We start from the raw sequence: 60,948 nt of genomic DNA, 5'->3' as shown, positions 1-60,948 counted from the left end.
ATAAATAACTGATATATAATTTATAAGGAATGATGTCCGAACCAAAAATTTATATATAATGATATGATTCATTGTGAACTTTTTACTTCAAAATAAAATCTTATTAAAGATAAATTTATTTATAATAATGACAATGTCACATCATTCTTGTCAATTTTTTTATATAAATTTTATGTATGAATATAATTTTGGACAAATTATACTAACAGTCCCTATAGTTTGGGACTCGTGTCACTTTGGTCCCTGACTTTTTAATTGTGACACATTTGACTCTGAATTTTGAATCTTGTTCCAAATAAGGACAATTGAAGATACCATTGTTAATTTGAAGGGCAAAATAGTCAATTTAATAAAATATAAACTAATTTGACAAAAATAAATATCAAAAAAATATTTTTAATTTTTCAAAAATTATTTTTTATCCACCAATGATAAAATTATGTAAAATTGATAAAAATTAATAAAAATTATATGATTAATTTTTAAAAATTAATTTTACATGATCATCATCCAAACACATAATAAAAATTAATTTGGTAAAAAAAAATATCTAAAAGATTTATCAATTTTATATAATTTTATTTTTAGTGGGTAGAAATAATTTTTGAAAATTCAAAAATATTTATTTGACATTTATTTTTGTCAAATTAGTTTATATTTTACAAATTGACAATTTTACCCTTGAAAAATCTAATAATATCTTCAATTGTCCTTATTTGAAACAAAATTTAAAATTTAGGGTCAAATGTGTCACAATTGAAAAGTCAAGGACCAAAATGACACTAGCCTCAAACTATAGGGACTATTAGTGTAATTCACCCTATAATTTTTCATAATTTACATAGTAACTCAACAATTTTATGATAAATATTCATGAGCATTTCTATTCTATTCTGATCCTGAGCACGGTGGCGAAACTCTTCCCCTACTTGCTAATTTGACATTATCACACGAAGCTGTCGCGTTTTGGTCGGTTTGGGCAGCGACAAAATAATGTCTTGCAAAACAATCCCCTTAGATGGGAGGCTTTTGCTGCAGTTAAGTTGTGTGGCCACTTTTGAAGCACTTGTTCCTATGATGTTCTTGTACCACATATTCTCTACCTGCACTGCTGAGGGCTGTGTACTCATTACAACAAAATAAGATGATTAGTCTATCACTATTACATGCCATCACCCTGTTTGGTACAACTCATTAGAGAGGCTTATATTTTTATTTAATATTTTTGAAATTTCTGTCACGTTTGGTGCTACTAGATTATTGTTGAAAAAGCAGTCTTTTAATTTTTTACTTTTTTATTAGTACAACTTAAGAAAAGAGGACACATGTAATTTAAGGATTCTAATGATGTTGAAGGTTATCAGGGTTGGGTCTTTTAAATTACCTATTCAAAGTATGGTTTGATTTGATCGCAATAATTTTGATCTATGATTATGGGGTTGCTCACATTATGTATTAAAGCATCTTGAAATTTGATATTTTTTACATATTTAGATCCGCCCTGCATATTAAAATCAAATTTTAAAAAACAAAACAAATATGAAAATCTCTATTCATTACTATTTTTGAATTAAAACTTCTTTTTTTCTTTTTGTCTTGTTCTATTTTCTTTTTTTAAAAAAAAATTAGAAAGCATAATTATTATATGCATATGAATGAATATAGATTGTCTTGTTTTTGCTTATGTACATGTGGGGTGTACAAGTTAGGGGTGTAAGTCAGCAAGTTCAGTCGAGTTGGGTGGTTGTCCAAACCCAGCCAAAGTTGTACTGAGATCTGTCCAAGCCTTAATTGTAATCCAAGGTTGCCTACCCAAGCCCGACCCAAGTTAAACCCGAGTTGTCCGAATTATCCGAATTGTAATTTTTTTTTTTTTTTTTTTTTTGCAGCTACATTATTAAATTATTAAAATTTGACTCTATTTACATTTTTTTATATATATAGAAAATCATTAATACTATCAAAACAAATAATTTATATCATGTAAGAAAAATGCCACTATAGTAGTCTTTACAATTTATGAGTGAAAATAAAAAAAAGTAAAATTTCATGTTATTTGTATATATAATAAATATTCAATATGATTTCATAATCTAAATTACTTTTTAATATCATGTAATGACTAATAATTTATATATATATATATATATTTAATATTTTTATATATCTATTTATGTATAATTCGGGTTTCGGATTGCTCGGATTGTTTGATATTTTTGCTCAAGTCCACACAAATTTAATTCGGACTTCTGAATTTTTTGTTCAAACCTATACTGAATTTGAAAATATCTTATCCAAGCCTTAAAAAAATTTGAGCTGGGTTTGGATTGCTCGAGTTGAACCCGCTCAAGTTGCACTCCAAGTACAAGTATGAAACATCCTTATCATCACAATTAGAACAGAGAAAATTAATCTTGTTTAGTGCTTGTAGAAGAATTGACTAGCTTCTCTCCCTCGTGACATTGAAAAACAAGTGGAGTATTGATTCCTATAATGATTCTCCACATTAAAGTCAAAAGCTAGCATGCTTATATATGTATCCAAATGCTAGCATTCTAATCATGCTTAAATAATATATATGTTGTAATTTGAGGTATAGGATCTTATGTTTCTAAATTTATTTGTTACAAAACGCACTCTTAGTTATAGGATTATATTTCAAGATTCTTGTGTCTCAAGAATTCCAAATTTTCCAAGGGTTCATAATTTATTAAGACAAACGGATGAAAAAAAATTAGGGATTAGAAAATCTCTGGCCACAATTTATTATCATGCATGATAGATGATTAAGGGAAGCCCATTATAAATACAATTCATTTTTGTCATTAGTATCAAATATTATAATAATACAATTTTTAATGCATGATAGATGACAAGATTTGAAATTTAACTCTAAGAAAATGGAATGGAAGCAATAATCCTCATAATTAATTGTGTATACAAAACTGCTTTTGTACATGAACAGATAGATGAATAAGAATAACTGCAAACATTGATATAATGATACACGAATTAAGCTGGAAGAATGCCCAAATATGGAAGTGTTAATTCTAATGTGTAAAGAGAGAAATACAGAGAATAATGTATCTATATTATTATTGATTGATTTTGTATATTACAAGATTGATGTGTATTGATTTGTATGTTACAAGCTATTATATAGGAGAGGTGTGAGGTAAGTGAGTGGTGGTAGTGGATGGTAGTGGAGGTGGTGGGTGGTAGTGGAGATGGTAAGTGTGTTAGGTTTAGTGGGGTGGATGTAGTGGGTTAGGTTAGTGGGTTAGGTTTAGTGTACATTAACAGCCCCCCTCAAACTCAAGGAGGATAGGAACTAACCAACTTGAGTTTGAAGAGAGTAACAAAGCAGAAAAGTAAACTGATAAATAAAAAACAAAACAGGATAGGAGACACGGTATGGTCGTGTCGGACCGTTGTAGCAGACAGTTTACAGGGTCATGTCGGACCGTTGTAGCAGACAGTTTACGGGGTCATGTCGGACCGTTGTAGAAGACACTGTGTGGTCGTGTCAGACCGATGTAGAAGACGGTTTATGGGGTCATGTCGGACCGTTGGAGCAGACAGTTTACGGGGTCATGTCGGACCGTTGTAAAAGACAGTTTACGGGGTCATGTCGGACCGTTGTAGAAGACAGTTTACGGGGTCATGTCGGACCGATGTAGTAGGACAGTTTACGGGGTCATGTCGGACCGTTGTAGAAGACAGTTTACGGGGTCATGTCGGACCGATGTAGCAGACACTGTGTGGTCGTGTCAGACCGTTGTAGAAGACAGTTTATGGGGTCATGTCGGACCGTTGTAGAAGACAATTTACGGGGTCATGTCGGACCGATGTAGTATGAGTTATGGTGGTGCACCAAGGGGGCGACTTAGAGAGTGCGCCATGAGCGACTTATACATGATACTGTATATAACCCCCCCTCAAACTCAAATAGGTGTGAAGATAGAAACCTATTTGAGGTTGAAACAAAGGGATTGATAAAGCTGACCGGGGTAGAAGACACTGTATGAGTGGGTAGATAGGCGGCCCAAAAAAAAATATACATGTAGATATATATCGAGCCCTCAAAAGTCGTGCCCTCAAAAGGTGTGCCCGCACCCTCAAAAGGCGTGCCATCAAAAGGCGTGCCCGATTCATCAAAAGACGTGCCGGACATGATGGCGAGGCACGTGGGCGCCTTGGCTTGCGCGCCCGTGTTGTCGGCTGGTGGGAAGAGGCGCGCGATGCGCGTGGCTGCCTCGGCTATAAGACAGAGGCTGAGGCTGAGGCAAAAAACCTGCGAGAGAAATTCTCTGAAGAATTCTGCGTTGTGCTGAGAGAGAGAGGCTGTAACACTGTTGTGCTGAGAGAGAGAGTCTGTAACACTCGGTTGCGAGAGAAAATGGCTTCGTCGTCCCGTGGGCTGCTCACTCTCTTTCCCGATCTCAACGAGTCCACAGGAGAGAGAACTGGTGCGGTGTCCCGTGAACCTCAACCAAACACCACTGGGTTTGCTCCGTTGAACTTTCCGATGCAGTCGGTGGAGCAAAAAATGGCAGTGCAAACGGATGTGGAGGCTAATCAGTATACGTTGAAGGCATGTGTGGAGTCCATGACGGCGGTCACAAACTTGTCGCACCGGCTGCAGAGTAGGACAAATGAGGTGCAGCAATTAAACTCCCAGCTGGCTCTGCTCCAACGCATGTATAAGGATGCGCGAGCAGAGATAAGCGTGCTAAGGGCAGAAAACAAGGAGCTGAAGCGGAAGGCCACCGTGATGTTCCGTTTTGGAGGTCCGCCAGATGCTGCAGTGGAGGAGTATGGGGGAGTGAACGTGTTCGGTGGACGAGGAAGCACTGAAGCAACACCGTCAAGGGCCGGCCAGGACGGAGGCAAAAAGAAGAGACCTGCAGCAGAGTAGAGAAGAAAAATCCCACTGTGGGTGTGGTTGGTTTGTTTGTGTTTGTTTGTTTGGGTTTGATTTTGTTTTTTTTTTTTTTTTTTTTTTTTTTGATGGAGAATGGTGAGTGGGGTGAATCCTTGATATGAATAAAGCAAGTGTGTGGTGCAAACTCGAATGGTAGGTGTGGTAATGCAGAAAAATCAACTGGAATGAATGTAGTTTTTTTTTTTTTTTTTTTTTTTTTTTTTGTTTTTTTTTGTTTTTGTTTTTGTTTTGTTTTTTGTTTTTTTTTTTTTTTTTTTGAACTGGAAAATGGAGTGATGCCGGTACTTGATTATGCAAAGCTAATGTGCTGGTGCAGGTGTGTAATGCTCAAAAAAGCACCCCTAAGAGACAGGCCTAGGTGGGTGATGAATAAAAAAAAAAAAAAAAAAATATAAAAAATAAATAAAAATAAAAACAAGAGGAAAAGGTGGAAATATTAAAAAAAGTGTGGTGGGTATGTGGGTAGTGGAAACATGGGTGGGAAAGGGGTCACCAACTGAACTTTATAATAATGAAATCTTGAATGAGCACAACACCCAAAACAAACCCATCTCAAAAGAGCTCTGTGTGCGGGGGTAGTAGCAAATTGAATCAGATCCCACGGCGCGAGAGAGACGTAGGGTCGGATCCCACAGCGGTGACCTCGGGAAGAGAGAGATCTGAGATCTGACGCCGGCATCATTCGGCGACGGTTTGACTACGATGAGGGGATGGCGCGGTGAGATGGCGACGGTGAGCTCGCAGAGGTGAAAAAAATAGAGGAGAGAGAAGAGAGGAGAGGAGAGAAAGAGAAGCGAAGAGTTTGTTTGCATGAAAGAGTCAGAGAGAACATGGGTTCTGTTTCTGTTTTTGTCGAGCGGGTAGCGCTGCGGCTGTTGCGCGGCCCCGAGCTCCGGCGGCGGTACGGAGGCACATTACAAGGCGGCGTCGGGGCCGAGGTCGACTGTGGTGGCTGCCGCGAGTGGCGGCGTGGTGGTTGTCCTGTTGCTTGCAACGAGGGTGCGTGAGACGATGGCGAAGAGGGTGGCACCTGCGATGGAATTTGTGGCAGCGGAGTGAAGGTATGTGGAGAGGTCCGGTGGGCGGCCAAGGCGAGACTGCCGCCCGCCGGTGAAGCAGAATGACTAGGTTGTTAACCTAGCTCTGATACCATGTTAATTCTAATGTGTAAAGAGAGAAATACAGAGAATAATGTATCTATATTATTATTGATTGATTTTGTATATTACAAGATTGATGTGTATTGATTTGTATGTTACAAGCTATTATATAGGAGAGGTGTGAGGTAAGTGAGTGGTGGTAGTGGATGGTAGTGGAGGTGGTGGGTGGTAGTGGAGATGGTAAGTGTGTTAGGTTTAGTGGGGTGGATGTAGTGGGTTAGGTTAGTGGGTTAGGTTTAGTGTACATTAACAGGAAGTTTGAAAAACAACCCTCCCTTACTACCTGCCATGTCTTTATTCTAACTCCATTTGTGCTTCCAGAAAATTTTACTCTGTTGACACTCACATCTAAGACCCTGGCTTCTGAGTTACCTTGTCTTAGGCTTCCAATGCTGGAAATGACTTAAAAAATATGTCAATGAGATCAATAACAAAGGCAAAAAAAGAAAAAAAGTCAAGCTATGGAAGTAGAATTGTTTTGTTGAAAATGGGTAAGTAGTAGTTGGTTGGTGTTACAATATGAGACCTGATTCCATGACGTGGTCCGCAGGTTATGTCTGTGACTTTGATATTTTTTGACCCACTTACTATTGAAATACAATCATCACCTTCAGTAAAAGAAAAAAAGAAGGAAAAAAATAAAAAGAAAAAGAAGAGAACCCAAAAATTAGAAAAAGCAAATTTTCAATCATTTTGGTCATTTCATTTGGAAAAATATCATAGAAATGCTGTATATTGATTTTTTTTTTCTTTTTTTTATTTTACCAAAAATTGTTATCGTCGTTTTGGCAATTTTGAGCCATTTGAGCCATAAAATTGTGGCCCTCAAACATTTTCCTATTAATAAATACATGGAAGATCCAATGTATTTGTGTCTAATTAAAGAAAATATGAATAAAAAATTTCTTTTTCTATTCTTTTACTCACCCGTTTTAATGACAGAGTTCATGATCTGAATATTTTGGGTATTAGTGACATGAATTCCATCAGTGTTAGGACTATTTCCCGGTGTAACTATTATGAGGTTCCGTACTTTAACATTAACACATTTCTGAAATAAAATGTGTATTTGTTACGAATTTCGAACCTGCAAGCCAGACACTTTCAAGTTCTTGCATCCAAGAAACGTTGCAACCTGTAATACATTTACAAAGATTTTGACAAATTGATTTTCAAATTTTTGGTTAAGTAATTTGTAGGATCAAAATGTTGAGAGTCAAGCCAAGCCATAAAATTACGACATTCTATTGACAAAGAAAAAAAAATCAGAGAAAAGTCTCTCCTTGGTCTATTCTGTGACTTTTCCATAATTTTTTTCTTCTTTTTTTAAATATATAGTAAAGCTATAAAAAGATAAAAATAAATAACAAGTACCGTTGGTGCATCCGTGCAACGCTGAAAAAATAGAAAGGAAAATAAAAAATAAAAAAATTGCTTGTTAGTAGAAACTCAAAGGAAAGAAAGCAAACAAAATTGATTCAAAGAAAATATTTGAATGATATATATATATATATATATATATATATATTTATGTGACAAGAAAGTTAATGAAATTGATTAATGCTATATTTGATTGGAGGATTTGGGGAGAGATTTGGAAAGGTAAAGGAAAAAGGCATGTAAAATTAGGCGAAATGTAGGTATATTTTATTCATATTTCACCTATCTTTTCTCTTTTCCTTTCCGAATCTCTTCTCAAATTTTCCAATCAAACACAGGATAAAAGAATTTAATGGAATGACATACTCGGCTTTTGTCAATTTTGCAAGATTTTTTCCGCCATATCTTCCCATTTCCGTTGATGGTTCCACCACCTTCTACCTCAAAGTTTCGAAGATTTTGAAATAGAAGCAAGTGTTTTGGACTATGTTTATAGTCCCATGGATTGACGGAAGCTTTGATGGTTCCATCGATCTGAGTAGCATGAACGCATTTCCACAATATGCATTATTATTAATTTATTATTATTATTTTTCACGAAATTGAAAATCAAAAGGTTAAAGAACAATTAGAGTATGGTAATCCTCCTATCCGTGATTATTTTTATTTTATTATTTTTGATAACCAATGTTCGGGCTAATTTACGATTATCTCGACTAATCTTGGAGAATCAATCCCACCACCCACTTGTGGAAGCCCCAAAGTCAGAGCAAATGTCATATATGAATTGACTCCAAGAAACTTATTGCAGTTACTGAATATTCAAAACAGAAGAATAAATAAATTAGGATTCACAAACTCTTTGAACCTAACCCTAAAAATAAAAAGAAAAAAACTAGTGACCAAAAATTAATGACCATAAGTCTCATGCCCTCAACAACTGTTGATAAGACTCGAATCATATATAACCTCTTATTACCTACCAAATCATTTGGGTGTAAACCTCTTTGCCACCCACCCATTGCCCTTGGGTGTGTGTGTAGTTTCACTAATAAGTCATATTTGACTAGTAATAATACAAAAATGTTATCAACCACCTTAATCAATTCATAATTTATGTTGAATTGGAAATTAAATTGATAAAGTGTGAGATCCATGAATAAAATGAATTTGAACTATTAAAGTTTTTTTTTCTAGATAAATTCTGAATTCATTTGGATTTGTAGTGTTGTTGATAATAATAAACTCACTTTCATTGAAATACGAGAGTTTCAAGGATCTGAAAAATTGATTGGCTTAAGGTGATATAGAGCAAGGATCCCCTCCTTTCTTTCTCTACTTCACTCCCTCCTTACAATGGTCAAGATTCATTTTAAGAAAATTCAATGGTTCAAATCTTTTCAAAAAAATTACTTTTTAATTTTTAATTTTTTTTAATAAAGTGATTTGAGCCGTTAGATTATTTTTAGATGAATCTTAATCGTTGTAAGGAGGGAGTTAAGTAGAGAACACAAAGAGAGAATCCTTGCTCATATATCCTATCCTCAGGGACCACAAGAACGCTATCTTTGTAAGAACAAACCTCCTCCCAAGCTTTCCTAAATGCCTTTAATTAAAATAAATTAAATAACATTTATCTTTGAAATTAAAAGGATTTAAAAAGAAAAAAAAAATGCTTGAGGACACATCAAATCAAAAAATATTTGACTCAAAAAAATTAATTAAGAAAGGATTTGGATCCTCTATAGTAAAATTGAAAAATGAAAATTCCACAACATAATTAACAATTATAAAAGAATCAATAAATTGATAAAAGGATTTTTTTTTTTTTTTTTTAAAAAAAAAAAAACTAAACAGCTAAGAAAGATGCGTATTAAAACTCGTAATGACGTGATAATTTATAAACGGTGAAAATTTAATTTTTGTCATATTTGTAAGGGAAAGAATGTTAATCCATAAAAAAAGGTCAAAATCAATGATTTTTTACACCACATTTTACAAATTCAATTGTACTGTGATAATCTTATAAAATTCATATATAATTTCCTCTTCTCAAAATTTAGAACTATACCTCTGAATCTTCTGTTCCATGACCTTTAGCTCCAAAGTCATCCACATTCACCATAAATGGACATCCTGTAGGCGGGGCGGAGTCACCTAAGGCTTAAAGGGGTTACGTGGCCCCCTTAAACTTTCAATATTTATATTGTTACCCATATAAATAAAGATTATGTATTATTTATCCTTTATAAAATTTAATAGTGACCCTTGTTAAATTATGTAAAATTTCTTGTATTTTTAAAATTTTAAAATTTTTCTATTTTATTATTTTGATTATTCTTGTATAGTTGATAGGTCAAGACAAGAATTAAATCAATTGATAATTCATTTCTTCTAATAGGATTTGTTTAGTTGCTTATTTCTCCTCATTGTGGGGCACTTTTTTCAAGTTGAGGATTGAACTTATTGATTATTTAGTTAATAGAATTTAGTTATTGATTATGGATTTATAATTCACGTTAATGTAAATCTTAGAATAATTGTAATAAAAATAAAAATAAAATGAATAAATTTAATAATACCTCGTTGTTAATTGTTATGGGGAAAAAAAAATCAATGTTGTGATTAATATGTGCCCTTTTTACATTAAATTTCTGGTTTCGTCACTGCCCGTAGGGACACCAACTTGATCATAATGCCTTGCAAGATCAAAAGTCTCAGTTTCATACTTCAAACTGTGAGGTTGATCATCATTTATAAGAAGTTGGTCCCCTAAAGTACTGCTAATGCAAGAAGAACAAGACACCAAAACAATGAATACTTGAAATAGATGTCTATATTGACACCAAAACAGTGAAGCTGCATGAGCTTAAAAAAAATAGAGAAAATCAAGATATATATATATATATATATATTTATATATATTTTAAAATACAAAGTTATTTGCAGGTTCTAAAAATGAATCCACCCTTGGACATTTTCTATGTTAATCTTTTATCTGCTACATTTTTATATTTTAAATTCTTTCTTTCTCTTCTCCTTTTTTTTTTTTTTTTTTACACAAGAAATTCATATATATGTTCATGTTCTAGAATATCTATTTTAATTTGTTATAAAATGATTTTTTATTTTAAATGGTGCTAATTCTTATATTCACACAACAAATGAATCCACTGCATTTACAAATTAGTTTGTACATGTTTTAGTCAATTTTTTTTTTTTTTTTTGTTGGGATCAGATGTTTTAGCAAACTTGACCCTACTATTACAACAATGAACCACTGCATTTGCAAACTAGTCTAGAGTCAAAATGAAATATTAATAAAAACTTTAATAAGGGTCAAATTTTATATTTTTTCTATAGAGAATTCTTAAATGTAAGTAGATAGCAAGTTGATATGTCATGTCGGATACTAACACGCACTACAACATACAAGAGTTTTAGAAATCAAAATTTTTGGCCTTTAAAAGTGAAAATTTTATTGCAAAAGACATTTAGGGACTACTTTCTATCGTCGTGAGGATAGTTGTTAAAAGGTTGTCATGAAAAGTAAAAGATAAGGCTTTTAGCGACAATTTTAAAAATGTCACTAATAAATACATTTTTAGGGACAAAATTATTTGGTCTCAAAATGGTTTTTTTTTTTTAGACAAAAAATTTGATTTCAAAAAGATAATAATTCATCACTAATATCTAATTTTCATTGCTAAAAATATAATAACACTTTTCGCAAAAAAAAAATCTTTAGTCCCTAAAAAATAATTGTCTCTAAATTTTGGTTTTTAAAACCTTAATTTTTTTTAAAGTGACAACACTTGTCAGACACTTTCTAATACTTCTTGTTGGTGAAAACATAAAAAATTAATAATAAAAATTACAATAATTGAATTAGAGAACTAACCGTTAGGTTAACTAACACCATTTGCTAACATCATCAATTAATTTATTTGATGGGTCACGATTCGCGACGATGGACCAACAACATGGGACCCTTTTTCAAAATCAACAATCTTTGCACTACATCTCTTTTTCTCACATTTGTTTGTCATGGCTACTTACTATGTTTATTTTATATTGCTTACTATTTTAATAAAAGTAAAGGTGGAGTTGGGATTTTTTTTTTTTTGTCCTTCGCATGTTTGATGAAATGTTTTAGAGTGTCAAAGTTGTCCGCAATGAAAGGGCTGTGAAAGGAGAGTGGGGTGGAGAAGAAACTCTATGCCTAGGGCATTAAAGTTAATTTAATTTTTTTATTTTATTTATTTATTATTTATTTTTATTTTTTTTGTGATTGAAACCAACAAACTCTGATAGGGAATTATTGTAATTTTTGTAATGTCAAGAAAATATTTGTAATAATTTACCTTTATACCATGGCACCAGCGGTGGAAATTTTGAATTTAAAATAAAAAAAAGTTAGAAAGTGTACAAAAAGAATAAAGTTTTGGGCGGTTTATGGAACTCCATGAGTTTCCAACACTAGGTCCCTCCCTCCCATTAGGGGAACTAGCTGGCAATAGGTGATGAAATTTCAAACATTTAAATTAAAATGAATGAGAAACCCTACCATGTCATTACAATTACAGCTAACCATTTGATGATTCATTCAAACAAAAGAATTTCATGATATTAAAAGTTTGCCTAGTTATTAATTTCAAAGCCTATAGAGATTAGTTTTCAGTTGTGTAAATATGAGGTTACTCAGTTTCAATTAGACTGTGTTGGATTGGAGATATAGATTATCCACACACACAAAAAGAGAAAGAGACAGAGAGAGAGGAAATAAATCGAATGTTGACTGACATACACTAACTCAATTTTTGTAATTCAATTCTAATGCACGTTTGAACGGATCTTGGGTTGCCTTCAGATTTTCTCCAGTACATTTCATTACATTTAGGTCATGTTTGTTTGGGTGGACATGAGCTTGGGATTGGACTAATAGTTCAATAAAATTATTAATCCGATGTTTGGTTAAACAATTGAAGTACGGACTAACAATCCATCTAGATATAGTATCCCACATATGATGAACTATTTAATCCCACAGAGGGGGGTGAGATATAAATTGAAAGACTAAGCCAAAGTCTGGACTATTAGTCCTCCTTATAAACCTAACTCAATCCAAACATAAGATAGGATACATAATCCAAAGGATTCGCAGTCCTAGGACTATTAGTCATGGGAATGCTAATCCAACCTGATCCAATCTGCCCAAACAAACATGGCCTTAAAGAATTGAATCATTTAGAAAAGTGGAGACGAAGGACATGGGTTTAAGTCTCGCTAATGTTTGGGACAATACTCTTATCTATTAAGCAATTTTAGGTTATTGACTCCTTATCATTATGTTTTTTTGTAGCGCTGGGGTCAAATTATGATTTAAGCCCATCTTGAAGGACAATGACTGAGCTACCTTATGCCCAAGAGAGGCAAGTGGCCGTCTAATCTTTTTTCAAAATTACTTTTTAACATATAGTTATGAAATCTTATTTCAATTTGCATCTCTGATTTATTTATTTATGTAAATGCTCCTTTTAAAAAAATTAATCCCTTTAAAATGTTTATTTTCCATAAAGTTTCTAATACTTGTCATATTTTTCTCTCATTTCCTTCCCACCCTTGGTCATTTTCTATATTAATCTTTTATTTGCAACATTTTTGTGTAGATGTAGGCATATGATTTTATATTCTTCTTACAACTAAGAGTTTTAAATTTTAAATTCTTTCTTCATCTTCCTCTCCTTCTCCATTTTTTTTTTTTACATAAGAAATTCGTATACATATATTCAATATGTTCATGTTCCGGAATATTTATTTTAATTTATTATGAAATAATTTTTTATTTTAAATTATGATGATTATCATATTTAGAAATTAAAACAACAAAAAATCAAATAAACAATTGGAAAACAACAAAAAGCAACATAAAAAATAGAAAAAAATATTGTCGACCAAGCCAAACATAAAAGTTTGACATTAATATCATGATTTGGTCGAGCTTAGACAAATTACTTTGGCTTAATATTGTCCCTTTTCCACTATTATAAGGGGGAATTTGGGGATTTTTGTGTGTGCGGTACCCTGTGTTGTTGGACCCGTCTAGACCTCTCTTGTCCATCTCCCTAATGAGTAAAGACTTGTTTGATCACGTTCAAAATTGTACCCTTATATCCTTTTTGCCTAAAAATAAAAAGTTGAGACAGATTCCTTGAATAAATATAGATTCTTTAACTTGAGCATCCTGCAACACTATCTTGAGATCATAAGGATGCAACTCACTTTTTTGGTTACATAACCCCATGTTCCTTCACAAAAGAATTAATGTGTGTATCTATTAGGACCTCCATGGATCACATGTTAATTTAAGATTGAATAATACTATACAAATAAAAAATTCATATATAATGATGTGACTCATTCATTGTGAACCTTTCACTTTAAAACAAAATATTATTAAAGTTGAGTTTATTTACAATAATGACATTGCTACACCATTCTTGTAAAGCTTTTTGTATAAATTTTATGTATGTGTAGCATTTTCCTTTAAAGTTTAACTTGCAGATCTTATGTTGCATACTTAATTTCATAAATATTTATTTATTTAATATTTGGAATTAGTTAGTAGTAGAGTCATGAATAGGGTTGTCTGTTACAACTCTCTGTATATTAATCAGATTTGTTATTAAATAAAATATGCTCAATATATTTATATGTTTTAACTTCTGTGAAGTTATAAAGGGCTTGTTCTCCTCAATGCCAACTAATTGGAGGCCTTCCCCCCTCAGAGTGGATCTTTCTCACATATTTCTTTTGTTTTTATTTTTGTTAATTTTATAAACCAATTGGAGGTCTCTCTCTCCCCCTCCCCCCCCCCCCAAAAGTGGGTCTTTTTTTTTTTTGTTTGTTAATTTTGTTAAGAAGAAGGTACGTAACAAGCGATATCAGAGCCAATCGATCTTGGAAATAGCTACACCATCAAAGATGTCAGAGTTTATGCGTACAAATATAGTAAAAATCAAGTCACTTGTTTTGGATATGATCAAGATAAGAAACCAATTCAACGAATTTCAATATGAGATCACCATGTCGGTCAAAGGAATAAATAAGAAATTAATCAAGTATATCATAAAATCAAATCTTGAAAAAGTTGATTTTGTGATAGATGGAGATGAGCCAATCAACATTGTTAAGAGTTTAATCAATCAACAACATTTTGGAGGTTACTTTGTTCCAAAATGTGAAAAGTGAATAAAATATAACTACATTTGACATGCCTTTTTCCTTTTTATTTCTAAATCTATTTCTAAATTCCTAAACTAAACACAACCTTGCTTCATTGTACCTTGGAAATAGTGCATTGGAAAGCTTTTGCATACTAATTTTTTTTCTTCAAATTGGTGGAGGCAAATTGGCATTGAATATCTCCCCTTGCATCACAACCTAAAAATGTCTTCTTAGTTTTTTAGGTGTCTTTATCTCTTTTTGTATCAATCCGGGAACCTTTTTAGTATTTAGGTTTTTCTATCTGTTGTACTTGGGTAAATTATATTTTGCCCCTTTTATATTTGGTCATTTTTTTATTTTGGTACTTGAAGTTTATTTTTTCTCACTTTGACCTTTTATATTTTAAGTTTTTTCTAATTTACTCCTAAAATTAATTTATGTTCAAAATTAAACCGAAAATACTACACTAACTACCACATAGCATTAAAATATTTTATTATATATAACCCACACTTATAATACAAATTCAAACTCTAATATAATAATATATCTTTTATGTTATGTGGCAGTTAACGTGGTATTTTTTTGTATAATTTTGAACATAAATTAGTTTTAGGAGTAAATTGGAACATGAAGGGCCAAAGTGAAAAAATGAATAAACATAAACGAGGCAAAAGTGTAATTTATCCTTTGTACTTTGATGCTCTCTATTAGATTAAATGGCTCTATATTGGCCCCGTTTGGTGTAGCTGTTAAAACAGCTTATAGATTATAACTTAACAGATTATAGATTATGACTTTAATCAGAAGTTGTTAATCTGTTTGGTGCAACTATTAGATTATAGATTTAAGTTGCTGAGTAGTATTTGTTAAATAAGCTGTGAAATAGTTTTTTCAATTAATTTTTATTTTTTATTTGTCTACATTTCTCATAAAAAATAATAATAATAATAATCTATAGTCTATTTGAGTCTTTTTCTATTTTTAAAAAAAAAAAAAAAAATTTAAGAGTATAACCATAAATTAACATGTTCACAGCAGAAGCTGATAATCAGAAGCAAAGGGTGAGCAGCTTCTCAGAATCAATTTTTTGAGTTAAAATAAGCTGTTAGAATCAGAAGCTATTTGAAATAAGTTTAACCAAACAGTCCAAAATAACTATTTCAAAGCTAAAAGCCATAAGTTGGCTCTGAAAAGCTGAAACAAACACCCCCATTATGACTCTAAACTATGGTTTTGTATCTCGTTATTTAGTAAAAAGAAAATAATAATAAAGTCCTGGAGGAAGAATATCGTCGATGCTAGTAATCCATATAAGGAAAGAAAGTGTCTCCAGGCGTATAGTCACTGTCCTAAAGTCATTATTTCTCGCCACGTCTCGTACAACCGGAGTGTAAAGACTCCAAGATACAACCCAAATGCTCACAATTTTCCTTGTTTGTTGTTCACCCTATCAGGAGAATATAAACTACGAACGAAATACGCCCAAAATTATAAAAAATAGATAAAAGAAAACTCTCAAGTAAAGTCTCAATATATCCCATATGCATGTATTTTCTTGCATGCGTTGTATGTCTCACACCTTTAGAAGACACAGGTTTATATAGGATTCTTAGTAGGCATGCTAAAAGGTACCCCATGCATTGTTTAACGTTGGAATTAGTGTAAAAAGTGTTTTAAAAATAATGAAAAAGTCAAAAAGTGTTTTAAATTGAGTGAAATTGTTACAAAACTAATAAAAAGTGTATTGTATTTTACACTTATTTTGTCTTTTTTGTGTGCTCTTAAAACACTTGTTAGCAAGACTCTTCTCTGTAATCTATGAATTCAAATATAATAAATATAAATATAAATATAAATAATGATAATATAATAAGAATAATAAAATTCTTATTAAAGAATAGAATAACGAGACAAAGTATTTATCATTGGAAAATGCTATAGACCCCAAACAAATTACCAAACAGAATATCAAACCTTTCACATTGGTGTGGAACCCACACCTATGTGAAAGGTTTAGTAATTTATTTAGGGTTCCTAGCATAACTCATTATCATTCATCTAATTTATTTAATAGCCAAATTAATGAAATAATGAAATAAGAATTTTATTTTTATTAAAATTTCAACACAAACTCAAGTCATTGGTTGCTGCTCACTAGGTTTCTTTACTAGTTGCTATGCTAATAAGCATACAATATTTCAGTGGATCTTGATACTTGGACATAACATTTCTGTGAGGCTTTTCTCAATATAAGCCTTTTTTACATTGTATTTCTAAAACTAGGCCAACTTCTGACAGAATTTCAAAACTAAGCTAAAGCGCCATTACTATTCGCGCTTTTACTGTTAGGAGGCCAAAAGTTGATGAATAGTGAAATCGCTATTTTAAATCGCGATTTTAATTAAGAAAACGCTGTTCCAAATCGCGCTTTTAACATAAAAAAAATTTCTGAAGAAAACGCTATTTAAAATAGCGCTTTTACTGTGCATATAATAATTTTTTTTTTTTTTTTTTTAAAACGCCATTTGAAATGGCGTTTCTACTGTTCATTCACCAACCAAAGCCAACACACACACACCAATGAAATAATATAATTTTTATATATAATAATAATTTATAATAATTAATTATATAATTTTTATAATTTTTGTAAATATAAATCATTTTTAGGTTATGAATGGTTTGATTTATAATACGTATGTAAGGATAAAAAATTTTATAATCAAAAATAATTTTTATAATTTTTATAATCAAAAACAATTTATAATACGTATGTATTATAAAAAAATTTATAATAATTTATAATACGTATGTATTATTTGAATCTTTACATTTTTTATTTAAAATTTTTCACAGTAAACTCATCTTCACATTTTATAATACTTATGTATTATTCAAAAATAATTTATAAAAATTTATAATTAATACGTATGTAAATAATTTAATACGTATCTTCACATTTATATTTACAGTAAACCTATCTTCACATTTACATATGTATGGTTTAAGGGTAATTTTTTTGATAAATGACTTAAATGATAAATCAAACCATCCATAACCTAAATTTTTTTACCCTTACATACGTATGGTTTAAATAATTTATAAAAATTATTGTCATACGTATGTAAAAATCGATTATAAAAATTGCAAAAATTATTCAAAAATTATTACAGTAAATCCATCTTCACATTTAGATTATTTGTAATTTTTAAAATTGCAAAATATAATTTTCGTAAATATAAATCATTTTTTTACCCTTTATTTATAAAATAAAGGGTAAAAAAATTGTAAAAATTGTAAAAATTAAAAAAATTTTAAAAATTATAAAAATTATATAATTGATTATTATAAATTATTATTATATATAAAAAAAATTATAATCAATTTTTACAATTTTTATAATCGATTTTTACATACGTATGGCAATAATTTTTATAAATTATTTAAACCATACGCATGTAAGGGTAAAAAATTTTAGGTTATGAATGGTTTGATTTATCATTTAAGTCATTTATAAAAAAATTTACCCTTAAACCATACGTATGTAAATGTGAAGATGGGTTTACTGTAAATGTAAATGTGAAGATACGTATTAAATTATTTACATACGTATTAATTATAAATTTTTATAAATTATTTTTGAATAATAATACATACGTATTATAAAATGTGAAGATCGGTTTACTGTAAAAAATTTTAAATAAAAAATGTAAAGATTTAAATAATACATACGTATTATAAATTATTTTTGATAATTTATAAATTATTTTTGATTATAAAAATTAAAAAAAATATTTTTGATTATAAAAATTTTTATCCTTACATACGTATTATAAATCAAACCATTCATAACCTAAAAATGATTTATATTTACGAAAATTATAAAAATTATATTATTTCATTGGTGTGTGTGTGTCAGTGTGTTGGCTTTGGTTGGTGAATCAATAGTAGAAACGCCATTTCAAATGGCGTTTTTAAAAAAAAAAAAAAAAAAAAATTATTATATGCACAGTAAAAGCACTATTTTAAATAGCGTTTTCTTTAGAAATTTTTTTTATGTTAAAAGCGCGATTTGGAACAGCGTTTTCTTAATTAAAATCGCGATTTCACTATTCATCAACTTTTGGCCTCCTAACAGTAAAAGCGCGAATAGTAATAGCGCTTTAACTTAGTTTTGAAATTCCGTCAGAAGTTAGCTTAGTTTTGGAAATATAATGTAAAAAAGGCTTATATTGGGAAAAGCCTCCATTTCTGTTTATATCATTTATTCTTTTGTTGTTTATTGTCGCTAAAGGCAGCATCTTCTCTGTAACCTATCTTTTGAGTTTCAGATTGTTTGCAGTATTTTTTCTATCCATGATTGATTGACAAGCTTCTTAATATATTAATACCTAGATTCAGCCAAAAATTTGAGAATGCGCAACATGACTCATTGAGGTTGCTGAACGATGGACGATGAGTAAAAACATATATCAAGATTGATATTGATCTATCAAAGTAAAAACTTTGATTTCAAATTGTTAAGAAACCGTCATAGCATTCAAATATTATGTTAAAATGAATTACAAAGGAAATTGAGTTCCTTTTTCCCGTTTCAATTTCTCATTTCAACAATCAGATTTCAACCATCAGACTAGGTTGACAGGTCGTCTTCGTTGAAGTCAGAATCCTCACTAACCTCATCATCCTCAGATTCACTCAAAACGTATACTGCCTTCCCACGATTCATCCTCCGTGGTCTAGCCTTTGGAGCCATGACTTCTTCACTCAAATCCTCAGTATTCACTGCATTCGAAGCAGATCCCAAGTTTTCTTCACTTCCAGTCGAACTGTTCTCATCTTCCTTCCCAATATTTCCCAAAACAGACCCACTTTTCTTGTTAAATGGAGATGCCCTCATCTTCCTCACTTTCTTCTCAGGTGAAATCCCCATATTTTCTGCAGTCTTAAAAACTTCAGTTATAAGTTTCTGGCCTGTTGTCTTAGCCGGCACTCTTTTCTTTGTTGGTGCTGGGGGTTTAGCTGCCTGCTTTGCATTTGCTGCTGGCTTTCTCCCTCCTTTCTTCTTTCCCACTTCTGGTGCAACTTCCTCTGCAAGTTCAAAATCCTCATCGCTGATATCTTCCTCATCTTCATCATCAGAAATCTCTGTCAGAGTTGACGACAAAGGCTTCTTTGCAGCAGCCCTTCTAGTAGGTTCTTTTTTCCTGGTTGGTACCTGGGGCATCTCAGTTTCCAAGGCTGCAACAACTTCAAGGGTAAGCACACGGAAGGTCGTATGTAGGCTATGAAATTTACAATCAAGACAATTGAGAGATTCTCTAATGTGTGCAATTGAAAAGATTGTGTGCGCTATGAAATTTACAATCAAGGCAATTGAGCGATTCTTTAATGTGTGCAATTGAAAAGATTGTGTGTGCTATGAAATTTACAATCAAGGTGTGCACACTAACTGCTTTTGTGGGTATTTTCGGAAATAAAAAATGTTACATGTCAACACAGCATTATATAATAGTATAGATATAACAAAAATAATAATATACAATAAAAAGTAAAAAAGAAACAAGCAAACACGTCTTCCGTTTTATCATTCAACACAATTGCCCAAATTTTTAAATCTTCTTTTTCCTTTTTCTTTTTTTTTTCCCTCAAGAATTACATAATTCTTCCGGCAAACTGATACTTCAGTCTTCCAAAACTATTTATCAAATATAACCTATTAATTCATAAACTTTGAATTGCTAACACATAAGCACAATTCCAAAACCTGTAATGGACATTTCTGCTAAAAAAGTAAAAATGAAAGGCCATAAATACGAAAACAGTAAGATAAAATTTACCTTCTGAGTGGTCAGGAGAAGATTCAAGGTTGTAAGCAGCAAGTCGTTCTTTTAGCTCAAGTACTTCATCATCTTCATCTTCGTCTTCATCTTTAAGGCTCACAGATGCCTTTTCCTGCCGAGTAAATAGTAACACTTCAGAGAATTTACTCAAAAACATAATGGGGTCTGATTGTAATATAATCGAAAGATGCAGACCTTTCTGGCTGGTGCTTTCTTTGGACCTGCTCTGCCTTTCGGTTTCACAACCTCAGGAACATTACCTGACGAAGGAGAGGAAAGACTATCCAAGTTAAGATACTGATGTTTATCGAGATATAGAGTGACACCACCTGAGAGAGGGAAAAAAAAATGATTCCAAACCTGTACCTGTTTCCATTGTTGAACTGGTTGATATTTCCATTGCATCAGAAACAGTTTCTGCATTGGTGGCCTTCTTGTTATTCTTCCGTGGATTTTTGGGTGCTTGTCTGGATACTTTAAGACCAGCTTCTACCATCACCTTGTTTTTCATCACCTTTCTAGCCTCCTCTGCCTTCTCATCACTCTTTTCTAATTCCTGAATCAAGAATACATGAATATATATCAGACAAGGAAGGGATCAAGAAATCAAAACAAATGAAGAAAAGCCATTCATACATTGAGTTCTTTCTCAAGAGCATCAAGATCTTTAATCCACAAAGACCTTGGTGTTGCCTTCCTCAAGTCATCAACTTCTTTGTTGAGTTTATCCCTATCTGCACATAGCTCCTGAACCTTCTCAAGTGTCAAGGTTCCAATGGCCAATGACAGCAAGTACTCATAATCACTAGCCCGAACTCCTTTGGTGCCAATGATCTCTGAGTTCTCTTCAGTCTCTTCTGCATCATCAGTTACCCCAGCAACTGTTGCATCCGCATTTTTCATTTTCTTTGGGAAAGGTGTAAAACCTTTATCCCGCAGCTCAAGAAACAGCTCGACTCTCTTCCTGTTGCTCACAATGATCTCTCCTTTCACAACCCCAAGTATGAACCTAACCTTGTTCTCCAACTTCAACAACTCCATTTCAAGATTATCTAGAAGAATTTTCTGTACAAGATCATTAATATATTTATTAGTAAACAAGCCATGTCTTGCTAAGTAGTAAGAAATAAATTCAATGTATAACTTTTTATGAACCAACTTGCCTTTCTCTTCTCATAGAATTCAAGTCTTACGTGGAAGAATTCTTCAAGAACTGCAAATCAAAGAATTAAATTGTAAATAGCCTGAAAATTTGATGCATGAATAGAGGTTAATCTGAACAGGTGTATAGTACAATCATACTCTGTTCAGGGGTATCATATTTCTTAATCACGCCTTTTGGGTCGAACAGATGCATGTTGCTCGTGCTGATAGTTGTGGTGAGTTTAAATTTCTTTAGCAAGCCCTCTTGCTTTGCCATGATCAAGTTCTCCTCGGACATAATGACTTCAAAGTGTACGGTAGTGTCATCGTTGTGCTCTCTGTAATCCTGCAACCATTAAAATCTACCGTGAGACTCCAAACACCTCACATACTAGTGCTACAACTTAATAATATACTAAGAAATCAGTTCAAGAAATCAAACTTAATTATACCTTGATAAATGGGTCCTTGATTTTGTCATTTCCTGTCATAATTGATTCAAGAAATTCTTTATAATCTTGAGTCCATCGTCGTATAGGCAGCTCTGTAATCCTTAGTGTAGTTTCATTGATTTCCTCCATAATTCCACAAACAGTGTAGCTAATCCCAGCTTCTTTGGTTGCTGTTTTCTCAATGGTTCCTCTGAACCCTTTGTACCATGGATCCATCGGCTCCATTTGCTCACCATTCAACAAACGCCTCACATTAGCAACAATATCCCTTGGATTATAATTTGGAATGTAGGAGCTCCATCCTGTCCCAATTCCTTCACTTCCATTGACAAGAACCAATGGTATGACAGGCATGTACCTGAACGAAAAACAAAATAATTTAGACATCTGCAAAACCTTCATCATAATATGTTTATTTGCCACTGATAAAAAAAACTTACCAAACAGGTTCAATAGATTGCCCATCTTCATTCAAGTAATCAAGAAGTATATCATCATCCTTGGGGAACATGAACCGTGTGATAGGAGAAAGCCGAGTGTATATGTACCTAGCACTCGCATGATCTTTGCCTCCCTTTTAAGATACAACAATACATGTAAGCATAGGAAACAAATTTAAAACAAAACAACGAACTCCAATATGTTTGTTTGAATTTGATTGAGTGATGTTTTTCTTTCCTCACCTGATGACGAGTGCCAAATTGACCGTTTGGTTGAAGCAGGTTTAAGTTATTGCTGCCCACATAATCCTGTGCCATGCCAATGATGGTACTGGCAAGACTCTGCTCGCCATGATGGTAAGCTGAATGCTCAGATACATAACCAGAGAATTGAGCAACTTTTGCTTCCTTCACAAAGTTGCGCTTGAAAGAACAGAAAAGGATCTTCCTTTGACCTGGTTTCAGGCCATCAACCATTGAAGGAATTGACCGTTGAAGATCTGCCATAGAAAACAATATAAGCTCTTTGTTGACAAAATCACTGTACTTTATGAGCTTCTCCTTCTGATCAAGGTAAGTGCCAGGCTGCAAATCACATAGACAAAGAAAGTGTTAATAGAAAAAGAACAATTACAGAACACCTTAGATTTTATGGAAGAAGAAATTTAACTTCCAACCTCAAACTGTCGGAGCCAATTCTTCCTTGCTTCAATTTTCTTCTTACTGAAGGCAAGCTCAATTGCTTCCCCATCTTGCTCATCTACCCACATGAAGTCTTTCTTGTGCATTTGAAGATTGCTAAAATACTCCTTCCCTTCCTTTGATGTGCTGGTTCCCAACCCCTGTCAAGCCAACAAGTGCAATAATAGATGAAGTGCAATAATTACGAATCTGACACAGTTCACCCAGAAATCCAAAGTAGGTTTCCTCACTGAATCAATACCAAAACTGAGACAAATATAGTAGTGCAGAAACAATACCAAAACTGACAGCACAAACAAAAACACCAAGTACCCTAGATTTATCCCTCCTGTGATCTTGAACATACAAACCTTATAGTATTTAATGGACCAACCGCTAGCATTGCCTCCCAAACTCTCCTTCCAAGATTCATACTCAGGCATGGAATAAAAGGCTAGAACCTTCCCATTTCTGTGAGTAGCCTGCGCAACAATAAATACCAGTTATTATAAACTTCACTTTCAGTTCCGCTAGACAGTAATGGAAGTAAGATTGGACAGGGAGTACATACCTTCACAATAGGTGTAATGAACTCAACTAAGAAAGAAGGAACTTTTAGCAACGATGGCCAAAATGAATGAATAAAATTAATCAACAGCCCTTTAATATGTGATCCATCATGGTCCTGTGAATGCATAAAAATTGAAACTTTTAACCAAGTCATCAACAAACAAACTAAAATGCATCCACACTCAGTAATGAATCAACATATAGATAAAACCAAAAAAAAAAAAACAAGAAGTTAAATGTGTTAAACCTGATCAGTCATGATCATCAAATGACCGTATCTCAAAGTCTTCACACTGTCGTACTGTTTTCCATGCTGAAGTCCAAGAATCTGCTTGATGCTCTGAATTTCAGCGTTTTCCATGATCTGTTTATGGCTTGCTTCCCTCACATTAAGCAATTTACCTCTCAACGGGAACACACCATAATAATTTCGACCCACGACAGAAATACCTGCCATCTGTATATATTCAAATCAATTAAAACTCTGAAACAAAACCAAACTCAACTGAAACTACTTAAATAGCTAGACAACTTACCGCAAGTGCCTTCGCCGAATCACCTTCTGTCAAAATCAAGGTACATTTATCAGAGCTCTTCCCTCCGGCATCATTAGCATCCTCTAGTTTGGTAATCCCAGTTATCCTCTGTCTCTTTGTCCCATCAGTTTTCTTAAGATCCTTGCTCTGCTTAAAATCTGCCCATGACAAGAGACTTTCCACTATTCCAGACTTGGACACTGCAGGAGAATTGACCACAAAAACATCAAAATTAAGCTCAAAAAAGGAGTAAACAGCTTTTTTTTTCTTTTTTAAAATTTATATTAATAATAATAATAACAGATTTCAAAATAATAGAACAAACCTTTCTTCAAGAACTCCTGTGAAAGTTCACATTTCGACCCAAAACTGCTTTGGCGAATTGTCAAAGTCTCTTTGGTTTGAGAATCAAAAGCTGGGTTGTCAATAAGAGCATTGACAAAAACCCATAGATGGTTCTTCACTGCGTGGGCTTTGAGATTGGCATTCTTATTCTTTTTATTAACAATACCCATTACATAGTTTGTAATCTGGTTGGTAACATAATCAACATGAGTCCCACCCTTAATTGTCGCAATTGAATTTACAAAGCTCACCTGGAAAGTCATCAACCCATCAAAATTAAACATTAAGTTTCATCAATGCAGTGTACATTATATACATCCTATTTATAGAACTACATTCCAATTCTAACACCATCAGTACCTGCTGAAACTGCCCTTCAGTAAGACTGACACATATCTCCCACCTATCGTTAACCTTTTCAGCAATCCTGATGAAATTGTTGAATTTGATTAGTATTTTGATTAAAATTATGAGAAGTAAAATGAATCAATAAATATTGAAATGAAAACCTTGGAAGGGCATCGGGTCTGGCTTTGGAGGCAGATTGAAGGTAGAGATTAACATAGTCGAGGAAAGACTTTACTGGAATACGTTGCCCATTAAGCTCAACCTTCACAGTCTTTCCAAGGCATCCCGCTAAGTCAATCACCCGCTTTTTCATCAGGGCAACAACATCATCTTCAAGATGAGTCATATTGAATTTTGCCAAGTCAGGCTTAAATGTAACTTTTGTCCAGTTTTCGCTCTCCTTGCATTTTGTTATGACGGGCTCAGATTTCTTTCCCATATTGTTGGAGAAAACCTTCATAGGAGTGGAAGGAACTTGCCAGTTAGCAAAGCACATGAATCATGATAAGGCTTTGTTAGGAAAACTATATGTACAAACAACAGAATATGCTGCCAACGATTTTTTATAAAAAAGATTCAAATCAGAATTTACATATTAGCAGGCAGGTGAAACATGCATGGTATGACTTAAATTTGGAAGAAACCCCAATTGGCCTAGAAGGCTTTTACAGCTTTTACAAAGTTGGAAACCAGATAGCAAGTAATAAGTTCAATATTTGATGATGTTCTGCCTTTGCTATGTTTTGTCAAAGGAACCCAACATAATTCAACACAAATGAAGCTTATGTAATTATTCCTACTATGATGGTTATGATGTAAACAAGAAACCTCAGTTTCAGAACCATTAGAACAACACACAGACAACATCAATAATTTCAAACCAACTGTGAATGAATCATAGAACAATTGGCATGATAAAGTCCACAAGAAAAACTTCAAAATAAAAAATCCAAGTGCTCTGTAGTTCAAGTCTCTAGTTTATTTCTATTGAATTGGATCGGATAATCAATAACCAGAAATTTAAAAAAATAAAATAAAATAGAACTAGATATCTTCATTGACCCCTAAAGTAAAGAAATGTCTGCATTGTATAGATAAACATCCAAACATCAATAATTGCAAAGCATTCCTCACAGTATCAGGAAAACCCCAAGATCCAACGAAGCAAAATCTGAAGTAACTCTAATCAATAATCATCAGTCGCAGACAAAGATTTAAGAATTAAAATTCGAAAATAAAACCCTAAATCCTGAAGTTACCAAAACCCTAGATCTATAAATAACCTTTCTCAAATTCAACAAGCAATCAAGGGCCACATTAAAAAATCTAAAACAGCATATCTATCCATTACACAAAAACACTCAAAACCCTAAATCAATACTCAGAAATCAAGATTTCATAACCAAGAATGGCCATTAAAATTACAAAAAAAAAAAAAAATCACAAATCTGTATATACCTGTTTGTACTTCTTCTGCCTCTTCCCATCCGCAGTCTCGATCACAAACTCCGTCGAAAATATATTCGTAAGCTTCGCTCCGTACCCGTTCCTCCCACCGGTCGTCTTCTTCATCGAATCGTCGTAATTACTACTCGTCAGGAGGTGCCCGAAGATCATCTCGGGCACATAAACCCCTTCCTCCTGATGAATCTCCACGGGAACACCATCCCCATTGTTGTAAACACTAATACAGTTCTGTTCCACATCGATCGTCACCTTGACGGAGTCCATGGATGGGTCTCTCTGCTTGTTATCAGCAGCATTTACGAGGATTTCGTCGAAAATCTTGTAAAGGCCCGGGACATAGGAGATAGATCTGTGGACCATTTCGTTGTTTTCGTAGACCCAGAGGGTTTGGGTGTGCTTTTCGATGGAGCCGACGTAGGTGTCGGGACGGAGAAGAATGTGCTCGAGCTGGGTTTTCTTTTGGTAGGTTTCTTCGATGGTTTTGGCCGATGTTGCTGTGGCGGCGACATTGGCGTTGTTGCTGCTCTGTAAGGGTAGTTTTTTGTCTTTGGCCATGGTGGTTTGAAAGAGAGACACAGAGATGGTGTCTTGGAATCTACAGTGAGTGAGAGAGAGAGCGAGCGGGGTGAAATGAGGAGAGAGACGGGGTTAAATTGATCTGGGGCAAACGGGCGATTGATTTGAATTTGAAATTTGAGTTGAGCGGGATTTCAAATGAACGGACAGAATGGTGCTTTGGGATCGAACCGCGGTGGTCCGTTCATTGGCGTCAAAAGCATTGGAAAAGAGAAAGTGCGCATGCGAGTCAAATGTGTCAAAATGATACTCCCTCCGTCCCATAATATTAGTCCCTTATTCCATTTTTTATTATCCTAAGGTCATGTTTGATTCACAATACTAATAGTGAGGTATTAATAATCCTATCAAATTAGTGTGGTATTAACTATCCCACCCCTACCCCATTACTAATAATCCTACAAATTTGTTAGATTAATTATCCATTGGATTAATAGTCCTAAACCAAAATGTCAAAACAAACATAGGATGATTGGACCCACGGATTAATAATCCTAATCCCATGCTTTAATCCTTCCAATCAAACATGCCCTAAAGTCCCTCTTAAAAAATCAAGTACAAAAATAATATAAATTTTCTATTTTGCCCTTCTTTTAAATTCATAAATAATATAAAAAGTACAATTATGACATTGATATTCCCCAAAAAATGTACTATCAAAGGATAATTTTGGAAAATCAACTTTTTTAAAGTACAATAATTGTACTACCAAAAAAAGTTGGATTCCCCAAAAGGGACTATTATTTTGGGACGGAGGGAGTATTAAAATGATGTAATTTTGAAATATTTGAATTATGAAAATTCGGGTATAAACTCACCGGGTATGTTTGGTTTGTGTTTGAGAGATGTGTTTTAGAGATAAAAAGTACGAAAACATGTTTGGTTTGGTTTTTTTTAAAAGATGTTTTGGAAAATTATTTTGAGATAGAGTTTTGGAAAAAGTGATTGATTTGATGTGTGTGAGAGAGAGATTTGTTTGGAAAACTTGTTTGGTTTACAAGTTTTGGGAAATTTTTTTGGGAAAATTTGTTTGGTTTGGTTATTTTTGAAAACTTATTTGTAGAGAAAATTTCCCAAATTTTTTTCAGAAAATCAAACCAAACGAGCCCACCATTGTTTGGCATAAAAAGTTAGGGAGGTTTTTTTTTTTTTAATCATAAAAAGGTAAAATAAGTTTAAAAAATTAAGAAGATAAACAGATATTTTAAGAAAATGGTTAGAAACTAGATATTTTAAGAAGATGGTTAGAAACTAGCATTCTAATTTTGTTTTTGAAAAAATATGAACAAAATATGAGAGATGATGTGACTCAAAATGGGTTAAAAGTTAAGAAGTGACTTTTAATTCACTTTCCAAAAAAGGCCAAAATATCACATTTAAATTATAATCATTTTATTTTTTTTTCTAACAAAAGTGAAAAGAATCAAAAAAATCTATTCCAAACAAGAATTTTTAACCTCAAGTTAAAATAATTAAAAAACTAAAAAATTAATTCACAACTAAAATATCTCAAGATTTCGGACGAACCACATGAGTTAAAAAGTCCCTTTTTAGATAGAGTAATGATTCATCCCCCTTTTTCCCCCACCTCATTTGACCCGCTCTCTCTCTCATTGGTTACCTTTTCTTTTTCTTTTTCTTTTTTTTCCTGCTCCACCAATCACCCCTGCCACGTGGCAAAGGGGGTCCCAAGCATTATTCTTTTAGATATGTCTTATTTTTTAGTTTTTTTTATTTATTTTATTACAAAAAGATTAATAAAAAAATATAGAAATAATATGATAGAAATAAATCCAAATATGTCTTATTTTTTAGTTTTTTTTATTTATTATAAAAAGACTAATAAAAAAAATATAGAAATAATATGATAAAAATAAATGGAACTTATTGGATATTATACACACAGGACTTTTTTTTTTTTGGTTTTTCTCCGCATCATTCTCTCTGTTTTGAGAAATGCTAAGTGCCTATTGGATATTATACACAGAATGCTAAGTGCACAATACATTCTATGGGTTGTTTTGAGAAGTTGGTAAAAAGTTGATTTTTGATTTTTTATTAAGTTTTTTAACTTTTTTGAAAGTGATTTGGGAAGTTGATAAAAAGTTAACTTTTTGCTTTTTAGTTTAATATTTATTTATAGTGTCAAATCAAATTAAAATGACCAAAATACCTTTACCCAACATAAGAGATTTATTTTTTATTTTTTTTTCATAGGCCCTAATTTGTAATTTTAGGGCTGCATTTTTGGCACTTCCCAAAGGAATTTTGTTGCGTTTTTGACAACCACTGTCCAAAAATGTGACTTTTTATTATGTTCCCAAAATGACACTATGTATAATATCCATTATGCACCTAGTATTCCTCCTCTATTTTTCTATTCTTTTTATTTTTTTACAATTCTTTTCGTAAAAAAATTAAAAAAACTTTTAGTCAATTTCCAAACAGTATGTTAAAATTTGTCATTTGAATTATTGTTAATATTGAAAAATAGTCATTTGAATTATTGTTAATATTGAAAAATATGTAAAAGGCGAATCCAGAATTATCATTAACTGATCATACTTAACTGATTCTATGCCACTATGAAAATATAGCTTTAGTTAAAATATAGGGAATTAATGTCCAAACAAAACTAAGTTTTGTTTAGAGGGTTTTATTATTATTATTATTATTATTACAGGAAAATCTTCCTACTCTCTCGCAGGTCTAGAGCAGCGCTCCTTGCAGAGATCATCAAGATATTTTGTTGTCCGTTCCGAATAAGGAGATTATAACTTCCTATTGTCTGTTTCGAGAAAGAAGAGTATAACTTGGAAACTTATCCCGACCTCCCAAGACAAGCTCCGCTTAAATCAATCACCAAAATGTCATGTTGTCCATTCCGAGTAAGAAGACTATAACTTGGGAACTTGCCCCGACCTCCCAAGATAAACTCCACTTAAATCAGGACTTGCGCAGCGATGGTGCATTGAGCCCACACCAAGTGTTGTGTTAGCAGCAACTTGAGGCTAACCTCCTAATCAACTGTATTACGCCCAAAAAAATTAGCCCAAAGAATTCCGAACTTGAGACCTAAAATCTTAACCCGCAAACTTTTATCAAGTTATCAAACACCTTGGATTATCGTTTAGAAGTTTACATTTATGTTTAACACTTTATTTTCTTTTCGTTTAGAGGTTTACGTTTACGTTCAACACTTTCTCTTCTTTTTGGATTAACGTTTATGTTCAAAACCCAAAACTTGTGGCATGTGGGGCATAGAAAAATGGAGAAATTACACCTCAGTGACACCTTTTAAAATTAATTACAGGTTCATGAAAAATTTTAATACTTCAATTATTAAAATTTATTAACTTTGTTATTGATTTGGAATTTTTTTCAAATCCACACTGAATTGTTATTCCCCTTAGAAAAATTGAAGGCCAACAGTGATTATAAGACCAAGCACCTTATTTGGGTGTCATGTTTATTTTATGTAGTGTTGTTGGCGAATTTGCATTAGAGAATGGGACTAGCACTAAACTCTATAACATATTACACAAGCTTATAGGATTCTAGAAAATTTTCGATTCAGATTTTTCACTGTTTATTGCCCGAGTATTAAAATCTACTATGCCATTTAAATTACAAGTTAGAATTGCCATGGTTAGAAAATATACAGGCCTGTGGCATTCTTATCTAAAGAAAAACACAAGTCCTTTTGCTTTGTTTTACCCGAGTATCCTTGTTAGCTAGACCTTTTATGCTTGTTTTAAAGCAATTTATAGTGAGAGATATTACAGTTTTCAACAACATTATATTTGCAATTTTGAATATAATTATGTTCTTGTCAAAAAAACAAATAAATAAAGTTACAAACTTCTCAATTTCTTCATTTGGTTAGAATTAGAATGTCTTCCCTAGTAATTGCTGGAAAAGAAAGTTCTTTTATAATTGAACTGAAGAACCAAGAAATTTCTCTATTTTCAAACCCAAAAAAAAAAAAAAATTCTACTTCGAAGAATTTTTAATAACTGTATTAAAATTGTTAGTTGTGAAATTTTAGCCCTCAATTGAAAATCTCATTGTTTCAAGGTAGTGAAATTTCACTCTCACATTGAAAATAATTTAGGTATCCAAGTTTTGCAATTAGCACTTGATTTTACAATTTTTAGCACTCAACTAAAATTTCCAATCTTAAAAATAGCGAAATTTCACTATGTTTACTTTTTTAATAGAGTGAGATTTTCCTGTTTGATAACAACATACACGATGAAACTTCATCTTTTTTTCTTTTTTCCCTTCAGAATTTCATATTTGTCATTGGTGCTAGATTGAAAGATCTTGACAAGAACATTCCAAAAATATAAATTTTATCCAAAAAAAAAAAAAGGAAAGATAAAGATCTAATCAAAGTTATTAAATTTTTATTTTTAAGTTTTGAAATAATTCCAAGGCCAAAAACAAGGTTGAATATGTGTTGCGTTAGTATATAAAAATATTTAGGAGAAATTACATGTTAGTGCTGGTCAAACAAAATATTTACAAATTGTGCCTACCGAATTCCACACTAAATGATTGTGGACCAGAGCTCCGCACCTGATTGGACTATCTAGGAACTGAGATCCTGCAATAATGAGCACCGTTAGAACTGCCCAGCCGGAGTTGGCCAGATAACCCCTCCAGTGTGCGAGTAAGTGATCGGAAAAGATAAAGGCCCTGTTTGGTAGAGCTGTGGAAAAGTGCTTATAGCTTATGCCTAAACAGCTTATAGCTTATAACTATGAACATAAGCTGATTTTTGACTTATAAATTAAGCATCTCCTGCCAACTCAAAGAATAAGCTGATTTCTGACTTCCAAAAAGCTACAAGCTATAAGCAATAAGCTAAACTAAACACATCAAAATAGCTTAAATTAAGCTAAAAGCTGAAATAAATAGCTTTTAAGCTGCACCAAACAGGCACAAAGTGTACTTTCTAAATGTAAAGAGTTGTGTTCAAGTGAGTATAGTTTGGCTCAACTTGGTTACCCTCAATGTGAAGTGAGTGAAGTTTATATAGAACACCTTACTTGTTGCCCAAGATGGTTTCATAAAGCTATGGTACAACTGGGCTCTCTTTAGCATTGCTCAAGGCAGGGGACCACCAGGTAGTTGACTATGGATGCATATTCTCATTGTCTCCATACTTATAACAGATCACATTCCCTTACTCAACAACTTTCGTGATTCTAGGGGAAGAGAACCAGTTGAGGTGGCTGCCTGTACATGCTTGTACTCACAGCTCCCACGTTTTTCTATGAGGTTCCCTCAGCTCGGTGCCGTTGTTCCTCGGCTCGGCCTTCCGCTAGGCTGTTTACAGAGAGGGGCTGGCCCAATTACATATTTTTGTGTGGGCTTGGCCCACTTTGGTTTCTAATGATGGGTTCAGTTCGGTCCGTAAACTAAGTCCTGTAGCTCGGCCTAGCCAGTATCGCGACTGGACTAGCCTTTCCACTGCGAGTTGGGCCCAAGTGCTTGAGGACTTTGGGTGGACTATTGATCGGGCTTAATTGGCTTGCCCAAATGTTCACCTAACCCATTTGGACTTGGATCTAGTGGATTGAGCTGACCCAAGGCTTGGGTCCGACCCATTTATACTTTGCTTCTTCATTTGCCTCCTAGCTCGCGCTAAGGTTCCCCTCTAGGGGAGCTACTGTCCAGTACCCCAAGCATCATATTGCTTCAAATCTGTCCTAGTTCGGCCTTGGTGGCGGTTCAATCCTAACACATGTACTCTACATATGTTCCTTCATGGTGACACGTGGTAACGCTGTACTGGTGTGCGGAAGTAGTACGTCGATTCCATACTGAAAGGCATGATTTTGTACCTTCGAGCCGGTTGAGAGTAATAAATGCCCTAGGGGTGTCAATTCAAATCCCTTCGTCTATCTCTAAACTTCAGAAATCCCCAAAACCCTTTCATTCTTCTACCTTGGTCCTGACGGTGCTTTGCTCAGACTCTCGCTACCATTACTACTGCCATTCTCATTCCAGTCTCAAAGATCTCTGTTCGTCGCTGTTCCTTCGTCAAATCTCTGTAAGTTCCCTTGAAACCTATCTTTTTTTCTTTTTTTTTCTGTCCTGATCACCTTTTTTGGCCCTCGCACCATTGTTTCCGGCGACTGGTTCTGTTTCTTGCTTAGTTGAGTTTGGTCCTTGGCCTACTAAGTCTAGATAATGGGAAAATTTCAAGCGTTGGTAGATACTCTTGAGGCAATGGCCTTATTCTTCCATGATTATGGTGTCCCTGATGATGTGACCCTTTCGCTGGCGAAAGTTGACGCCAAGTGCATGGGTACTAGAAACACTGTTGTTTTCCCTGTTACTACCATTGTTGAGGGAGGGGTTCGATTTCCCCTTGACCCCTTAGTACGCCATTTCCAGCACCAATTTCAACTTACCTTTATGCAAGTATCTGTAAACTTGTTTCGAGTCATCTGTGGTGTTTTTGCTCTTAATAAGAGGTTGGGTCTCAATCTGGACATATGGGACATTCTGGGTTATTACACCATTTCTCACAATAAAGATCATAGTATCTATTATCTCCGAGTCCATTCGGCTGAATGTCACATTGTCATCGGATTACCTGATTCTGACAAACACAATGATGATTTCTTACAAGTTGGTGGTAACTGGGAGTTCCCTGCTGGGACCGAGTTCCAATCGGAACAGATGTCTCAGAAGAATGGCTACCCAGGTTTGAGTCTTGTGCCCTAGTATTTCTGTACCTCTATTATTTGTTTGAATGCTTGTGCTAATGTTGTTCCCTTTTTCTCTGCAGAGGCTTCCCGTTACTAACATAGACCAAACCGCGAGAACGCTGAGGAAATTAAAGCGGTTTTGAGATACAAAAAGAGGTCTGCCTTTAAACTGTTGGATTGCCAGGCAACATACCGAACCACAATACTGAAAAAAGTAAAACTTGTTGCATCCCTTCTCGATTCTGATACTAAAATTGACACACCCCCTGTCCCTCTAGTCACCAATCGCTACCGCGGTCGAAGTTTCTCCATTAAGAGGACATCTTATCCTGCCTCCAATTTCACAAGCAGTGGATCAATGTTAAAAAGGAGAGTGTTGGTGGATCTGGAGGCGGAGACTTTTGGTTCTTCCTCTGTGCTGGAGGCTCCCTTGGCCAAGACCGTGCTAAAGAAGCAAAACTTGTTGCATCCCTTCTCGATTCTGATACTGAAATTGACACACCCCCTGCCCCTCTAGTCACCAACCGGTACCGCGGCCGAAGTTTCTCCGTTAAGATCTCGCCCCTAGTTTCACAGGCAGTGGATCAATGTCAAAAAGGAGAGTATTGGTGGATCTGGAAATGGAGACTTTTGGCTCTTCCTCTGTTCTGGAGGCTCCCTTGGCCAAGACTGTGCTAAAGAGCCTTATGGACGGAAAACTGGAGATAGGGACCTCTGGCCCTTCTACCGCTGCTACCGAACCTGCTGTTTTAATCGCTGAAAATGTAAAAGGAAACTGGTAAGGCCATAGTTTGAGTGACTTCTAAAGATCTTGTTGAGGACGAGTCCTTTGAGAAATGGGAGCCACCCATGCTTCATTAGGGCAGGCCTATTTCTATTTCTGACTCAATTGTTGTTTTTGGAGACTTTGCTTTTGATTTGACCAAGACCCTATTGATGCCAGTAGATATGGCAGATCATAACGGACCTTGGGACATCCTAATCTTGAAGGGAACCCTTCAAATGATGACTGCTGTGAGTGCTACTCCGTTTCTTTTTGTGTTGTTTGTATTGTTTCCTTTTCTTTAGTACCCGTTTGTTTGTTGTAGTGTATGCAAATGATGCATCTGTCCATCACTCGAGCTGAAGAACTAGAAAAGGCCGTACTGGAGGCCGCCATGAATGCTAAGAGGTTGACAACAAATTTGGAAGCTGAGAAGAAAGGACGCAGGACTGCTGAGAAGGAGATATTCCGTCTGAACAAGGTTTTCACCTCTGTTGAAAAATCCAAGGAAACTGGTATTAGGGTCCAGGCCCAACTTGAAGGAAAGGTGGCTGAACTGGAGGCGGTTATTATAGTGATGGCTGCTAATCATTCAACTTTGGAGGCCAAGCACTGGCAACAAGGCTAGGACGAAGCTGGGGCCACTTATAAAGAAGAGGTATTGGTGCTACGTGACAAGCTTTTTCTCAAAGGCTAGATGAGTGCCCTTGTTGTTGCTCAAATTCCTGAAGAGTCCGCTCTGTTTTAGCACGTTCCAATTCCCTCAAAGTCCTTGGGTCTGAAGGCTGCTGTCACCCCTATCACTCCTCCAGCAAGGATTTCCCCAGGAATTGACTCTACAACCAAGACTCCTGAGAGTGGTGTTGCCAGTGAAGTGATAAATGTTGAAGGGAGTGGAAACTTGGAGACTGAGGCTATAGGAGACGTGGTTAAGGAGGCTCCTACTTCTCAAGAAGTTGGAGCTGTCTCTACATTTCCTCCCTAAGTTGACGTGGACAAAATTGTGAATGGTGCCCCTGAAGTTCCTCCTGCTGATGAGAGTTGAAGTGATTTTTGCATTGATTTGAAGTTTTTTCTTTTGAGTTATACATTTTTCTTTTTCTTTTCGTTTTCTTGATGTACTGGAGCTCAGTCTTCCTGACGAGTTGCCCCCAGATGCTTGCCAAGACAAATTTTTATTTTTTTTTTGGTTTGTTGCTATTTTGTGAGGCCAACTGTGCCTTGGTTGAATGATAGAACCTTTTCTGTTAATCTTTGCAATCTGATACTCTGATACTTTCATGTTCTAATGCTTGCACTATCTATATTCTTTCCCTCGGCCGAGCACTGTTGGGACTGCAGGGCCGAATAAATGCTCGGTCTGGTTACTTGATATGCTTGGCTTTGAAATCGAAGGAGAATGTATTATTTAGGTCCAGGTTGAGCCCAAGAAAAACAATTGTTTGACCTCACCTAAAGCTAAGTAAGATTGACATTGGAGATCTTGGATAGAACTACTGAAATCTATTTCAGCTTTGACAGCAAAAGTGTACTTTGAATGGAAAAAATATAGAAATATGGAGTCTTACTCAAGTCCAGGTTGGTTTTGAAAAACAATTATTTGCCCCCACCTGGAGCTGAGTGAGATTAATGCTAGGAGTGTGATCCTGAAAGAATTACCCAAGTCAGTTCCAACTTGTGCTTTGTATAGGGTAATACAGAAGTATTTATGTATTGATACTTAAGAAATTTTGCAATGTCCAAAAAAGAAAATGAATATTGAAAATTCATTAGCGTGGTTTCCACCAAGCAATTCTACTTGGCTAAGGTCTATTTTAGTTGCAAAACATAATTCTACCAAGCAATTCCACTTAGCATGTTTGAGTGCTAACTAAAACTAAATTCAGTTCGGTTGCTCCAAGACGAAGTCCGTTTGGTTAAACCAAAGCTAAATCTGTTTAATAATTATCAAAGCTAAATCTGTTTGATTAATACCAAAGCTAAGTCCGTTTGGTCAACACCAAAGCTAAGTCCGTTTGATAATCATCAAAGTTGAGTCCACTTGATAATCATCAGAGCTAAATCTTTTGGTAAACACTAAAGCTAAGTCCATTTAGTAAACATCAAAGCTAATCACTCTTATTTTGAAATGTGCCCCCAAGGCTTAGATTAGAATAATATGTTCTGACCATAGAGTTGTACAGATATTTTTGAGGTTGGCTACATTCCAGGGCCGAGGTATGGTTTTGCCCTTGAGATCTTCCAAGTAGTATGCTCCATTCCCAGCTACCACTGTGACCTTGTAAGGACCCTCCTAGTTAGGTCCTAGCTTCCCTTCTCCAGGCACCCTTTTGTGGTCCATAATTTTCCTCAGAACAAGCTCTCCAGGTGTGAATTGTCTTGGGAAAACTTTCTTATCAAAATTTTTGATAAGTTGCTACTGATAGGGGACAAGTCTAATCAGTACTACTTCTCTTCGGCCTTCCGCCTTGTGCAAAGCTTGTGCAATAGCTTCCTCAAACAATTCAGATTGAAAGGTTGGGAGATCGACTACTAGTGGAATAACAGCCTCTATTCTATAGGTCAAGGAGTAAGGTGTTTCCCCTGTTGAGCGCTGCGTTGTGGTTCGGTAAGCCCATAACACATGAGGCAACTCTTCAACCCACTTCCTTTTTGCACTCTCAAGTTGCTTTTTCACTCCGTTAATGATAGTTTTGTTGGACACTTCTGCCTGCCATTGCTCTGTGGGTAACTCTGAGAGGAATTTCGATATTCAATCTTGAGATCGGCATAGAACTTTCTAAAAACCTTTCCATCAAACTGCATTCCATTGTCTACAATTAGTACTGGTGGGATGTCGAAACGAACTACGACATTCCCCATAACAAACCGTTTTGTGTCTGCTTCTTTGATGTTTGCTAGTGCTTCAACTTCCACCCACTTGGTAAAGTAGTCGGTTACGGCGATGAAGAAGCGTCTGTTTCCAGTCCCCCGTGCCAAAGGTCCAACGATGTCCAAGTCCCACTGAGCAAAAGGCCATGGGCTAGTAAGCAGAGTAAGATTTTTGGCTAGCTGATGAATTAACGGAGCAAATCTCTGACACTTATCACACTTCTGTACGTACTGCTATGCATCTTGCTATATCTGTAGCCACCAGTATCCTTGAGTGAGGGCACAGTACACCAGTGACCTTCTACCAACGTGGCTTCTACAAATCCCTTCATGAATTTCATAGAGACCTTTCGCGACTACATTTGGATGCACACATAGCAGATAAGGGCCAAAGTAGGAGCGTCGGTACAATTTCCCAGATGGTGAAATTCAAAATCAAGCTGATCGGTGTCGAATTTTATTGGCTTTTTTCTTGTCTTCGAGGAGAGTGCCTGATCTTAGAAAAACAAGTGTTGGATCCATCCAGCTCGATCCCAGGTTAATGTAGAGGACCGAATCTGGAGATGCAATGCTCAGTTCTGGCACAAACTCAACCCAAACTTTTCTAGCATCTTTAGTGTCCACTGATGAGCCGAGGCAGGTGAAGGCATCAACATGACTATTTCTGTCCTGATCGATCCGTTCCACTCGTATGGATTGGAATTTCTTAAGTAAATCTTTTGCTTTGTCTACATACATGGTCATTCTTTCATCTCTTGCTTCGTAGAACCCAGTGAGTTGATTGACAACCAACTGAGAATCACTAAAAACCAGGAGTTGATCTACACTGAAGTGTTCGACACTACGCAATCTAGCTAGTAGGGCTTCATATTCTGCCTCATTGTTAGAGGCCTTCCATCCAAGCTTTAGAGCCTGCTCCCAGATGAATCCTTCTGGAGATATGAGTACCACTCCTGTCCCCGAGCCTCAATTATTGAATGATCCGTCAACGTAGAGCTGCCAAATGTCACCAATCAAGAGTTTTCATGCTTCTGAAGCACACTGTTTGCTCAGTTCGGTGGTGCATGGCACTTGTACCGAGTTGGAGTTCTGATGTTCGATGCTCTGGGTGAAGGTGAATTCGGTGACAAAATCTGCCAAGACCTAGGCCTTTATTGCTATTCTAGGTTGATACCGTATGTCAAACTCACCAAGCTCAACTACCTATTTTGTTGTTCGGCTCAAGAAATCAGCTCGGTCGAAGACAGATCTGAGAGGGAATGCAGTGAGGACATTGATGGTATGGCCCTGGAAGTAGTGTTGTAGCTTTCTTGATGCAATGAGCAGAGCGTAAGCCAACTTTTCCAATGGTAGATACCGTGTTTCGGTGTCTAGAAGAGTCTTGCTGATGTAGTACACTGGTCTCTGTTCCCTCTCAACTTCGCGAATCAGTACTGCGTTTACCGCATGGTCTGAGACCGCCAAATACAGGTACAACTCTTCCCCTAGTTATGGAGTGGAAAGGAAGGGTGGTGTACTGAGATATTTTTTGAGGTCCTGCAGCGCTCCAGTACATTCGGGACCCCATTTAAACACAACCTTTTTCTTCAACAGTTGAAAGAAAGGCTTTATCCGATCTAATGACTTGCTGATGAATCGGTTTAAGGCTGCTGCCATTCCAGCTAGTTTTTGCAGTTCTTTGGCCTTTGTTGGTATCTTGATTTCTTGTATTGCTTTGATTTGATCCAGATTTGCCTCAATTCTTCTGTGAGTCACCATGTACCCCAAGAACTTCTCTGTTCCTGCCCCGAAAGCGCATTTTGAGGCATTGAGGCCAAGTTGATGGGTTTTTAGGATGTTGAAAACTTCTCTTAGATTTGTGAGGTGGTTTGTAGCAAGCTTGCTTTTCGGTACCATATCATCTATATAGGCTTCTATAGTCCGGCCGAACTGCTCTTTGAACATTCAAGTTACCATTCGCTAGTAGGTTGTTTCGGCATTCTTAAGGCTGAATGGCATTACTTTATAGCAGTAGGTGCCTTTTGGAGTGATAAATGTTGTCTTCTCTTGATCTGGGTCAAATAGTGGTATTTGGTGATAACCGCTGTAAGCATCAAAAAAGCTCATACGCTCATGCCCTGCCGTTGAGTCTACCAGTTGGTCTATGCGAGGCAAAAGGAAGCTGTCTTTTGGACAAGCTTTATTAAGGCAAGTAAAGTCAACGCAGACTCTCCACTTTCCATTCTTCTTTTTGACTACGACTGTGTTGGACCTCTGCCGCTAGAAGTTTGTCGACCTCCGCAATTACTGCTTCGGTGTGCTCAACTGAAGATCTTCGACTTTTTTGCACAATAGGCCGAACGGAAGGGTTGACGTTGAGTTTATGGCAAGAAAATTCTAGATTCAGCCCCAGAGTATCATATGCTGACTATGCGAATACGTCCATATTTTCCCTCAACAAATCTAGCAGTTAAAGTTTCTCATCAGTGCCTAGCGAGGTACCGATAATGAAGTATTTTTCTAGGTCATTTTCCTCTACTAAAACTTTCTCCAGATCCTTTACTATCTTCTCAGCTGGGGTTTCTCCAAAATCCTCTAGGACAGGCTGCTCTGTTACTTCAACTGTCTAAACTCAATTGCAGAGTTGTTTAGCCTTCATGGCTGCCATAAAACAGTGCTTTAATACCACTTGATCCCCTGAGATCTGTTCTACTCCGTGTTCTGCTGGGAAGCGAATGAACTTGTGATAGGTTGAGGGGACTACTTCCATTTGATGAATCCAAGGCCGATCGAGTATAGCGTTGTAAGTAAATAGTGTGTTAATAATTAGGAATTCTATCTGAGGGGCCTTTGTCCCAGCCACAACTGGCAACATTATCCTGCCAAGTGGCCATTCAGGCTACGAATTAAAGCCAATCAATGGAGCTGCCGCTGGGGTAAGGTGCTGCTTAAAGAGACCGAGCTTCCTGAACAAGTCGTAATACAATACATCTGTTACGTTACTTTGATCTTTTTCAGCGCTGGTCCCACTGACATGACTTGCTGAATCTATACAGTTTTTACAACTTCCTTTTGAAGTGTCTCTTCCCGTTCGTGACTGGTTGTGCCATGAATTACATTTATTACCAATCGAGGCGGATACTTGACGTTCGATTCTGGTAGAGGGTTCCCTTGTTCGGTCACTACTTTGTCCGAATCGATGTAATCTTGGAGATGCCCAGCAACTACCAAATCCTCCAGGTGTTGCTTCAATGCTCTACAATTCTGAGTCATATAATGATAGGTGCATCTGAGCTTTTGGTTGCGCCGAGCTGGGTTTCATAGCATCTTTGGCGGCCAAGTAAAGAACGACTCTCTTTTGATTTTTTCCATAATACGATAGATAGGTTCCTTGAAGACTGTAACAACTACTTCATGGGATTTAGACTTGTCTACTTCATTTACTGTGATTCCTCGGGGTTCCCCTTGGACTGTTCTTCTTTTGTTCCCTCGAGTTGTCTGTTCAGCCGATGCCACCTTGATGGGGATCTGATCATCTTTAAGACGAGCGTACTACTCAATCCTGACACGTAAGTTCTTCAGTACTGTAGCTGGGTGGTTTGTAAGTGACATTCTCAACTTGCTTTCTGGTCGCAGACCTTGTTTAAAAGACATTACAACCATCTGTTCACTGCAGACATTTTCCTTCAAATCATTATACTTTTCCCAATACTTTCTTGCATAATTACGCAGTGTTTCCTCAAGTTCCTTTCGGAGACCGAATAAGGTGTCTAGCTCTTTCGGGATTTTAGTGTTAGAAACAAATTTGGCCAAGAACTCTTTAGAGAGCTGCTTCCAGTCGTAAATAGATCCAGTTGGGAGATGATCGAACCATTGAATCCGAATTCTCCCAGGCTGGATGGAGAGACTTTGCACATTAGTGCCTTATCTTAGCTCCATAAGGACATCATCTGCTGATAATGGCTGATATGTGTTAGTGGGTTCGATTTCCCATCATATGACGTAAATTTGGGTGGAGTGAATTTCTTGGGGGGTCTCATCACTTCGATTTCTGGGGAGAAATGAGAGGAGACGAGCCAATCCAGTGCTCGATGCTCTCATTGATGGATAGTACAATCAAGGTGTTGAGCCTGACGCTCTCGTCGTTGCTCATTTTGTCTGTTCCCGACTAACCAAGTACGGAGATCCTGAGGAGGATACTTTGTCTGCTGGCTAGCTGTTTTCTGCCTCTTAGCTCTTCTCCGGCGTGAACCACAGGTGTGGCTGCTCGTTGCTTCACTTTGCACCAGGATTGGCTAACTTTGCTGCCCAGATTCATTTCTGGGGACCTTTTTCACCGGTGGTTCCCAGGATGAGTTCCTCTAGCGCAGACGAGAGGGCTCTGCGTCGGTCCTTTTCTCCATCGGGTCGCCCATCATCCTTTTGAGTTGCGCTTTTAGTTCTTGTATCTCCATTCCTATGGAATCGATGATACGATCTTTATAATCTTTCTCCAACAGAAAATGGTGGGAAGAACCACCAGAGAAAGGCTGTCGATGCTCAATAGATTCGGGAGTCCGGTTGTTGTTTCCGATTTACTCCTCTAGAACTTTCAGCAGCGCCAGGCCTTTATCCTTCGTGTTCTCCGTTTGTGGAGTCAATGCCGATGGTGGAATATCCTTAATTCCCATCGCCAAAATCAAATGTTGAACTCAAAGATGAAGGGTCCACGTTCACCACACCAATTGTGCGTACCGAATTCCATACTAGATGATTGTGGACCGGAGCTCCGCACCTAATTAGACTATCCAGGAACTGAGATCCTGTAACAATGAGAACCGTCAAAGCTGCCTGGCCAGAGTTGGCTAGATAATCCCTTCGGTGTGGGGGTAAGTGATCGGAGAAGATGAAGTGTACTTTCTAAATGTAGAGAGTTGTGTTCAAGTGAGTATAGTTTGGCTTAGCTTGGTTACCTTCAATGTGAAATGAGTGGAGTTTATATAGAACACCTTACTTGGTGCCCAAGATGGTTTCATAAAGCTTTGGTGCAGCTGGGCTCTCTTTAGCATTGCTCAAGATAGGGGACCACCAGGTAGTTGACCATGGATGCATATTCTCATTGTCTTCATGCGTATAATAGATCACATTCCCTTGCTCAACTACTTCCGTGATTCTGGAGGAAGGGGACCAGCTGAGGTGGCTGCCTGCATATGTTTGCACTCACAACTCCCACATTTCTCTGTGAGGTTCCCTCAGCTTGGTGCCATTGTTCCTCGGCTCGGCTTTCCGCTAGGCTATTTACAAAGAGGGGCTGGCCCAATTAGATATTTTTGTGTGGGCTTGGCCCACTTTGGTTTCTGATGATGGGTTCGGCCCATCGATTCGGTCTGTAAGCTAAGTCCTGTAGCTCGACCCAACCCAGTATCGCGACTGGATTGGCCTTTCCACTGCGAGTTGGGCCCAAGTGCTTGAGGACTTTGGGTGGACTGTTAATCATGGAGTAGGGCTTAATTGGCTTACCCAAATGTTCACCCGACCCATTTGGACTTGGATCTAGTGGATTGAGCCAGTCCAAGGCTTGGGTCTGACCCATTTATACTTTGCCCCTTCACAAATTAATGATAAATTTTATGAACATTAAAATACAAATTGATAAACTTTTTCATTAACGGGTTCTTAATTTTTGGAGGTTCACTGAGATATAATTTCCCCAAATATTTATTTAAAACTAGTGGTGTTTAATATTAGAAGACTAAAGATAATAAACTTTTTGTCTTTGTCCTTTTTGTTCTCTATGTAAGTTTTTCTCCTCTTCTTAGGGGTTGGGTGTCGTTTTGGCTTTGGTCAAGGTCAGAACTTGTGCTTACAAAGGCGGAAGAGGATGTTATCACCATTGAAAAAGTGTATACCAAACCCATTGATGATGTTGCATGGCTTTGCCTTATTGGGAAACTATACTATCAACTAAGCCATTTAGTAGTGATACGTTACAAACTATGATGAAATCCATATGGAAGCCTCAGAAGGGCGTGCAAGTTAAGAACTTAGGCGATAATCTCTTTCTTTTCCATTTTAACTATATTGTGGACAAGAAGAAGGTGCTTGTGAATGGACCTTGGAATTTTGACAAACACCTAGTCTTTTTAGTGGATTTTGATCTCTCACTTAAACCCTCAGAGATTGTGTTTTCAAAGGCAACTTTCTGGGTGCAAGTGCATGATCTACCTTTGGGTAGTATGACGGAAGATGTGAGGGAGCTTATTGGTGGCCGACTTGGTAGTGTGGTTGATATTGAGTTTGAGGTTAGTGGCATGGCTTGGGGTGAATCTTACGTATTCGAGTGGCCATTGATATAACTAAGCCGCTGCGGCGAAGCATGAAGATTTAGACTCCTAATCGAGATGCAGTATGGGTAGTGTTCAAATATAAACATCTTCCAAACTTTTGCTATGGTTATGGAATGCTAGGGCATAATGAGAAGGAATGTGACAAAACATTGGGGGAACTGGTACAATGCCCAGTATAGGCCATGGTTATGAGCAGATTTGATCTGGAGCAAGATGCATTTGTCTTCTGCTAAACAATCGAATACTAGTTTGGCATTGGAACTCAGAGCAGGACTATCTAGTAAGGGGTGTTAGTAAACTCCCCGGTCCCAAAGTTGGGTTCTGAAAGAGTCCTAAGGGCAAAGAGGTCCCAAATATCATTAATTTTTTTATTATTTAAAGAGTGATTCTACTTACATAACTAGTTTATGTCTTTACACCCTCCATCTTATTACACTACTAAAAAAAAAAATGTAATTCTCATTACGTCTATTATATTATCAAAACTAACCCTAAAGTATGATTCTTTAGAACCCTCTCATCTCTTTTGGAGGGAAAATAAGAGAACAGAGAAAGACGCAGTAAGGGGAAAGAGAAAGTCGTAGAGAAAACTGTGAGTAGAGCCTATAGTGAAGTGACTGTTCAGTCACACAGTGCTAAACAATTTACATTCATCCAGTGTTATGTTGCTGGAAAAAAAGAAAAAAATATTTCTCCAGCGTTTTGTTACTATACATTTATAGAGCCATTTTCTTCAAAACAATTATTTTTAAATTTGTACCAAACCTGTTCGGTAATACAATATGTAATGAATTTGAATTATCTAGTGTCATGTTACCAAACAAACTTTTTTTCCCAGCAATATGTTGTCCTTCATAAAAAAATAATATTCATGAAATAGCTTAACAAATCTCGTCTGTAATGAATTCATGACTAGAGTCCATAAATAATAGAGTACTTGAATTGTTGCAATGAATAGAAACATAATCCTTTTAAGCAAAAATATATTTAAAAAAGGGCAAGTTACATATACTCCCCTCGAGGTTTAGCAAAATTACAGATACCCCCATGAGGTTTGAGAAATTAGAGATACCCCCTGAAGGTACTATTTGCATAACAAATTATGGGGCAAATTGTTATGAAAATATAAACCTTAGGGGGCAATTTGTTATGAAAATATAAACCTCAGGGGGGTATCTGCAATTTTTGAAACCTCAGGGGTATCTGTAATTTAGCTAAACCTCGAGGGAGGTATATGTAATTTGCCATTTAAAAAAATTGAAACTAGAAATACATGGTAATAAATACCCAAACAAATTTAAAAAAATTCAATCTTGGATTATTGGAAATGTATCTTTTTTATACAATTGGTTACCAGACATATATTTTTTGTTCAGTAATATGATGTCGGACTATTTTATTTGTTTGATTTCAAAACACTGTACAAAATTCGAAGAACAGTCTAGAAAACGAAACAAAAACCTATCAAACAAATAAAAAAAAACTCACAATCTTACTTTTTGATGGTTCTTCACCACCGTTTCTTCACCCATTGCTTTCTTCTATGATCAAAATACTATAATTCTTACTTTTTGAAAAGAGATGTGTAAGAGAGAAGAAAAATTGATAAAGGAAGAACATGAGCAGGGATTAAAGTTTATGGGGTGTAAGGAGATAATAAATATATTTAATTTTAGTATTTTTTCCTTAAAAGTAATTTTAAACATGGATAAAATTGAAAAGAAAAAAAAAATTCTCATATGGAGAGTGTAAAGAGGTAAAGTAGTGGTGTAAGTAGAATCACTCTTATTTTATTTTATTTTTTTTTAAAAAAAAAACGTAGATAGATGGGGAAAGTGGAATTTAAACTTGGACCTTTTGTCTAATGAAGAAAATTCTTACCACTTGAGTGACACACAATATATAACAAATATTTTGTTTTAGTTTTACTTATTTGAATTGTAACCATATCGTGTGTGCTAACCATTAGTACTATATATAGGTAAGGGCTCATGTTTTAAAGCTTTGCTTTAAATTACATAAATAAATAAATAATTATTTATTATAGATCACACAAATTTTATTATTAATTTCACTTTTAACTAATTTATTTTTAATATTTTTTTACAATAAAGGTAAATTTTCACATACAAAACAGATACAACTATTTTTTGTTTTTCATTTTTATTATTTTTTTAAATATATATTTTTTATTAATTTGACACAACATGTGTGATTTCCATTCCATTAAACTAATATGTAAGCATGTGATCCCAATCATCCCATCTATTGCTGTCTGTCAAATTCAATTAATTTTATTTTTGGTTTTTACTTAGGTGAGAGGTTAGGCACTAGATAGAAATGGGAAAATTTTACCGTACATGAGAGTAGTTTTTGTGTATGATAGATAAAAAAAATATATGCACCATTAGATTTAGATAGGATGAATGTTAACTATTGGATGAGTAAATAGCAAAACTAGGTAGAAAAAATAAAATGATTTTCAAAAAAATTAAGTAGTTTTAGTTACTTTTGAAATAAAAAAATGATATTAACTTACCAGTTGCTACAAACATGCTTACTATTTGTTATGAATAATCTTACTATTTAAAATAGAGGGTTGCTATTAGCACCTATCTAATTTTTTTGAACCCTCATCCTAAATCCTAAATTTTAATAAGATTTTTTTGAAAACTCTACTTAATACCAATTTTATCCATATTCATAATATCATCATACCCAAGTGCACACCTACCTAATTTTGCACACCATCTTTTCTTCTTCTTTTAGTAAACGATGAACGATTGAGAGATGATTGAGAACAACAAACGATTGAGAGACAAATCAATTGTCCCTCTTTTCTCATTTTCTCATAAACAATGGTCTCTTTCTCCTTATCACCATAAACAACGATATCTCAGTTAGAAATCTCTTCAACGGTCTATTTCTTCTTCTTTTAGGTAACCTCCAACTCCCCATCACATTTTTTAAAGTTTTTTTTGGTTTATTTCAGGGTAAAACCCTCAATATAGGGGGTTTTAGAAGGAAAAACCCTCAGAAAAATCAAAAATAGGGGGAAAATCCTACAAAATGGATCCTTTTAGGATTTTAGTACCGAACAAAATGTTTATGTTAGACTTGTTATTTTGATGATTTATTAAATTGTGTTTTAATTTATTTGAAAGAGAAAAATAGAATCCAAAATTTATTTTGATGATTTATTTGAAGAGAGAAATATAATCCAAATTTATTTTGTCCCATTATTTCTCACATAAACCTTTATCCTAAATGTTGTTAGAATGTATTTAATATTTGATTAAATCAGGAGTTCAAACAGCCCAAAACAAAGGTTCAAACAGCCTAGCACAGCAGCAGGCCAAAAGGTTCAAAAGGTTCAAGTGGAAAATATTCAAATTAGTAATGATGGAAGTACAACGGCTATAAACGGCTATAAAGGTTTAAAAGGCCAAAAGGTTCAAGTGGAAAATATTCAAACTGGTAATGATGGAAGTACAACGGCTATAAATTCAAATGAATACAACGACTATAAATTCAAATGAATACAACGGCTATAAACGGCTATAATTTTCATTATATATACCAAAGTCTCTAATGTAAACAAGTTACAAAAACTTGAAAATATTATTTGATCTATAATCACTCACATCTATTCTCAGAAATTATACATTGAGCCTTATAGCTTTAAGCTCGTTTTTCTTGTGTGAGATTTACAGAAAAATCAAAGCTTCATTTTACATATCTATGTTTGAGAGATATTTATTGTAAGCTTTCTTTGAAAGCAAAAATACCATTTCATCTTGTAAAAGTGTTGCAAACACTATGTTCTTGAAATCTTGAGAGTGATTGTGAATCACCTAAGATTTGCAAGGGTTTGGGCTTATGAAGTCTATGTAAAATTCGTGGAGGATTGCTCCATTTGTAAAGAGGTTGCTAGCACCCCTGTGAAGTTATAAGATAGTGAAAAATCTCAAGTGAAGCTTGAGGAGTGGATGTAGGCTTGGTTAAAGCCGAACCACTATAAATCTGTTTGTCTCATCTTCCCTAATCTCTTTACTTTCCTACTACTGCTATAGGTATCTAATATTCATGTGTTAATCATTTGATTTACCATGTATGTTAGTTATACTTCATTATTATTTTGCTTGATTATTTACTGCTAAGTTCATCATTGTGCTTGTTAATAATTTGTTGTACTAGTAGTTAATTTTATTGGGGTATTATTAATTTTAATTTGTAGAAACCTAATTCACCCCCCTCTTAGGTTGCTTTTTGGGTAACAATTGGTATCAGAGCCTGGGGCTCTTGTATATATTTAACAATCTTGAGTTTTTGATCCATAGCAACCATGTATTCTACTTACTCTGCTGTAGGACAAGCTAGCAATATGCCACCTCTCTTTGATGGTAGTAATTACATTCATTGGAAAGAAAAAATGACTTTATATCTTCAAGCTACCAATTATACTTTGTGGCTCATTATCACTAAAGGTCCTAAAATTCCTACCAAGGTAGTAGACTATATTAGTGTGCCTAAACTTGAGGATGAATTTGATGAGCATGATTATAAACTTCTTCAAGCTAATGCTAAAGCCAAGCTTATTCTTGTGTGTGGATTAGATGCAAATGAGTACAATAGAATTTCTAGGTGTATTACTGCTAAAGAGATTTGAGATAAACTTGAAATCACCTATGAAGGAACTAGCCAAATAAAAGAGTCTCGGATTGATATGCTTATTCATGATTATGAACTCTTTACTATTGAATCATTTGAATCTATTTCTGAGATGCTTTATCAATTTACCAATATTATTAATGCTCTAAAATCTCTTGGTAAATCTTATGCTAATGATGAGCTTGTAAGAAAAATACTTAGGTCTTTGCCAAATGAATGGGAAGCTAAGGTTACAGCTATCCAAAAAGCAAAAGACCTGACAAAATTAGGCATTGAAGAACTCCTAGGCTCACTCATGGCTCATGACCTTTTAATGATGGATGGCAGCAAAAAGGAAGCCATTTGGGGAGAAAATGATGGAATAGCCAACCTGTGTCTCATGGCTCTTGGAGAAGAAGAATCCACTCAAGATGAGGTAATTTCTAATTATGTAGAACTTGAAAGTGCTTTCAATGAATTACATGACATATTTAGAAACGTTTGTGTTAAGAATTCTAAATTAAAGAAATTAGTTACTTCTCTTTCAAATGATGTGGGTGTTTTAAAAATGAAAAATGCTCATTTGAAAAATGACTTTACGTCTATTGCCAATGAGAAAAACATTTTGAAAAATAATGTTGAGGATTTAAACAAAACTCTTGAAAATTTTGTAAAAGGAAAAGAAAACCTCAACAAGCTTCTTAGAAATAAAAGATGTGTTTTTGACAAAGTAAGCATTGGTTTTGATCCTCCTAAACCTTTTATGAGATTAAATGTTCTTGAGACTAATCCCCATGGACCCAAGAAAGTATGGGTACCAAGAAAGAAATCAAAATATTTTGTAGGTGGAATCTCAAAGAACACCAAAGACTTCGAGAGAAAATGCACAACAAGAGTGTTCAATCTAAAGAGCAAAATCAGCTCCTACAAAAAGAAGAATGATGAAATGAAAATCACCAAGATGAACAATAGAGGTAATGTATGGGTGAAGATTCCAAAGAGGTAAATGAAGGTATAACTCCTAACACACCTTTAAACTTAAAGTTCTATATTCTTTAAGGTGTGATTTGTGTACAATAGGCTGTGCCTAATTATTGCTTCCATGTAACCTAATTGTACTAAGTTTGCTAAGTCATGTTCTTCTAGTTTCTTTCAAACATTCATTAAACTCAAAAATGAGAATTATATTAGTTTGATGAATGCCTATTAGAATATGAATGATTCATGTATTCATTAACATTTTATAGTATGTCATCCATTGCTATGAAAAAGAGATAAGAAGTGATAAATTTTTTTGTGAGTATACTTTTCACATCTTATATATGACTTCATACTAATATATTAATTCATTTTTGAGTCGTATCTTTGTAGAATCAATTTTGATGTCATAGCATGTTTTTGAGATGTATACTATCTATATTTTGAATTGTACATTTATGATCTCAAGAATATGCTCAATATGAAAATTTCATACTTATATGCTTTACATTGGAATATTTGAATGAGTTATGAAATTCATTGATTATGATCCATCAACAATGTCTAAATGAAAAGAAGTATCATACGTTTGTAGAGACATTGCATTTATCCTATTAAATATGTTTTGAATATGGATTATATTGGCATATATCTCATGAAATGCTTTTGAGTGATAAGTTGTTGAATTAATTGTTTATAGCATTCATGTTGTGTTTCACATTGAGCAAAATGTTTTATCACACTTGAGCATGTGGATTGAATTGATGAAAATGCCTCTTGATAATGTTATGTGATTAAATGAGATTGTTGCATCATTTTTTAATAAAACAAAGAGCATAACACTATTTTCTTATGCATATTATGCTATGTGCTACAACTTGAAAATTCTGAAAAATAGCATTCCAAACTCTTGTTTGATCATTGAATTATTTTTTCACTTTTTGAGTTTGTGATAAGAAATGATTTGTGCTGTATTTTTATTGAGTAATAGTGATTGTTCTATGAATGCTATTTTTACACAAATCACATTAGAAAAAGGTAGCACCAACTTAGGGGGAGAAATCATTTTACTAACATACTTGTTAAACCCTTTTGAGATAAACTCCTCATGAAAGAAAATTGAAGATTAAAAAGCTTCCATTTCTTAAACCTAACGTATGCCTCATATACTCTCTTAAGCTTTTGAGGTAAAAATTCTATCTTATATCCTTTGAGCTAATGCTGTTATTACTTTGATATGAAAAAGATTGATTATGCTTCATATGATTTGCAATGTATACTCTTTGATGATGCTCTTGCCTAAGAATCATGCCTATGCTTAAATGTGTGCTATATATTGAAATTCATGATTTTTCTTGGCATATGGATTGCTATACCTTGAACATACTTCATTTTTTGGAATTACATTAGCGCCATGAGATTATATTGAGTTTAACCTATTATGAGCAATATTTAGTATTCTACATAATGCTTGAGCTATGATTGTTAAATCTTCTATATTGCATATTGGTATCCTTGGTAGATTGCATGTTGGTATCATTTTGGCATCATTTTGGCATCTTTATTGGTAATATTTGGCATCCTATTTGATATTATTGAGGAGAACATTTTAGTTATGAGCGTTCATTTATCATATCTCCTATTGAGTTTGCCAAATGAAACAAGGGGAAGAATTTAAACTAGATTATTTTTTTTTTAAAAAAAAAAATCCCCTCAGATTCTATTCTATTTTTGATATCACACTTATGAGCTTGTGTGTGGGTGATTTTCTGACCACACTGCCCGCCTAGTAATCAGCTGGAGAGCACCGGAAGAATAGATGGCTTCAGCAAACCTGTAACAGAAAGAAAAGGCTCCGGCGGTGGCTCTTCCACCCAGGGGCACTCCGACGATCAAGTCAGTATATCTCTCAAAGATAATCAAGTGCTAAACTCACTACTCAAAGCATAAACTGCGTACCTTAGACCCACGGGGGTGCCTCTCTTTTATAGTTTACTCAATCCTAATCCCACTAGAAGCCTGACTTCTATGGACTCCCATTCAGTGCTTACTTTGGATTTCTCAAGAGATAAAGATAAACTCCCTAAGAGCTTTATCTTTATCTTAGCAAAGTCTTCTCTTTACTCTAGGACTCTTGCCCCTTATCCATTATCCACTTATCTCGGATTCCGATATCTTCGGAGATTATCTCGGTGTCGCCAAGATAACCTCGGCGTCACAACCAGGACACGTGGCACTTCGGCTGACACGTCGGCGTCACCTTGCCACGTGTTGGTATTTAGGAAATAGATCCCCACAACTGCCCCCTAGGTTCTATTACCTCGGCATTCTGAGGTGATGGAACCTATATCTGTATTTTCTTCCAGTAAATCGGCTTAAGATTTGACAGCTGAGATCATTTATTTCTGGCCGACATGCTTTCCCTAAAAAATCAAAGATTTTTAAGGAACTTTTTTACGCGCATGTGTTGTCATGCACTTCAATTCAACCGTTATAGACACGCGTTTCTTTCTTACTGGCTCGTGCCTGTGACGCGCCCATAAGTCACCTCTTCTTCATATGCGCCGTCCGACGTATGCGCTTTTTTAGGCGTATTGATTGCTTTTGCCGCCGTTTTCATTTTTTGACAAAATCTTTCTCCCTTTCTTTCGTCTCTTCACTTTTGCATCTGAGTTCTCTTGTTTTTTTCTCTCTCTAAAACTTTTTCTTTCAAATCCGCCATTGCTCAAGCTTCCAAAGCTCTGTATCCTTCTCCGTTCACCCCTTTCGGCGAGATTTCCATCGGTCTTCTGCTCTTGCAACCGCCGTAGGACGTCGGCAAATCCCTTTCCGGCCTCCCTTTTTCTGGTAAGCATCTGTTTCTTTCTATTCCAGTTCTTGATCTTTCCTGGAATTTCTTGTTTACTACTGCTTTACTTAAGTAATCAATTTGTAGATCATACATCTGAATGCGTTGATTTTGTTTTTTGCTTATGCTTTTGAGAACCCCACTTCTGTTTTTCATTCTGAAACTGCGTTATGGTTTCTTGTTTCCTGTGTTGTTTTCCAGATCTCTGCCTTCAATTTTTGCTTTCAATCTTTGCCTTTATAGATTTAGGTTTGGGATTTGTCTATAGAACCTATCAATTCTTAGGAAAAAACTGAAACAATCCTTACCAGCATATACCTAGGGTTTCGCCGAGGTCCCGATAACCCCTTAAGAGCATCTTCTTTCTGAAACCTAGCCCTTTGATTTTAGGCCGCCGTTATGGGTATGTGGAGGCACATTGTAGATACCCCGACCAAACTTGAGTACTTTAGGCAGGAGTTCTCTATCCCTGTCGATGTCCACCTGAGACTGGCTGGGGATAACGACTCCATCATGCCTACAGAAAGCGCCATGCCCCTTCCCATTGTAGCTTTTACTGAGTGCGGACTCTGGCTCCCACTTAACATCCTTTTTGCGCGAGATTCTTCATTATTATAAGTTGAACCCCATGCAACTGGAAATCAACTCTTATCGAGTGATTTTTGGTATTATCGGCTTAGCTAAACAGGAAAACGTTAGGATCACCTTAGCCGACATACAGTATTGTTACACCATGTGTGCCCTTAACTTGAAAGAAAAAGGCTTCGTTTATTATCTTAAGCCGAGGTCTACAGAATTCAAAATCGTAGCCGACCTCCCAAACTCCAACAAGGGGGCTGGAGATGATTATGTTATTACTTCGGGAAATTGGGAGTTTGGTGCAGACGAGGATGTCCATCTCTACCCTCTTCCCCGATCAGTTAAAGAGGGCAAGGGTAAGAGCCCAGTGTCAATACTTAGTTGTTTCTGTTCAAGTCTTCCATATTTTACCTGTTTCTAATGTCTATTTCTTCTTGCAGACGTTCGCAAGCCAGCGAAAAACTTCCACCAATCTTATGTTCCCAGTAAGGACCTGAAAAAACTCCTGGACTTGTCAGTTCACAAAAGAAAAGCACCTCTTCTTTTCAACTTTATTCCTACATACAAATCGATTTTGCCCGACGTCCCCAAAAATAAGAAGAAAAGCCTTTCTCCTCCTACTGCCACAACTCAAACCGCCTCTACATCACGAACAGATCAAGAGTCAACATCTGACCCAACCAATCAACCATCTACTTCGACCCCATACTTGGTCCTAATACAAGAACGAAAACGTCGACGAAGACTTGTCAAAACTGCTGAGATGGGTCGCCCAAAGCCCGTTGCTCAAGACCTCCTTGCCGATCTCCCTGCTGACGTTGATGCTCAGCCGACGCAAACCATGCCCCCACCAAAGCCGAAACGAACCAAGAAAGCCCAGCCAAAGGCTAAAGCCACTGAAGTTGAGGCTGAGGATACCCTGACAATTTCACAATTGGCAGGGAGTGAGAAGACGGCTTCCGTTCCCAAAAAAAGGTCTGCTGAGACACAGCCATCAGAGTCCACACAATCAAAGAAGTTGAGGTCATCGTCTGCGACGACCTCGGGGTCCAGAATACCAAAAGTCCCCTGGACGCCTGAAATTACTTTAGAAGATAAGCCTGTTCTTGCCAGCGATAGTGCCGACGATATTAATGTCGGCATAGCACTCAGTACTGCCCTACTTCTCCCAAGTGATCTTGAGCGGAATGCCAAAATGAGTGAGTGCGAGAACTATGCCTTTATGCTCCAACGTTCTGTCCAAGTAACTGTCTTTACATGGAAACCTGTCTTCTCTTTTACTTTGTAAAATTTTGTAATAATTTTTGCCCTGTGCTCTTTCAGGCCATTCAACATGCCCACTCTTTCTCTATGCAAGCTTTTGAAAACAGGGCAAAGTTGGCCGACATGAAGAGGGAGGTTTCTGCCCTTAAAAAGGAGAACAAAACTCTTCAATCGAAAATGAAAAAACTGGAAGACCAGGCTGAGGCTGCCACAAAAGCCCAAACCCTAGCCGAAGAAAAGGCCAAATCTGCTGAGGCCATCAAGAAGGTTGCCGAGGCCGAGAAGAGAGAAGCCGAGGACAAAAAGGCCCAAGCTGAAAAGGAACTTCAGGAGGCCTTGGCCACTAAAGATGCTGAAATCAAAGCGGCCGACGAAAAAGCCTATTCCCAAGGAATGGCCGATGTTACAAAGGAATACAAATTACAAGTTAGGCAGGCATGCAACAGGGGCTTTTCCCTTGGTTGGATGTCCCTGGCCAAAAAGCTCAATATTCCTGAAGATTCACCTCTGCGCAAGGCCGAAGCTATTCCTCTCTCATTCCTTCCTCCTTCCAAGTCAAGCTGAAGAAGAATCTGAATCTGAGTCTGAAGATGAGGAGGAAGGTGAGGATGAGGCTTTAGTAAGGAAATCCAAGGAGGCTGTTGGGCCTAAGTCTCCTTCTCTGAATGAGCAGGTCTTGGACCTGACTCAAGATGATGATGGTGATGCAGTTGCCAAGGAAACTACTCATGAGCAGGCCTCATCTGACGTTCTTCCAGCCGAAAAAAGTCTTGATGAAACCCTTGCGCAGATTGATGCCGAAATCGAGGCGAAAAAGACTGCCGAAGTAGCTCTCCAGGAATCAGCCGAGGTAATTCTCCAAGAATCGGCCGAGGTCCAATCTCAAATTGCGCCTAAAGTAGAAGAATCATAACTTTGATGTCCCTCCTTTCTTGTCTTTTGTACTTTTTTGTTTCCTGGATAGTAGAAGCTTCTCTGTACGGCCGATGTGCCTTCTGTTTGTGTTGGATATTTTAACATAACTGTCTTTCTTTGAATGACTTCATTCTTTTTTGCCTTTTTTTTGACTGCCTCTGTTTGATTCTATACTTAGAATTTTTTGTATGCCTTTCATACTTTGCCTCCTTTGTGCAATATTCTCGGGGTTACGTACCTCGGGTATAATAGCTACAAAACTTTTACTTCGGCAAGATACTGACCTGCAAACTTTTCATAAATTCTAACAAGTGTGAAACATATACTACTCAATGTTAACTTTGCAAACTTTTTCTCAAGTTTCAACAAGTGTTTAAACGGTGATCTCGGTCTATCCTACTTGTAAATTGCTATAAATTTCAATAAGGATTAACGTATACTGTAACAAGGATCAACAAGGATTAACATAACAAGTGTTTAAACAACATACTTAGCTTTTTCCTCAACCTGTAAATTGCTGCAAATTTCAACAGATGATCATATGTCGGCTTAACGTTATCTTGTAAATTGCTACAAATTTCAATAAGTGTTAAGCATCTTCTTTGGTTTAACCAACCTGTAGATTACTACAAGTGTTTAGCAATAACCTCGGCTTTGCTTCAACTCATAAATTGTTATGAATTTAAACAAGCAAAGAGAAACAGTAATCTTGGCTTAACTTCAACTTGTAAATTGCTACGAATTTCAACAAGTGAAGATAAGGAACCATCTCAGCTTAACTCCAACTTGTAAATTGCTACAAATTTCAACAAGTGAAGATAAGGAACCATCTCAGCTTAACTTCAACTTGTAAATTGCTACAAATTTCAACAAGTGAAGATAAGGAACCATCCCAGCTTAACTTCAACTTGTAAATTGCTACAAATTTCAACAAGTGAAGATAAGGAACCATCCCAGCTTAACTTCAACTTATAAATTGCTACAAATTTCAACAAGTGAAGATAAGGAACCATCTCAGCTTAACTTCAACTTGTAAATTGCTACAAATTTCAACAAGTGAAGATAAGGAACCATCTCAACTTAACTTCAACTTGTAAATTGCTACAAATTTCAACAAGTGAAGATAAGGAACCATCTCAGCTTAACTTCAACTTGTAAATTGCTACAAATTTCAACAAGTGAATTAAGTGTCTCTGTCTTCTCTCTGCCCCCAATATGAACCTGAGTTCTACTTGGGTTCTCATTATTCATGTCTCCAAAAACACCAATATGTAACTTTATCAATCATATGTGTTTTAAAGAAAAGGGAAAAGATTTTATTGATGACTTCGACCAAAAATAATGTACATCTAATAATAGAAGAATTTCAAATTACAAGTGTTCCAAGGTCTTGGCAGTGCTTTACCCTCGTTATCTTCAAGCCGATAAGCTCCGTTGCCTAATACCGAAGTAATTCTGTAGGGTCCTTCCCAGTTTGGGCCAAGCTTGCCCTCTCTGGGATCCTTCTTGTTGCCGACAACTTTTCTCAGGACTAGGTCGCCGACTTGAAAATCTCTTGGATTGACCTTCTTGTTGTAAGCTCTAGCAAGCTGTTGCAGGTATGCTGCGAGCTGAATTGCAGCTTTCTCCCTTCTTTCTTCTAAGAGATCCAGATCCTGGGCTAGAAATATATCATTTGTGCCATTCTCTACTCCGTCAGTTCTGATCCCTGGGATGCTGATCTCTAGAGGGATGACTGCTTCTGTGCCATAAGCCATGGCAAAGGGGGTTTCCCCTGTTGATCTTCTCAGCGTAGTCCGATATGCCCAGAGTACATTGGGTAACTCGTCTACCCACTTTCCTTTTGCTGCCTGTAGCCTCTTCTTTATCCCATCCAAAATTACTTTGTTAGATGCTTCTGCTTACCCATTGCTTTGGGGAAAACTTGGTGTTGAAAAGTAATTCTTTATCTTGAATTTCGCGCAGAAGTTCTTGATGAGTTTGCTGTCAAACTGCGTTCCGTTGTCAGAAACTATTGCTCTTGGAATGCCGAATCTGGTGATGATGTTTCTCCATATAAAGTTCTTGACGTCCACATCTCAGATTTTGGCAAGAGGTTCTGCCTCTATCCACTTCGTAAAGTAATCTGTTGCTACCAGCAAGTATTTTCTCTGCCCAGTTGCCTGGGGAAGTTGCCCAACAAGATCCATGCCCCATTGGGCAAACGGCCAAGGGCTGGATACTGGGTTTAGGTCAGCAGCTGGCTGATGTATCAAAGGTGCAAACCTTTGACATTGTTCACACTTCTTCACGTAGGCTTTAGCATCCTTTTGCATGTAGGGCCACCAATACCCCTGGGTAATGGCCCTGTGGGCTAATGATCTGCCCCCAGCATAGCTTTCACAAATTCCTTCATGAATTTCATATAGGAAATCTTCAACCTGCAAAGGGTGTACGCATCTTAAAAGGGGTCTAGTGAAGGACCTTCTGTAGAGGTGTCCATCTGCTGTCAGACTGAATCTTGCTGATTTCAATCTGACTTTATGTGCCTCATTACGATCTTCTGGCAGCTTTCCTTCTTTCAGGAATGCAACAATTGCATCCATCCAGCTTGGCCCCATGTCCACACACATTGCTTCCTGCTCTGTGCTCTGTGGTTTTATGCTCGGGCCCGACATATAGTCGATCATAATTGTCCTTGGTTTTCCAGTCTGTATTGAACTTGCCAGGTTAGCCAACGTGTCGGCGTGGGTGTTGTTATCTCGGCTAACTTGGAGTAGTCGCCAATCTGATGACCTCTTTTGCATATGCCGACATCCTTTCGTCTCTGGCTGCAAATTCTCCTGTTGACTGGTTAACAATAAGCTGTGAATCACAAAAAACTATTACCTCATCTGCTTCTGCTGCGGCTGCCAGTTTTAGCCCTGCAATTAATGCTTCGTATTCTGCTTCATTGTTTGAGGCCTTGAACCCCAAACGGATGGACTGTTCTATTACTTCTCCATCTGGAGATATCAGCAGTACTCCTGCCCCCGCTCCTTGTCGGTTTGAACTTCCATCGACAAACAGTCTGAATGAGTTGCCGATGTAGATGCTGCGGGGTCTGAGTTTTTCCTTCCTTTGCTCTTTTGCCTTAGGTTGGGATTCTCTTTGCTTGCTGGGACAATGCTCATCCTGGCTCAACGGAGCCCGATGTTCGATGGTTTCAAGCGTGAATTCTGCCACGAAGTTGGCCAAAACTTGGCCCTTTATTGCTGTTCTGGGCTTGAACTCCAGGTCATACTGGCCCAAGGTAACTGCCCATCTTGCGATTCTTCCTGTTAAGTCTCCTTGTTGCAACAGGGACTTCAGTGGGTGCTCTGTGAGCACCACAATCTTGTGCGCCTGAAAGTAATGGTTCAATTTTTTTGAGGCCATTACTAAGGCCAGCATTAATTTCTCTAGTGGTAGATACCTTATTTCTGCGTCGGCCAAGGTTTTACTTACATAATAAACAGCCTTTTGTTCTCCTTGTTCTTCTCGGATTAGCACTACACTTACTGCGTGTTCTGACACAACTAAGTACAAAAATAGCTCTTCCCCAAGTTCAGGTGTCGAGAGGACCGGAGCTGTGGTCAGATATTTCTTTAGGTCGGCCAAAGCGGTCTCACATTCCTCACTCCATAGGAAGTCCGTGGTCTTCTTCACCAGGTTGAAGAAGGGTTTACATTTGTCTGAGCTTCGGCTTATGAATCTGTTTAGGACTGCGGCCCTTCCAGTAAGCATTTGTACCTGTTTTGCCGATGTTGGGCTTTGTAGGTCTAGGATGGCCTTGATCTGATCTGGGCTAGCCTCTATGCCCTTTCTTGTTACCAGGTACCCCAGAAATTTACAAGATCCAACTCCAAACGCGCACTTTGATGCGTTGAGTCAGAGCCGATATGTTTTGAGGATCTTGAATACCTCTTTTAGGTCGGCAAGATGACTGAGAGGGTGATTTGTGATCTGGAGTTGGGCCGAGGCAACGGCCGAACAGGCTGAGAGCCCAACGGTGCATGGGGCCGAGATGATCGACTATCCGCCTAGAGATGGGCTACCAGAACTTGGGCCGGACAGAACTTGGGCCAAGTGTGAGCCGCCCCGGACCGAAAAGAAGCTCGGCAAGGTAGTGCTCGGTTGGACCGAGCTGTCTGATCAGGGGATGGCTGAAGCCAGACAAGCTGAGTGTCCGGCGCCCGGAAAGGCGTGGTCAACCGAGGAGACTGTTTGATCGGCAGGAAGGCCGACCAAAGGAGGTGCCCGGGCTAGGCTCTGCCGAGATGCCGCTTAGCCCGGTCCTCCTTGTGTTTATCCAGTGAGGTGCTTGGGTCTGATGCATAGTATGGCCGTGGTAGAGCAGCTCGGCTGCCGAGCTCCAGCTGTGAAGTCAGGCAGTTGAGATTAGGTGATGTTCAGCAAGGTTTATGCTGACAGATGGGATAGCAGAGCCACGTGTCAGGAGATGACTGGGAGTGGATATGGGGCGCAGAGGGTATATAAGCATGTCTGCACCCCCCATACGCGACACACGAACACTTTGTAAGGATTTTCTTACACCCAAACGCCTCCTTCCTTCTCTCTCTCTATCCTAAGGTGTGTGCTGACTTGATCGTCGGAGGGTTTTTCCGGCCACACACCGCCGGGTAGCTCACCATTCTTTGAGCGCAGGTGATCAGACATAAACGGAGCTCGGAAGAAAGGAGTACGGGCTTGCCGGAATATTTGCTCCCCGTACAATGACTCTTAGGCTCCTTGGTCTTCACGACCATGTCATCGATGTAGACTTCTACTGCTTGGCCAATCAGGTGTTTGAACATTTTGGTTACCAGCCTTTGGTAAGTTGCTCTTGCATTTTTCAACCCAAAAGGCATTACCTTGTAACAATACAATCCTTTCGGGGTGATAAACGCCGTCTTCTCTTCATCTGGAGGGTACATGGCTATCTGGTGGTATCATCTGTAAGCGTCCAGGAAGCTCATCCTTCCATGTCCAGATGTGGCGTCTACCAACTGGTCAATCTTGGGTAGAGGAAAGCAGTCTTTGGGACAAGCTTTGTTCAGGCTTGTAAAATCTATGCAAACCCGCCATTTACCGTTCTTCTTCTTTACCACTACTGTGTTGGATAGCCATGTCTGGTAATGAACTTCTCGGATGGCCCTGGCCTCCAGGAGTCTGTCCACTTCTTCTTCTACTGCTTCGACGTGCATCAACGTCGGTCTTCTGGCTCGTTGAATCACAGGTTTTCTCGACCTGTCGACATTCAGTCTATGGCAAGTGACCTCGGGGTCAATGCCAGGCATTTCGTAAGGTGTCTAGGCAAACACCTCAATGTTGGCTCTTAAAAAAGTCTCCAACTCTTTTTCCTCTTCTTCAGCTAAGCCCGAGCCGAGAAGAAAGAAGCGTTCTTCATCTCCATCCTGGACGAGGATTTTCTTTAGCGCCTCATCGCTCTTCTCGGCTGGTTCTTTGCCGACGTCTTCTAGTACTTCTACGTCCACATCTTCAATTTCTGCCTCTTTTGGCTCTCGAACGCTACAAGTAGACTTCATTGCTGCCATGGAGCAACTTTTTGCCTGCAGTTGATCTCCTCTGACTTCTTCAATCCCATGCTCTGTTGGGAACCGTAATAGTTGATGCAATGTTGAGGGAACTGCCCCCATTGCATGCAACCATGGTCTTCCCAAGATGATGTTATATGGTGAAGGTGTGTCAATCACCATGAATTCTGTCCTGATCTTCTTAGTGCCAGCTTGTACTTCCAAGCTTGTTGCGCCCAGTGGCCACGTCGGCGTTCCATTGAAGCCGACCATCGGGCCATTCGATTGCTCCATGTCGTCTGGGTGAAGGCCTAGCTCCTTGTAACATCTAGCGTACATGATGTCACAAGAGCTGCCTTGATCTATTAGGATGCGTTTCACTTGGCACTCCCCAACCTGGA

General features: G+C 36.5%; 3 protein-coding genes and 1 pseudogene across 4 annotated transcripts; 1 reads left to right on the top strand and 3 right to left on the bottom strand.

The window, feature by feature from the left end:
• Positions 1–755: 755 nt before the first annotated feature.
• On the bottom strand, positions 756–9,597 carry LOC114280440 (polygalacturonase-like; annotated as a pseudogene).
• Positions 9,598–19,177: 9,580 nt separating this feature from the next.
• TOPII (topoisomerase II) lies at positions 19,178–27,359 on the bottom strand. 2 transcript variants are annotated; one of them, XM_082915955.1, is made up of 19 exons: positions 26,532–27,359; positions 25,235–25,527; positions 25,086–25,152; positions 24,706–24,976; positions 24,381–24,580; positions 24,092–24,301; positions 23,846–23,959; positions 23,646–23,756; positions 23,271–23,435; positions 22,837–23,178; positions 22,594–22,727; positions 22,154–22,511; positions 21,861–22,047; positions 21,722–21,771; positions 21,195–21,623; positions 20,925–21,114; positions 20,754–20,818; positions 20,556–20,670; positions 19,178–19,956 (listed from the first exon to the last, which is right to left on the bottom strand). In XM_082915955.1, the coding sequence occupies exons 1-19, from the start codon at positions 27,093–27,095 to the stop codon at positions 19,349–19,351; spliced, it is 4,473 nt and encodes a 1,490-aa protein (XP_082772081.1). In that variant the 5' UTR covers positions 27,096–27,359; the 3' UTR covers positions 19,178–19,348. The 2 variants fall into 2 exon arrangements, with proteins under 2 accessions (XP_082772081.1, XP_082772080.1); XM_082915954.1 differs by having other exon boundaries at positions 20,556–20,674; positions 20,755–20,818.
• A 9,918-nt stretch (positions 27,360–37,277) lies between these two features.
• Positions 37,278–37,816, bottom strand: LOC145819186 (uncharacterized). Its single transcript, XM_082913140.1, has 2 exons — positions 37,694–37,816; positions 37,278–37,607 (listed from the first exon to the last, which is right to left on the bottom strand). Exons 1-2 carry the CDS (start codon positions 37,814–37,816, stop codon positions 37,278–37,280), a joined length of 453 nt encoding a protein of 150 aa, XP_082769266.1.
• A 10,309-nt stretch (positions 37,817–48,125) lies between these two features.
• Positions 48,126–48,449, top strand: LOC145819185 (uncharacterized). Its single transcript, XM_082913139.1, has one exon. The coding sequence runs from the start codon at positions 48,126–48,128 to the stop codon at positions 48,447–48,449; it is 324 nt and encodes a 107-aa protein (XP_082769265.1).
• Positions 48,450–60,948: the final 12,499 nt, after the last annotated feature.

This window comes from Camellia sinensis, chromosome 2 (genome assembly GCF_055761805.1).
Source record: "Camellia sinensis isolate YWXY chromosome 2, ASM5576180v1, whole genome shotgun sequence".
Classification (NCBI taxonomy): Eukaryota; Viridiplantae; Streptophyta; class Magnoliopsida; order Ericales; family Theaceae; genus Camellia; species Camellia sinensis.
This window is presented reverse-complemented; position numbering and strand designations above follow the sequence as displayed.

What these genes read in the sequence shown, in the direction of transcription:
- TOPII (XM_082915954.1), bottom strand. Translation starts at nt 27,095, where the DNA reads ATGGCCAAAGACAAAAAACTACCCTTACAGAGCAGCAACAACGCCAAT. An exon ending in CTGAAGGGCAGTTTCAGCAG is followed by an intron (nt 24,977 to 25,085) that starts GTACTGATGGTG and finishes ATGACTTTCCAG; the next exon opens with GTGAGCTTTGTAAATTCAAT. An exon ending in AATTTGGCACTCGTCATCAG is followed by an intron (nt 22,728 to 22,836) that starts GTGAGGAAAGAA and finishes GTATCTTAAAAG; the next exon opens with GGAGGCAAAGATCATGCGAG.
- LOC145819186 (XM_082913140.1), bottom strand. Translation starts at nt 37,816, where the DNA reads ATGAAATTCATGAAGGGATTTGTAGAAGCCACGTTGGTAGAAGGTCAC. An exon ending in ATAGCAGTACGTACAGAAGT is followed by an intron (nt 37,608 to 37,693) that starts GTGATAAGTGTC and finishes CCTTTTGCTCAG; the next exon opens with TGGGACTTGGACATCGTTGG.
- LOC145819185 (XM_082913139.1), top strand. Translation starts at nt 48,126, where the DNA reads ATGTATTCTACTTACTCTGCTGTAGGACAAGCTAGCAATATGCCACCT.